At 42.0% G+C, this 72089-nt stretch overlaps 1 long non-coding RNA gene across 1 annotated transcript; it reads left to right on the top strand.

Annotated features, from left to right (window-relative positions):
* Nucleotides 1–24091: 24091 nt before the first annotated feature.
* Nucleotides 24092–36525, top strand: LOC143940883 (uncharacterized). Its single transcript, XR_013263948.1, has 3 exons — nucleotides 24092–24253; nucleotides 29625–29682; nucleotides 32701–36525. It is a non-coding gene; the product is annotated as an uncharacterized LOC143940883 (long non-coding RNA).
* Nucleotides 36526–72089: the final 35564 nt, after the last annotated feature.

Here is a 72089-nt window from a genome sequence, read left to right as displayed (position 1 = left end):
GGCACTAAGAAACCATAGAGAAACTGGCCTTATATTCCTCAAACATTACTGGCTACTGTGCAACCCAGACTGGATGTTGGCAGCGTTGCAGCCCTCTTCAGATCAGGGAATCTTCACTGTGTAGACAACAAAGGAACAAAGGGCGCAAACGCCTAGTGCATTATCCAAGGCAATTTAATGAATGTGAAAGATAAAAATATACCCACAAACCACATAAAAGGATAGTGTGACACAAGCTCAGACCCTGAACCAGTCCTAGAAGCCCATAAGTCCAGACAGAAGACGTCCACAACTGACGTGTTATGGAGGGCAAGCCACCTTCCTCTGAGCTAGAGCTTGACCTTTGAAACACATAAGCTGCGGACTTCGTCTGTCTGAATCTTTGGGGTTCTAGGGCTGGCTTCTGGGTCTGATATTGTGACACCTATGATTTTATGTGGTTTGTGAGTATGTTTTTATATTTTACCTTTATTAGCCACCTCAGCTCTGGTAGATTTTACCCCCTCAATGACCAGGCCACTTTTTGCTATTCAGCACTGTACTATGTTAACTACCGATTGCACAGTCATGCAATGCTGTGCCTAAGCCAAATCTGTTGAATTTTTTTTTTACAGAAATAGAGCTTTCTTTTGGTGATATTTGATCACCACTGGGCTTTTTTCTGTTTTGCGTTACTAAATTGATGTTCCTACTTCTGATGCTTGGAACACCAATTGAGTTACTTGCCTCGCATGTATGGAAATGGTACAGCATTTAAAAAATAGGCTGGGTTTAGCAGTAAACAGATTTTGTGGCATTGTAGATGTATTAGTGTCTTAATTAATATGTTCAAATACTGTAAATGTTACTCCAAAGGGTGAACAAAGAACAGGGGAACATTTTATTAAGCCTGCATAAACAATGACAGGGGGATAATATTCAGTGGCTTTCAATGACAATCTCCTGAAGTTTTTAAAATTTACAGCAGAAACACAATGAAGTCCTAGGAGCCATGGAGGTGAGGTGAGGGATGTCGGGGGAGTTGGCTGTGAGCCCAAAAGTCTGAGATTCTGCCACTTTTTATTATTATTATTATTCACGATTTATATAGCGCCAACAGTTTACGCATCGCTTAACAATGTATAGGGGGGACAACACAATTACAGTACAATACAAAAGGTACAGGAGAGCCCTGCTCATAGAGCTTACATTCTAAAGGGAGGGGGTGGTGGTACAAAAGGTAATAGCTGCAGAGAATGATTTGATGGGGGTGATGCCACTTAACGAGAAGTGTTGATTTCAAAACATGGGCACATATATTTCTGGTCAGGCAGCTCAAATTGCTGCAGCAGAAAGTTCTACATCTATTACAAATTGCCCACCTATGTTTAGTCAACAGGGCAGGTGGTGACTCTTATTTTTATTATGGTCTATATCTCCACTAGGGGGATTCATCTTCTCAAACTGTCCCGTGGCCATTCTCACCAACACAAAAAGTAAAGAGAAATCTCAAATTTACAAGTTGCCACCAGAACAGGGGATGATGGCATATCTACCAAATGGGACACCTGTTCCAGTGACAACTGTCTAATGGTGCATCTCCCCGTACTTTGTAGAGATCTCCTAGTGCATCTCTGGGACAGGAAAATGTAAAATCCTAAATGGGTCATCAACAGCAAAAAATAAACCTAAAAAGGTTACAGTGTCCATTTATGAAGCAGTGAAATCTATTCACTGGTTCATTTTCCAGCATTCTCAGAGATCTTTCTCCTCTGTTTGCCAGTTTATGAAGCGGAGTAGATCTCTTCACTCTTGGAGGAGTGAAATGATTTACAAACTCTTCGAACAGTGGAGAACGGCCCCTAATACTGGAATCCTTTGAGACTTTACGAGATTACAGTACCAGAAATTCACCATAAATTCACAGAAACACGAGATGTTAGTTTATTAAGCAGTGATAAATTATCACTGCTCAATACATGGACAGACGATGTGGTTACATGGTTACATGTTGGGGGGTCTGAACGAGGCAGAAGGAAGTTAAAAATCTTCCTCCTTCCTTCCTCAGATCCCCCAAGATTCTCGCTTCACTACCCCATTCTCCACCTCTGAGCTGGGGAATTCTGACACAGATCACCAGTGAAGTGCTGAGATCGCAGCTTCATAAACTGTCCGTTACTGTGTCAGTCAATGCCAGTTTTCTGTGTGCGGAGATAATCAGCAGGAGAACATGTTCAAACACTTCTCCGATTATCTCTGGTTCATAAACTGTTTATGGGCTGTTACCAGTGGCGATCCTCTGGATCACTGCTTCATAAACGGTTACCTTAATCTCTTACTCTACTCTATCGAGAAGTAAAAAGAAGTTTAGGCTATACATATACTTTATCTATGTATAGAAGAAATTCATACATAACTAGAAATGTAGCATCACTGCCTGTACAACTACAGGGTACCTAAACTTTTATTTTTCGCATTTATAAAAAAAAAAAAAGTTTTATTTTTCATTAAATGCTTTTCTCTGATTTTGTTTTTTTCTGATTAAAGTTACGTTCTAAAAATAATTGTGTCTAAAGCAATTAATTTCATTTTCAGCTTGAGAACTCATGGATCTAACATAGTGACTCATGTTATTAATTCTTTCATCATAATTATGATAATACATTCCTAAAAATATGTAATGCAAACTTATGTAAACTTATGTAATGTAAACATATTATGCATGTAGAGAATGTTGCTGTCTCCAAGAAGAGTAGGAGTCATTGGGTTGATTTAATATAGACAAATATGTTGTGCACTTTGCAAGGGAATTATCCCTTAGCTTAGTGAATGAGGTAAAGCTTTGCTGACTTCCTTCATCTAATCATATCCAGGCATGAATGCTGTTTTTTTCCTTGCATGTACATTTTACTTGCATGTGATTGGGTATTCTTTGCAAGGTGAATTTTCCCCATGTTCACTAAGCTAAGGCATATACAAGCTACGATCCTGAAGAAAATGGCATCCTACGACATTGTGTTTAGTGCTGAGCCTTATACACTATGCTTATGGAAATAACAATACCGCCATGAAATGCAGTGTTGGTGTTCACTCAGTCGTTTTGAAAATTGAAGGTTCTTGGTGAATTGGAAACCTTTGGTTGTATTATACTGAATTGGAACTATTGGCAAAATAAAAGATCATATATAATATACAGTCAAGATCAATAACGCTAATGCTAGTATGCTAGTAAAAAAGATGATCATGTGTTCACTTGGAATAACCAATGTATGTGAGGAAAGAACAAAAAAGAAAAATGAACAAAAAAGATTCTTGTTAGCACATGATTAGTTGAAGTGAACACAGCCTCACCTAACTTACTAAGCCCATTGAAACACTGACTTTGCGACTGTTTCCTTTTTATTTTTTTATTTTTTTAGGGCTACTATTTTTCTTTGTTTTAGTAATCTGGGTCCAAATGTTAATGTTTGACAAATTTTCAATAAGGCAACTGTAGGCACAAATGACTAAAATTAAAACAATTTAGGATGTTTGCTTATGCATGCTATTATTTTAGTTTACAAAAAGGAAAAAAAAAATATATATACATACATTTACACATATATATATATATATATATATATATATATATATATATATATATATATATATATATATATATGTATGTATGTATGTATGTATGTGTATATACATATATATATATATATATATATATATATATATATATATAAATATAAGTGTGTGGATTAGAAAGGTTAACAACCCTTTAATGCTATACAGGCATACCCCACTTTTAAGTACACAATGGGATTTATTTACTAAAGATGGAAATTGCAAAATCAGGCTTACATCTGCATAGAAACCAATGAGCTCCCAGGTTTTATTACCATATATTGAACTTGCTGAGGTTAGAAGCTCATTGTTTTCTATGCAGAAGTGGGGTATGCCTGTACCAACCTAAATCATGACAAGTCAATTATCCACAACAAGGGAATGGAACCAATATATAGAAATGAACAGGGCTTCTAAGGAATTTTTTTTTTTAATATATTTAAAGTATTCATTATTATCGCTATATAATACTGTTGGGTTATCCTTACAGTGATTGTAAAGTCTGTTTTTTTTTCTATTAAAATAACAAGCATGATATACTTACCTGCAGTGGTTTTGCACAGAACAGCCCAAATCCTCTCCTTCTGGGGTCCCTCTTCAGCGCTCCTGGCCCCTCTCTCCTATTGAGTGCCCCCACAGCAAGCAGCCTGCTATGAGGACACCTGAGCCAAGCCACAGCTCTGTGTGTCCATTCAGACATGAAGCTGCTGTTCGACCCTGACCTCTCTCTCTCCTCACTGGCTAACTGACTTTGATTGATAGCAGAGGGACCCGTATCTCAGCCAATTAGGAGGGAGAGTCCCGGACGGCCGAGGCACTCATTGACATCACTGGAACGAGAGGGAGCTCAGGTAGGTATAAGGCTGGATTCACACCTATGCATTTTTATTGCTTTTTGCATTTTGCAGATTTGCACTACAGAACACGTTCCATAGGAAACCATTTTAAATGGACTGTAGTGCAAATCTGCAAAATGTAAAAAGCACCAAAAATGCATAGGTGTGAATCCAGCCTTAGAGGGGGGCTGCTGCATACAAAAGTCTATTTATCTTAATGCATAGAATGCCTTTACAACCAATTTAAACACCCTGTTCCTTTCTATATATTGATGGTATTATTTTACTATTTATATTGATCTCTTATGCAGAAACCTTCATATGAAGGAGGTCACAATGAAGAATTGCCACCACACACATTCACTCTGGACAGAAATTGGAAAACCCGCAGGAAAACCAGACAAACAAGGTGACGATATATAAATGCCAATGTGACAAGTCCACAGTCCCCCCAGGGAAAAAGTGAAAATATGTTATTTTTCTCTGGGTGCAATGCAAGCATCACAAACCTGTACAAACCTAGAAGGTGAGCCCGTCCAAAACCAATATTTAAGTTATCAAGGGAAAATGAAGAGCTTAATCATCCTGGAATTTCTGTTTATTGCTTGAGGATTTCAGTGTTCAAATATCAGTCTTGAACTCCCAGGTGTATTATACAAGGCAGTCTCAAACCTCATATTACAGCTTGATAGAAGCTTCCAAAAGAAGAGATATATTTAGGTGAAGACATCCTTCCAGGGTACCATATGGTTCACATATACTGTTTAGAAAGTCGTTTTAGCTGGTACATTTCAAATGAATGAAATTGTATATAGGTGGCGTTTAGCTTTAAAGTGATTGTAAGGGCCGGTTCACACAGCGAGGCGATGCGAGGCGACACGGCTCGCCTCGCCTCGCTCCCGCAAGTCGCCCCCGTTCTGTACAATGGAACCGTTCTGAGAGGAGCGACTCGAGTCGCTCCGACTCAGAAAAAAGGTTCCTGTACTACTTCTGGGCGACTTCGGGGGCGACTTGCATTGACTTCTATACAGAAGTCCTCTGCAAGTCGCCGCTGAGGTCCCCGCAGGTCGCGGCGAGGCAAGTCGGAGACGCCTCGCCGTGCCTCGCTGTGTGAACCGGCCCTAAATGATCACCTTGTAAAACAACCCATTCAGTATAAAATAGAAATAAAAGGCAAAACATTTTTGTATAGATATAAAAAAAAAAAAATTTCCTCTGTTCTCAGCTACATATGAGCTGGGGGGAGGAGAAGCAGCAGCTGCACACTGATCTTCCCAGAGAATGACTGTGCAGGGGGGCATGTCAGGACAAGTATGATCATCGAAGGAGAGTACACTGAATTCCCAGCATACCTAGAGACATGCACATGCTGTTCTCTTATGCTTAGTGTGGTCAGTTTTTAAATAGGAAAGCAAGGGGACTAGCAGGAACACCAGGGATTTCACACAAAGGAAGCAGGATACTTTCTCATACAAGTACAGTACAGCAGGCACCACATATCAGGAATATGAAGTGTAGGGGTAACAAACGCTTTCAGGCTATACATCATCTAACAATTCCATTGAATACACTTGTGTATTCTTAAAAATAAGTGTAAAAGAAACCTACAACTAGAATAATTGTCCAAATCTCTCTCTTGATATGTTCTGCAGCATACACAAGTGCTGATATGGGACATGCAGATGGCGTAAGAGAACAGAGGTGACGACATATAAAGGCAGTGTTGCTGCTCCTTACAAAAAGTGGTTGTAAACCCTCACATATACCCAGTGAAGTGAATAGTCTCATATGCTACACAGAGAGGAAACAAATCCTCCTACATAAGTTGTATATTTCCTGTCTTCCCCTTTCTACACCCTTTGAAAAGTGCAGAGCGTGTTAAAAATCTTTCTTCATCTTTCAGCATTACATAGCGAAGGGTGGGGAGACTGAACTTACACTGTGTGAAAGCTGATTGGAGGAAAGGGACACACCCGCCTCCACATAGGCGGAGGAACGAAGGAACATGCAAAGCTGTATTCTGAATAGACAACCTCCTTGCTTATCTCCCTCCCCGGCACAAATTTTCAGCTCATGTTATCTCATGTGTCTGGAAAATGTCTCAGAAGTGACTCACGCTGATAAAAGAGGAACGAAGCACCAGAGAGGAACCACACTTGGAGCTTTGGAGAGAGATGAGTAAGCACTACAGACATATGTGCTTTGCTCAAATTAAATGACTGCGGTTTACAACCACTTTAATTATCCAATCAGAACTTGACATTCATTCAATCCTTATATTTAGCAGTAATAAAGTGGTGTCGCTCTTCTGGCTGCACTGTCTAAAGGAAGTACATGAATCACGAAAGTGGCAGCACAGAATTACAAACCATAAGGCAGTTTATATGTGTTTATTTCAGCTCTGTATTTAGCTGTGTGCCTGGAGTTTAGATTTAAATAGAGTCTGAATAATGTAATTGTATTGCTTTATGATTTTTTATTTATTTTTCCAGAACAGGTACAAATACAGACACATATAAGTGTATAGGGTATTTAATACCATGAGTGCAATACTCACAAAAGCACAAATAAAATATCAATAAAAAAAAGGTAAAAATGATGAAATAAACGCCTAATAGATATCTGAAAATCCTAATGTTAGAATACTTCAATGCAAGGGCTTATATTGCCATAAAGCATCATGTTTGGTCAGCATCCCCACCAGAATCCTTCTTTTCAACTTGCAGATTCATAATAGCACTGACGCCCCTATCTGTCCACAATGCACTGCCCAGGCAGGCTTTATCTGTATGTTGCATCACTACTGTCAATTAAAGCTAAAAATAGAAAGCGCGTCCATTAGAACAACGGATTCTCCTATCTGTAGAGTGACAGAAACAAGGAATCCTTTATTTTTTCCTGTGCCAAGAGGCATGCTCCATTCATGATAAATGAAAGTCACAATGCCCAGATAGAATCTTGGATCATTGCCGTGAAAAGATCTTGACAAATTAAGCGTATTGCCCAAATCGTACGCTTCCTGAAAGCATTCTGTCACACAGACTGAGTGCATACGCACACAATTCTACTCTCAAAATATATCCTGCAGTAAATGACAATTAAATATGAATGCAGATCAAAGAAATAGCAAAGATGTGCCCTTGGGAGACTAAAATTAAATTTGCTATATATATATATATATATATATATATATATATATATATATATATATACATCTATATCTATCTATCTATCTATCTATCTATCTATATATATATATCTATATATATATATATATATATATATAGATAGATAGATAGATAGATAGATAGAAAGAAACATATAGATATCTTTTTATATATATATAGATATCTATATATCTACCTAAATATATATATATATATATATATATATATATATATATATATATATATATATATATATATATATATATATATATAATATATATATATATATATAATATATATATATATATATATATATATATTTATTTACTTATAGTAAAAGCTTGTTGTCCAATTCAGAATATTTTGGCAAGGCATGGCACTAGATATTACATCTGTGGCTAGCTGGCTACTCTTAGGCTGGTCATAGATGGTTCATTTTAATCAGCGCACTAATAAAAATAAAACAAAACAAAAAAAATGGATTCCTCCAGGCAGACAGTGACATGGCTGGGATTCGAATCGACACTGCGGCCATGATGCTTTGATACGCGGCTGTGACAAAAATGATACCTTGTTGCATTCGGTGGGAACTACTGCCCACTGAACGCGAATGATTCAAGTGAATGGGGATTCGCTAACACAAACAAAAGAGACAATTTTCCCAAGGGACTTTGAAGAGTTGTAAAATAGTACAGCAAATGTATAGAAATACAACATTTATTTCAATTTACATAAAATACATATACATGTTCACAGTAAAAGTAAGGTCACTGTTACACAAATATACGTTAAAGATGGCAACATAATTGATGAATCATTGTTGATTTGCAGAGATTGCAATCTCTATGCATTATGCGGTACAACGCCCACTTCATCAGGAGACAGCCACAATTGGTTTGTATGTGCATGTGGAAATAAATAGAGTACAATTAACTCAGGACCGCATGGAAAAGTTAAAATATGACATCAAAATATCTAATGCTGAGATAAAACCACAGCAAAGGTTCCACCAAGAGCTGAGGGTAGATGGGTAACCAGGAGGAGGGGGGGGGGCGAGACCCCCCTGGAGAAAAGAGGACAAATGAAAAAGCCCAAAAAGCACAGCAGCATGGAGGGCTGCTGTGTAGGTGATCAGATGATTTATGCAGTAGTGCAATTTGCGTGCAGTAGTGTTGCATTTAAGGGGTTAAAATAGGTAGTGAGGAGGCGGCACATTGCCTGTTTAATGACTGTAAACACATTTGAAAAGCGTTCTGAGCATGGGCCACTTTTCAGAGGAGTGGCTGTCCTTGCTACATGTGTGACCAAGCTGTAAATTGCATTTCACTTAGGGTTTTAGCAGGAATGCCCTTGTATATTTACATCTTTTTAAATCACAAAGAAGATATGCTACTCAGACTGACCCAACTGTCTACCCATTATCTTATATCAATACCAAGCTAATCTAATGTACCTATAAAATAATTTGACATATCTGCGGTAAGAAGCAAACTGATTTCATATTTACTAGTTTAAAAACTCTAAAGGATTGACATTTACTTTGTTAAAGTTGTGTGCTTCATAAATGATTGGCATTTTCTTTTTAAAGCAGAAGTTTAGCTATGGCTTTTTTTGCATGGTTACATACTGTACATTGGTTCATACCTGGCTGATCAATATGAAAGCAGGAAATCACAGTAGTAGGCACCGCTATTACACTAATTGCCACCAGCTACCAGGTTCCGTGCCAAGCGGCTGCCCTGCTGCACACAGCTGGTTGCTTTGTTCAGCACAGGCGCCATTCACAGAACACCTTTCATTTGTTTTCTCTGACTGGATGAGGTGGAGAATGTGATATCACTGCCCCAACTATCCACCTCGTCCAATCAAAAAAGGGCATTTGTTGGGAAAATGCAAAGTGTTCTGTTCTTTGAATGGCAACCGTACCAAGCGAGGGATTTCCTTTAGAGCAGTTGCTTGGCATGAGACTTAGAAGCTTGAGGGGATCACTGTGCCAGCAGTGCTCACTACACTGAATTCCAGCGGAAATTCCATGGTGATCCCGAAGGTATGGTATATACATGCTTACATTGGTCCAAGCCGGGCCACTATGCAAAAAAATATCTAAACTTCAGCGTTAAATAAAATATTGTTTTCACCTTTTTTTTCATTGTTTGTTGTATCTTGGTGATGCAGATCTCCAGCAGTCTTGCTGCCACTGTATATCCACATGCAATCGCTCCAGTGATGGCTGCATGGCATTTCCTGGGGAGGGTTTCCTAATAGTCACAAAGGTGGGACATGTCTGTATAATGTGTGTTGAAAAAAGCCCAAGATGACAACACTGGAGCAGACCTGGGAGACATTGAGAGGTGACTGTCACTCTATACCATGAAGTGCCCAAACAAGAATCGTCATAGCAGGATCAAGTTGCAAATTAAAAAAGATTAAGATCCTTTTCACACTCAGACCACCCGAGTGTTAATGGTAAATTGCCGCTAGTTTTAGCGGCGCTTTACTGGCACTGTGAGGGTGGGAGTGATGCATTTTTAACCCCAAAGAAGTGGTTAACAAGGGGGTTAAAAGTGCCCAAAAAAAGCCCCTGCCGAATTGCTTTGCAGGCACTTTGGCAGTGCTGCCCATTGATTTCAATGACAGGGCGGTTTAGGAGCAGTGTATACACCACTCCTGTGCCACCTCAAAGACGATGCTTGCATTGCAGGACTTATTTTTCCATCCTGTAAGCGCACCGCCCCACTGGGGAGGCTTGAGAGGCGCTTTACAGGCGCAATTTTTAGCTCTAAAACGCCTGAAAAGTGCCTTCAGTCTGAAAGGGGTCTAAAAGTGTATTTGAAATGACATTAACATGTCAGTGCTTATGTGAAATTTTGGTAAATCTGACTACATACATACCTTGTGGATGGCCTTCCCAGAAGAGTTGAAGCTGTTATAGCTGCAAAGGGTGGGCCAACTAAATATTGAACCCTGCGGAATAAGACTGGGATGCCATTAAAGTTCATGTGTGTGTAAAGACAGGCGTTTCAATACTTTTGATAATATAGTGTATACTTTATTGGCAGACAAGGATAATACTTCTGAAACCATCACTGATCCTCCACTTGTGTGTTATCTTAAAGAGGAACTGCAGTCTGCTCAGATAATTTGTAATAAAAACATCCATTCTGAAGCGTCCCTCCAACCACTTTGCATATTATTTTATATGTACTGTGATTCTGTACTTGCTAAATATGCTGCAGAAATCTCCCTCCATTGAGTCTGGCTGCATCCATTTTAACTATGGGCAGCTGAAGCTGCTGCCTGTTTACTTCCTGGATTTACACAGACACACCTTCAACTCTGCAGCTTTCATTGGTCCTTTTATGACTCACCCCCCCCCCCCCCCCCCATCCTGGCAAACTCTCACAAGAGTGAGAGAGAAAGCTGTGCATGATGTCATAAGCCTAGGCTTTTTTCCAGACAAGAAACAGGAAGTGGGCTGTATAAGGTATTTACTGGCAGAAAAAAAATGTTTTAATATTCAAAGTTAAAGAGGAAGTAAAGGCAGTTGAAAAAAAAAAAAACAAGCAACCTGCAAGGCAAAGGCATAATGAGCTAGTATGCATAGCATACTAGCTCATTATGAATAACTTACCTGAGAACGAAGCACCCAAAGCAGTCCTCCGTCTTCATGTTGTTCACGCTGCCATGTATCCCGGAGTGACTTCCGGGTCTCGCTGCTCCGGCTGTGATTCGCTGGAGCCGCGATGACGTCACTCCACATGCGCACGGCAGCCGACACGAGTGGCATATCGCCGCGGTCTGCCCAGTGCGCCTGCACGCCGCTGTCTTTTTGTAAATATCTAGTATTTCTTGGACCTACAAGTAAGCCTTAATCTAGGCTTACCTGTTAGGTCAAAGTGGTTTGTAAGGGTTTACAACCACTTTAAAACAACAAGGGCAGAGGATTTAATAGCTAGAAATATGAAAAAATTACTGAAGTTCTGCATTAACTCAAAATTCCCAGAAACGTGAGAAATAAATCGTTTCTACTGAAAACTTGTTCTCAGACACCATTACTCATACACTGTGTGAAATGCAACTACACTACACACATCATACAACTTTCTCCTATGTATACAGTATGGAACTGAAATAAAACCCTTAATTCAAGAAATGCGACGGATGCTATTGTTAATCTCCTACTGAAAATGCTAGGCACCTGGCTTGTTAAGCTGATCCTCTGGTTTCAGCGCATTCTGAGGCATTGAATTGGAAGAAGATCAGGAACTTGGACTTCACATCTCAGCATAGATGTTCTGAATCAGTGTTTATAAAGAAATTAAGATAAGTATAAATAGGCAAGTCACATATTCAGAAGGAGAGTAGTAATCACAGCCCCCGGTATTTCTCTCAGAAGAGATTGGTATTATTAAATTAAGACAGGTAGGATAAGATCAGTGTTGCCTAGTAGTAGACCAAAACAATGATGTAATCACTTCTGCTTTTTAAATCTATTCTACTGTAACCTAATAACCAGCAGTGGAAAATCGGCCAAAGAAGCACTTTCTACCCCAACGCCTTCATAGACATCTGCCTGGAGTCAAGGCATCATGATTCTGTTCTCCACCTGGACATTGGCAGTTAATTACTCAAAACCTCTGCTCCTGGAGTAAATTGTGTGCTACAAGGTAACAATAATCCATACAGTGACGTGGTGAAATCGTGGTTAATTGAAATTCTAAATGTTTAAGAGCTGTGTTGTGGCGACAGATTGATTTTTAGACGAGAGTGGGGTTCTTAAGTGTTTCCTAAGGGGGGATGAAACAATGGCCATACCATTCAAAGACTGACCTGCTTCATAGTGTCTTTTTATCAGAACCACTTCAGTCTACACTACATTTACAGGGCACACTCGATGCAGACAATAAGACAACAGCACAGAACGCAATCTCCTCTAATTGATCAGATCCTCTTCCTGTGCTACAATCCTTTATCTAAAACCCAAATAACCCAGCAGATAAATAGAGAATGATTGCATTATGTACCTAACATCCAGTGTCACCTAAAAATATCAGGCTTTTCCTAATGAAGAGCTTTAGAAACAGACAGCTTGTTTATTTAAAGGAGAAGTCAAAATGAAAGGTCATAAGCAGGCAGGCTTGTGTAATCTGGCAAACCATTGTATTATATCGTGTCCATTCAGGGGCTGTGCACAACACACTTGCACCTGTTTACATTACAATCAATTTATGTTGTTTAATTACAACAGACAGAGTGGGTCACCATTATTAGGTTTACTGAGACAGCAAGACTTCCTACTTATATCTTATTATATCTGGACTTACTATCTTATTACAAATAACAAGCCTTCAAGGCATGATATACTTACTCATCATTACAACAGACTCAACAAGAGCTACAAAAGTAACTCAAGATGCACCCAAGAAACACGTATTATAGCTTAGGAACCAAATAGGTTAAATGATTTCATTGCTGGGGAATATTATAGCAATAGCTGAATTCATTAAGAATGCCTAAACATGAGAAGACTTGGATACATGCAAGTATCACTGTTTACAACCTATCCAATTAAGAGGTATGAAGATGACTGCTCAGAGGTGTGAAAAGGGTTAGCTATGTGTAGTAAAGCCCAGCACTATCAGAATATCTGACTGTTATCCCAGTTCAGATGTCTTCATCAGAAGCTTATAGATTTAATTAATTCTGACCACTGTGAGCAATGATAAATCTCTACAGCAGACTGGCATTGGGATAGTGGCTGGACATGTCAATGGAATATTGCAGTGATTCTGGGGAATGTATTAAAGCCCATCACTAACAGACCTTACACTCTTTGTGCAGTCATGCTGAAAACTTGTTATCACAGTTCAGATGTGTTCATCAGAAGGTGGTAGATTTCATAAATTCTGACCACTGTGCATAGTGATAAATCTCTACAGTGGACTGGCAGGGATATGGTGGCTGGACAGGTCAATGGAATATTGCAGTAATGCTGGGGGATGTAGTAAAGCCCAGAACTATCATACCCTACACTTTTTGTGCAGACATGCTTAAACCTTGTTATTCCAGTTCACATGCATTCATTCTAGGCTGATAGAATTTTTTTTTTACTTCTGACCACTGTGCACAATGATAAATCTATACAGCAAACTGGCATTAAGATAGTGGCTGGACATGTCAATGAAATATTGCAGGAATGCTGGTGAATGTAGTAAAGCCCAGCATCAGACCCTACACTCTTTGTGCAGTCATGCTGAAACATTGTTGTTCCAGCTCAGATTGATTCAGGAGAAAGTGGCAGATTGAATTATTTCTGACCACTGTGCACAATGATAAATCTCTAAGCCCTTGTACACACGGTCGAAGATTCCGACAACCAAATCCGTCGGATTTTGTCCGACGGATTTTGTCTGACGGATTTTGTCCTAAACTGTTGTATACACATGGTCGGACAAAGTTGTTGGAAAATCCGACGTGATGACGTTATTTCGTTACGGCGGGACTATGTTCACACTAGTAGCCAAAAGCTTTGATGTAGGAATTTGATCTGAGCATGTGTGGCACTTTGTCCGATCGGAATTCTCTACACATGATCGGAGTATGTCCGATCGGAGCATTTTGTTGGAAAATATTTATATGCAAGTTGGAAAAGTTGGTCCGACGGAAACAGTCCGATGCAGACCACACACAGTAGGAATATCCGAAAAAACGCTCCGATCGGACACATTCCGACGGAATCTCTGACCGTGTGTACAAGGGCTTAAGCAGACAAGCATGGACACAGTGGCTGGACATGTCAATTGAATATTGTGATAAGGCTGGGGAATGTAGTAAAGCCCGGCACTATCAGACCCTACATTCTTTGTGTAGTCATGCTGAAACCTTGTTCCAGCTCAGATGTATTTATCAGAAGCTGATAGATTAGAATACTTTTGACCACTGTGCACAATGATAAATCTCTAGAGCAGACTAGCATGGAGATAGTGGCTGGGCATGTCAATGGAATATGGCAGTGATGCTGGGAAATGTAGTAAAGCCCAGCACTATCAGACCCTACACTTTTTGTGCAGTCATGCTAAAACCTTGTTGTTCCATCTCAGGTGGATTCAGGAGAAGGTTGCAGATTTCATTATTTCTGACCACTGTGCACAATGATAAATCTGTACAGCGGAAAAGCATGGAGATAGTGACTGGACATGTCAATAGAATATTGAGGTAATACTGGGGAATGTAGTAAAGCCTAGCACTATTAGACCCTACACGCTTTGTGCAGTCATGCTGTAACCTTGTTATCCAAGTTCAGATGTGTTCATCCTAAACTGATCAATTTTTTCTTTACTTCTGACCACTGTGCCTAATGATGCATCTCCACAGCCGGCAAGCATGGAAATAGTGGCTGGACATGTCAATGGTATATTGCAGTGATGCTGGTGGATGTAGTAAAGCCCATCACTATCAGACCCTACACTATTTAAGCAGTCATCCTGAAACCCTGTTGTTACAGCTCAGATGTAATGAGGAAAAGGTGACAGATTTCATTATTTCTGACCATTGTGCACAATTATAAATCTCTACAGCAGACTAGCATGGAGATGGCTGGACATGTCAATGGAATATTGTAGTAATGCTGGGCAATGTAGTAAAGCCCAGCACTTTCCGACCCTACATTCTATGTGCAGCCTTGCTGAAACTCTGTTATTTTAGCTCAGATGTCAGGAGAAGGTGACAGATTTCATTATTTCTGACCACTGTGCACAATTATAAATCTCTACAGCAGCCTAGCATAGAGATGATGGCTGGACAGGACAATGGAATATAGCAGTCATGCTGGGGAATACATCTTTAAGAATGAGAATTGCTTCTAGCTAAGTGATGCTGAGTGAGGTTTTGGTGAGTGCAAAGAGGGAAAAAAAAGAAAACCTACCGTCTGAATCCCTGGAAGGATGATGGCCAGGACATGCGGGATTTCTTGAGTCCAGGTCTGTGGCCAGTATCCACAGCATAGGAAGAGCGGTCCATGGCTTGGCAGTGCAGGTACCTTTCAGTGTCTGAGAAGCCCCGGTGCCTCACCCTGCCGCCGGAGTATCTGTTGCGGGAGGAGACAGGGGGGCAGTGGGGCGCCGGCTGAGTCTGCAGGGAGGGGGGCACAGGCTGGCACAGGAGCTGGGACTGTAGCCCAGCCTGGGACTGGAGTTGGAACTGGAGTAGTGGGTGAGCCTGGGCTTGAGGGGGGATTTGGGGAGGGGATGGGGGTTGGAGTGCTGGGTGAGGTGGGGATTGTGATGGAAGGATGGGGTAGAGCTGCTCTGTGGCCTGCAGGATGGGGTGAGATGTGGTTGGGTGCAGAGGCTGATCCTGATGTTGGAGGAAGCTCTGGTGCTGGAGGAAGCCCTGCTGATGCAGAGTCGGGTACTGGCGATGCTGTTGCTCTGGTCTCCACAGATGTTTTGGTGCCTTCAGGTTCCCTGGGCTATTCCCGTTGCTGCAGCTGCTGCTGTTTACCAGAGCTGACAGTTTGCTGCCCTCTGTATCCATCGCCGGCCAGACAAAGACACCCCGGAGATCTTCTCAGCAGAACTTTACAAAGGGACTGCTGGCCGCTCCGCACATCACCGCTCCTTTCCTCTTACCCACTGAGCCACCATCAGCGGACGGAGCTGCTGAAAAGTTGGACAGCTCCGCGCGAGGCTTCAGCACCAGGAGAACCAGCTGAGCCCATCCACCATCCACGCTGCCTGCCTGCTGCCTGCCTGCCTGCCTCCCAGCGTCTGCTCAGCTACAGTCCTCTAATGCTAGACAGGTGCTCAGGGATCAGGCAGGAGAGCAACAAGGACCTCTCCCAAATGAAAGGCTTTGCTTTTTCCCGTGCCGCCTCTCAGTCACAGCTCAGCCAGATTCCTCTTCTCTGTTGCTTGACAAGTGGCAAGCTTCAGGCAGGAGCCCAAGAACTCCAAAGCCGACTTCTCCTGAATCAAGTCGATGGCTAGATCCCTGCACCAGGCAGGTGACCAGCTTCTCCAATACAACGAGGACCTATCCAACATCAAGTCAAAGGTTAGATCTCTGCACAAGGCTAAGTATTGCTTTTCTCCCAGTTACAGCGAAGCCAGATGCTAGTCTTCTGATGCTTGACAGGTGCTTTGGAACAGGCAGTAGAGCAATGACTCCAATTCGAAGAGGACCTCTCCCAAATCAAGTGACAGGCTAGATCCCCGCACAAGATTAACTATTGCTTGTCCTTGTGCTGCCTGCCTGCCTTCCAGTTACAGCTGCGCCAAATCCTCCTCTGCTGCTTGACGGGATCCAAGAACTTCAAAGAACTTCGGACTTCTCCTGAATTAAGTGACAGTAGGCTAGATCCCTGCACCAGACAGGAGACCAACTCCAATCCCAAGAGGTCTTCTCTTAAATAGAGTCACAGGCTAGATCTCTGATAAGTATTGCTTTTTGTGTGCTGTCTCCCTGTTACACAGCTCAGCCGATTTCCTCTTCTGCGTTGTTTGACAGTTATGCTCAGGATCAGGACTGAGACCAAGAACTCCAAAGCGGACCTCTCCCCAGTTAAATGACAGGTTAGATCCCCGTACAAGATCAAGTATTGCTTTACCCACTGCTGCGCTAGTTACAGACGAGCAACATCCCAGTCCTCTGATGCTAGAAAGGTGCTTATGATCAGGATGATCAGGATGGAAACCAAGAACTCCAAAGCAGACCTCCCCCCAATTAGGTTATAGGTTTGATCCCTGTACAAGATCACGTCGTGCTTTTCCCACTGCTGCGCTAAAGTTACAGATGAGCAAGATCCCAGTCCTCTGATGCTTGAAAAATGCTCAGGCAGGAGAAGAAGAACTTTGAAGTGGACCTCTTTCAAATCACGTGGCTAGATCCCTGCACCAGGCAGGAGACCAAAAACTCCCATCCAAAGTGGACCTGTCCCAAATCAAGTGACAGGCTAGATTCCTACACAAGATCGAGTATTGCTTTTTCCCAGATAGAGCTAAGCCAGATCCCTGTCGTCTGATGTTTGACAGGTGCTTTCCATCAGGCAGGAGAGACTGAATCAAGGATCAAGTGTTAATTTTCCCTTTTTTTGCCTTCCAGTTACAGCAGACACAAATGTATCTTCTCTGCTTGACAGGTAGGTGTTCAGGATCAGGCAGGAGACTAATCACTCCAAAGAGATCCTCTCTTGACTCGAGTGGCAGGCTAGATTCCTGCAATAGATCAAGTATTGCTTTCCCCTGTTTTACAGGTGAGCCAGATCCTAGTCCCCTGAAGCTTGACAGGTGCAAAGGATCAGGCAGGGGACCGATAACTCCAATCCAAAGAGGAAGTCTTCCAGATCAAGTGGATGGATCCATGCAGCAGACTCCAGATCAAGTATTGCTTTCTCCAGTACTGCCTGCCTGCTTGCAGCTGCATGCTATCCTCTGAGCTTCCCTAAGACAGCAGATGATGGAAGCCCCCACAGCTCATGTAGGATCAGCACAGCTCTATAGGTTAGGCATGGCTTTCACCCTGTCCTCACCCCAAGCTTCATAATGCCCCCCCCCCCCCTCCTGACTCCTTCTATGCCTTAGCTCTCATCATCAGCTTTACAAAATTTGAAACTTTCCAGAATTGGATGATAGAAGGAAAGGGGAGGATCAGACCCTGCCTCCTTTATGGACAGGAGCTCAGAGAGATTCTTATTGAGCAATGGCACAGCCAACTCATGCTTTACCTCTACCGCCCCTAATGAATACTTAATCTTGTCAGCTAGAAGAGAATTTCATTACTGAAATGCAATTGGAAAAAAAAGTAAATACAATTCTCAGATATGGATCTTTTTTTATCGATGTGATGCTTGCTTTAGACAAGTGTCTGTCACTCCAGATAGAGCACATGGGGATTGCACGTGTTTCTTTGTTCCTCAGCCAATTTAGATTTAAAGAGATTGCTACCTGGATGCTTTGCTGGGCCCTTGCTGAGAAGGGGCACACAGTTTGGGAGATTGGGCATATTCAGCCTCGGGGTAGGTATAAATGAGATCTCCAGGGGATGGTGCAACTATATGATAGATATAAAGCTTTACACTGAAACTGGTGCGAGAGATTTCTCTATTGATGAGTTATCTAAAAAATTAAAACATAAATTTGTCATTCTAAGCAAACATAACTGTGTGAAATCAATCAGCACAACCAAATCCTAAATAATTAATGTGACAGTGAATAAAAAATAGTAGCTGCTATCACTCAAAGTGTTTTCACTCCACCTATTAAACAAATGCATAAATAAACAGTGCTGCACTACTAGAAATAAAAGGTGCATAAACAATACAATGAAGACATGAACTAAATATTCCAGTCCATGAAAAAGGTCAAATAGTGAGGCGACCAGCATAATATCAGGTGGAGGAGAGCATGAGCACCAGTGCCGGGACAAGGTCATCCGGCGCCCAGGGCAAAGATGCAAAAATGCGCCCCCCCTTTCCCTTAGGGTTAGGGTCAGGGTGTCCCCTACCCCAGCAAAAAACCATTGGGCCAGGGGCAGCCGCCCCTCCTGACCACCCCTTGTCCTGGCCCTGATGAGCACAGTTTATTTGGATCATCTTACATGAATGGTGGATTGTTTTCTGTCACCTGTTTTACTCATCCTTTTTCATGGACTGGAATATTTACTTCATTTCTTTATTGTATTGTTTATGTACATTGTATTTTTAGTAGCGCAGCACTGTTTATGCATTCTAAGCAAATGGTTATGGTTTTCAAGAAAAATGGGCTTTGGCAATTGAAGAACGATTTTTTGGCAATGCAGGCAGACTCATCAATCTTAAAGAGTAACTCCACTTTTGTTGAGAAAAAATATTCCCCTCTGGGTGATCTCTGTACATTCCAAGGATTTTAACCAATTTTGTTGCAGATTTCTATAGTAAAATTGTCAGTGTTAAATTTAACTCTGGGATTATATAAGCACTTTCCTGGCATTTATATAATCCACACTGTTCTTGTTGTATTTTCACCAGATAGAGAGGATTGTTTAAACTAAAAGTGTGAATGCCCTGTAATTCAACACCATGATGTTAACACTTTACTCTAAACAATTTAACACCAGGATTTTAACCCTGGATTTTTTTCCTCTGTGCCCATGTGTGAGTGAGTCTAATGGGAGTGGTTTCATAACGATCAATCAGTTCTAATGAAGAAAGTTGCACGGTCTGCATCGCTTTAGACGTGATTTCCTATTGGAAGTATCTTACCAAAAATTTTATTTTTGTTGCAGGGGATGCCAAAAATCTGACTTGTATTTTAGTGTAGTCTTCTGGGGAAATCAGTGGGCCAATCACACAAGTAGGTAATTATGTTCCTGGGGGGGTGTTCTGTACACATTCTTTGTGTACAGAACACCTGCTGGTAGCCATATTGCATTGCATTTTACAGAATGAAAAGATTGAAAAGGAAAGGTAATTTTTAATAATATTTAATTACAATATAACTTGTGTCGCAATCATATATGCTATATATATATATTTTATATATATATATATATATATATATATATATATATATATATATATATATATATATATATATATATATATATATATATATATATATATATATATATATATATATTATTTGCAATTTTTTTCCCAAGAAAGTGGAGTAATTACCTTTTCAGAATTACAAACATAACTCCCCTTTCACACTAGGGCAATGGGTGTGCCAATGGTAAAATGCTGCTATTTTAAAAAAATGTCATGGCACTATTTGGCCGCTAGCAGGGTGCTTTTACTCCCCGCTAGCGGCTGAGAAAGGGTTAAAACCACCACAAAGCACTGCTGCAGCGGCGCTATGCCGGTAGTATAGCCGAGCTGCCCCATTGATTTCAAAGATGCTGCTAACAGGACTTTTTTTTAGCGTCCTGCTAGCGCACTGCTTCAGTGTGAAAGCCCTCGAGGCTTTCACATTGGAGACTCAGCAGAGGCTCATCCAGGGCGCTTTGCAGGCGCTATTTTTAGCGCTCTAGCGCCTGCAAAGCACCCCAATGTGAAAGGGGTCTTAAACAGAACTTTAGGGAACATGAAACTTGTATATATACAGGCGGTCCCCTAGTTACAAACATCTGACTTACAAACAGAAGAAGACAACAGGAAGTGAGAGGAAATCTACCACTAGGAAGGGAAATTCTCTACTGTAAGGGTTATTATGGGAAAAAGGTGTCTTCACTGAAGCTTTATCACCAATCCTTATTTCCACAACAACCCAACATTTTCAAAATCCAATTGTCATTGGGACAGAAAGTGAGGTGAAATCTTCTGAACAGAGGCACAGATAGCAAAGCAAACGTTACAGAGGTGATAACCCTTCCCTATGTTATCCAAAAAGCTTAAAAAACTGTTTTTTTGCTGGAGCTACACTTAAAAAATGTACCTGTTCCAACTTACAAACAGATTCAACTTAAGAACAAACCTACAGACCCTCTCTTGTTTGTATATATATATATATATATATACCGTATTTATCGGTGTATAACATGCGCCGGCGTATAACATGCACCCCAAGTTTAGGAGGGAATTTTAAGGAAAAAAACTTTTAGGAGGGAAATTTAAGGAAAAAAAAACTTACATTTAAATGCCCATCAATGCAGCCTTATCAGTGTCCATCTGAAGCCTTGTCAGTGTTATTTGCAGCCTTGTCATGCAGCCTGTCCATCATTGCAGCCTTGTCATTACAGCCTTGTCATTGCAGCCTTGTCCATCATTGCAGCCTTGTCATTGTAGCCTTGTCATTGCAGCCTGTCCGTCATGCAGCCTGTCTGTCATGCAGCTTGTCCGTCATTGCAGCCTTGTGCATCACTGTCCCCTCAGCTTTTGTTTTTAAAAATTGCGCCGCCGAAATGTCATTCATATCTCGGCAGCGCCTGGAAGTTCCCGGCGGCTTTCGGCTGCCTCGGCCATACTCGGCGACTTTCGGCCGCCTTGGCCATACTCGGAGGCTTTCGGCCGTCTCGGCCGCACTCCGAGGCTTTCGGCTGCCTCGGCCGTACTCGGAGGCTTTCGGCCGCTCTCGCCTCTTCTCAGCGGTTTTCGGCTGCCTCGGCCGTACTCGGAGGCTTTCGGTCGCCTCGGCTGTACTCGGAGGCTTTCGGCCGCTATAGAAAACCGCAGAGAAGGGCCGAAGGCGGCCGAAAGCCGCGAGAAGTGCCAAAGGTGGCTGAAAGCCGCCCAGAGCCCAAAAATCGTGAGGAAATCGCGTGGCGGATCGGCATATAACACGCACCCGCGATTTTCCCCTGATTTTAAATATGGTATATATATATTTAAAAAAAAATACTATCATAGCCAGACTCCTCATGGTCACAAAAACATGAAGCCATGACACCACTAATTCTCCTGTTTTCAACACCTTTCTTCCTAGGAGGAAACCCAATGTTGTTAAACCCCCGGAAGAACCAGTTGTATGTTTCATTACAGGGTTCCACAGGTGGTATAAAAGACTGGAACATGTCCTTGGGAAACATCGGAACATCTTAAAGCAGGAGCCTAATCAGAGTTTCGCTTTGAGCGATAGACCCAAAGTAACTAATAGGAGGGCCCCTACACTCAAGAATAAGCTAACACCTAGTAAGTTAAAATGTAAAAACGATACAAACCCTTTGTGTCTCATTCCACTTATAGGGATGTATAGGTGCAATATACTCCTTTGTAAAACCTGCCATTTTGTTAATCATGGGAAAAAAAAAAAAAAAGGAATAACGTACCAGTTCAATCAATTTCATAATTGCTCCAGCAATTATGTTGTTTATTGCCTGACGTGCCCATGTAAAATGTTAAACGTAGGTCGCACTATCTGTCCACTCAGACAACGGTTTGGCAAGCATCACCGACTTACAGAATTGGGTTGTGACAAACATAGTGAGCCACAACACTTTTTAGAATTCCATGATCAGTCCACGGCGGGCCTCCTAGTGTGGGTTATTGAATCCATACCCGGTGGCATCTTCGCAGCAGAACGTTTCTTGAAACTATGTGAATGTGAAACGTTCTGGATTTTTACCTTGGACAATCTTGAGCCCAATGGCCTCAATGAGGAGATTGAGATACACATCATTCTTTGAGTCTGGGAAATTCTTTGACAGTATAGTTATCTGTTTGCCCAAGTGTGTAATTTAAATGTATTTATACTTAGGTACATGTGTTATTACACATACATATAGTCTCTAATTGGCACTTTATACATTTTTTGCACATTTTTATATTTATATTTTTTATTATTTTTTAGAGGCTCCTCCCGTTGAAGGCTCCCATATATATAGGTTTTCTAATTTTTAATGATTAATTTTTGATAAATGTTTTTTATTTTTTTTTATAATTCGATACAGACCTTCCTATATGACTTTGTATCGTAGTTATAATTTTTGTTATGAAGTCAGAGTTTTTGACCTTCTCAGTGGGTCTGCTTTTGTGTACATGTTTACGAAGAATTCATTTATTATGAATTAATTTATTTAATTTTTCTGTTAATAATTTTTCATAGTTTATATTATTAATTTTTATTTTTATTGCCCTTATTATTTTTATTTTCATATTCACTTTCATTGATTATCATTATTCAATTATTTATTTAAAAAAAAATTCATTAATCCTTTATTGTATTTTTTTAATAATAGCAGCCCCCTATATCTCATTGGTAGATCATTACTGTGTCATTTCTTTCTCTATTGAGGGCACATATGTACATTGATGTGTTTTTGTCTTTTATATTTTATACCATTCACAACATACTTGTTAAGTATAACTTGCAGTTTAATTGTTACTAGTATCTCTTACTATATTTGTCCTGCTTTGTTTACGTTTTCCCATGTGTTTATCAAGCATATAGTTACAATGTCTATTAGGGTCTGGGTATTTATGTGTCGTCCGTCCTTCCTCCATCCTTACACTTGAGAAAGGAGCGCTCATTTGCCCCACGGATGTCGTGCATGCTCTGAAACACGTTGTGTTCCCCTCCATCGCTGACGTCACACGTTTCCATGAGCCGCTCTGCAGTCTTTCATGTGTGAGACCTAGCCGGGTTCCCCCCCAGCATCTTGCGGCTACTACTACAGGGATGTGGCACTCTTCGACACGCTTATGACAGCAGCAGCTTGTTGCTCACGTACAGCTCCTTGCATTTATATATGTAAGTGATACGATTTTGTCTTATTATTAATTAAAGCACTTTTACTTTTTAACTGAGTGGCGCTTTTCTATTTTATTTTTCTTCCTATGACTGAGTTGGCTTCACTCTGAAGAAAAGCAGCCTTCCGTGATAGTGCACATATTCATCATCCATCCATCTAACAAGAAACAGTGATTGGATTATCTCCATATTTCAAGTACTTTTAATAAAATATAATCTTTTGTGTGGACACAGGTCTTACGAAGACTTTTGCGCTACTTATATTTATATTTATTTTATCACTTTTATTTTATTATTATTATTTTATTAATTATTTTAATTTTAATTATGTGATCTACATTGGTTTACTGAGCGCCATTGTCTCTTGTTGTTTTTCTCCTGTTTTCAATGAACAAGCCTTTTTATTGTTATTTATTGCAGGCAATACTGAGAGAAGAGAGAGAGGGGAGATGAGCTTCTGTAGATGGGCACAGCGCTCAACCGAGATAAATCTCAGGTAAGTCATTAGAATGCATTATGGAAAACAGTTTTCAGACTTTATAAATACTTTAACCACTTTCTGCCTGCACTATAGCCATAAGACAGCTACAACGTGGGCTTCCAGTGCCGGGAAGGCATCCTATCAGTGCCCACCAGTGCCATCTATCAGTGCCCACCAGTGCCACATCAGTACCTATCAGTGCCCACCAGTGCTGCTAATCAGTGCCCACCAGTGCCACCTATCAGTACCAAGCAGTGCCTCATCATCGGTGTCACCTATCAGTTCTGCCTATCAATGCCGCCTGCCAGTGCCAAACCGTGCCCATCAGTGCCACCTATCAGTGCCAGTCAGTACTGGCTATCAGTGCCATGTATCAGTGCTGCTTATCAGTGCCCATCACTTTTTTTATTATGTTTGAAAAAATAATCGGTTTTACTCTTATTACCATACTGCCTTCAAAGTCCCATCGGGGTCTATTCATCTGTTACGTATCAGTGACTATCAGTGCCACCTCTCAGTGCCCTTCAGTACCGCCTACCAAAGCCCATCAGTGCTCACCAGTGCCTTCTCATCAGTATCCAACAGTGCAGCTTCATCAGTGCCCATCAGTGCTCATCAGTCCTGCCTCATCAGTGCCACCTATCAGTGCCCATCAGTGAAGCCTATCAGTGCCCATCAGTGCAGCCTCACCAGCGCACATCAGTGAAGGAGAAAAATTACCTGTTTGCAAAGTTTTATAACAAACTATGAATTTATTTTTTTTTCCAAATTTTCACTTTTTTTAGTTTCTTTAGCAAATACCACCAATAGAAAGTCATATTTGTGTGAAAACATGATAACAATTTTGCTTGGGTACAGTGTTGCATGACCACGCAATTGCAAATGAAGCACAAATTCAACAGCACTGAAAGCTGAAAATTGGCCTGGCCAGGAAGGGGGTATAAGTGCCTGATAAGCAAGTGGTAAAGCAGAACTAAAATCTCTCAATCAACTTTAAAATGTTTTAACCCATATGCTGCTAGAATTAGTAAATGGAAGCTATCTGCCCTTAGCTCAGAAATCCCGCTTCGATTCCTGAGCTAAGGGCAGATGGCTTACAGGAAGTAAATTCTACATGAGTTATCTACCCTTACTCAAGATGGCCACAGCTAGGAACGCTGGAGGTGTTTTTTCAAGTGATTTCTTAACAAATTAATTCATAGAGACATGGATAGATGGGTGATTTGAATATTAAAAATGAATTAAATAACAATTTCAGGGATCCTATCTCACATGCATGCATACACATATTACTTAGTGCCAATTTGTACAGGAGCCAATTGAACTACCAGCATGTGGAAGGAAATCAGAGTTCCCAGAGAAAAGCCATGCTTGACTGGGATAGGGAAGGCTTTGAACCTTTGTCAGGTTGTTCCGCTGTCTCTGTTCCCACTGGGATTCACCCTTTCTATTTGTGCTGTGACCATACCTAAATAAAAATGTAGGGAAATCTAAAACTTTGAACAGCCATCGGAACAGGAACAGAAAGATCTTCCGAATGGTCGCATGACAACTGTCTAAGCCAGGCTTTCTCAACCTTTTCAACACAGAGTAGCCCTTGAAATAGTTCTATGGTCTCGGGGAACCCCTGCTAAAAATTAGAAATCTACAACTCATGATACATTAGTGTGATGGTCGTGAAAAGAATGGTCCTTACACTTGTAGTCATTGGGAAAAATTACCTCCTTACAGATAGCTAAAAAGATCAATGGTGTTAGTGGGAACTTATCTGAGAGGCAGAAATTGCCCAATGCCGAAGGAACCCCTAGCAACCTCTGAAGGAACCCTAGGGTTCCACGGAACCCTGGTTGAGGAATAGATTCACTCTAAGACTTGGTTCACACCTACAGCTGTGACCAAACACAGGCACCTTCCCGCGTGTCATGTGTAGGCAGCCCATTCATTTCAGTAGACTGCCCTACATGCGTGAAACACTGAAAGGAAATCCCTGACTTTTTTCCAAAAAACGTGCCCCACTAAGAATGGTGGTTTTGCTTGTGCGAAAATCTATGCATCTGCAAATGCATAGAGGTGTCTTTTACAATTAATGGCACTTCTGCGGATATGCTAAAAGGCAGCACAATTCTGTGCATATCAGGAAAGCACATGATTTTGTTTGTGTTCTGGATAAGCATAGATGTAAATAACACAGGAGTGATTGGTGGAGTATTCAGCAGGAGAGCTCTCCTTTAAACATATATGTCGCAGAGGCAACATCTTTGAATTTTTTATTTTAGCGACAGAGTTACCCATTTCACTGCCAGGTCAGTACATCAAACAGACCTGACAGCAAGGGGTTTTGCACACACTCCCAGAGGCTGCAGTCTTTGGGATTGTGTGTAAATCTGACAAGCAGACTTCTGGCTGTCAGATGAAAGCAGTGTGGTGCATTGTTTTCATACCCTATGATAACAGGCATCCCCTACACACGTGCCCCCTCATGTATCCCAGGCTCTGCTTGCCCATCTGCAGGCTCAGGATGGCATAGCGGGTGCCGCCAGGTAGAGGGGATCTGAACTGCAAAGCTCAGGCTCTTTAGTTAGGATGAACTGTGCTTTGCTAGTATTTTCTTACTTTGCACCATTGCTTTTGGTAGCTTGCTTATGGCCATGGCGTGTATTAAATAGTTCACATATGCGGACAAATAACAAGCCCTAGAATAAATAGGCAATACATTCATCTGTGTATCATATATCACTCTTTATATTAATATGCAACATTTATGGCTATGATTTTAGAATATATCTGAAATGATATGAATTTACCATAATTGGAACTTCAATTATTATGCATAAAACATATTTTCTGACAAGTAGCAGCTGTATATGAATTTATGAAACACTCAATCTGCATTCTGCATTCATGAATTATTGTTTAACAGCAATGCACATGCTTGACCAGGAATAATTTTAGTCTATATGCAAACCTATAACAATCTTAAGTTAAAGTTATAGTGTGTGTTATTGATTAAATGTGTGCAGTCAGTTTAAATACACAATTCATGGTCTTATTAGGTCAGATACAATTCTATTTTTCAAATGCTGGGACCTTCAAGCTTCACTTCAGGGGACATAGCTTACTTGCTGTGTGGTTCTCAATTTCATGCCAACCTTAAACTGGTGAAACGGATTGCACACTCGCTGAATCCCTGTGGATGCCTATGTTATTTATCAGAATAATTCATCGGGTCAAAGCAGACCTCATGACACAGAATCGATTTAAAAAGAGGTATTAGTCTCTACACATAAGCTCTGCTTGAACTTGCCTACAATTGATTTTTTCAATATTTTAATAAATATTTTTTTTGGGATGAAGTACAGAATGACCATGAATCTCTTCCAATTTTGTTTGTCACTGAAACAAAAACAAACACAAAAAAATCACAACTGGTTTCTATATTGGAAGATGTAAAGTTCCCTGCTCCAGTGATAATTGTAAATTTATGGAGTCCTCCTTTATTTTCTTTCACTATGTCGGTGGTCAGAAGGACACATAAAGGGGGTGAATCTCCCCAGCAGAGATAGTGAGAACATTAAAAAGCTTGACAAAACTGCCATATTGGAGCTGGAATTTGTGGTTACACAAGCCTGTCCACAATTGTTTTATTCATCAACGTCAGCCTAGATTCTGACCAGGCCTTGCATCCAACGTGTTTCACTCTGCCCCCCGGAGCTTAGTCATGGGGACTCCCCCATGACTAAGCTTTGGAGGGCAGAGAAAAATATGTTAGGAGTGTGTTCTGGTCGGAGTCCAGGCTGAGGTTGCCACTCACATATTGATGCTAGGGACCAAGCAGATGTGCGGCTATAGGGATCCTTTTATTTCATACTAGCCATAGCAGGTACTGGGACAAGCTCCATCCCAGTAGTGGATGCTTCAGAATTTACACATACCCTGCTTCAACAGAGCCTCAACAGAACACAAACTGCATCGGGTCAGTCACTATTAGGGAATTATTGTTAGCCAGCTGGCAGGGGCATCTGCATGTGTACGCATCCTTGCTTGCAGCTTTGCACACAGGGTCCTGGCTAGACGTGTTTATGTGTGTGCTACGCAGTGTGTGCAAAGATGTGTACACACCCAGGGTTTGCATTGGCGCCACGTGGCCTGTTAAAGGGATTGCCTGACTCCTACTTACTTATTGCTGACTGCTCTTCAGCTTGTTACTTGTGTCCTGACCTAAGCTTTGCATATGCTTCTTGTTAATGACTTTTCTCTTTTCCTGAAAGCTTACGCTGTACTGCTTAACCAATTTATTACCTTGGCTTCATCAATGACCTTGATCCAGCTTATGATTTGGGACTATGCTGCCTGCCTCTGGCTGACCTTGGCCTTCGCTTGTGACACTTCTATTGTTTCTGAGTCTGATTCATGCTATCTACTAGTGCCTACTTTGGACTACCTTAAGAATCAGCTGCAGACATCTATGTATACTACTGTTGCCTGTCTGCTGGTGTCACTGGCAGTCTAAAACCACAGTCTAGCCAGAATTCCTCTTTATCTTCTACCAGTTCTTCTTGTGGTTCAGCTGACTACTCGGCTGACACTCCTGCCTGCACATTCTTCTGGAACTTCCTGCTCCATCTTGGTCCTGTAAGCAACATCTCTGTACACTAATTTTCCTCCTGTCCCTTATATGGTACGATTTCCTTTCATACAACCACAGTCAGTGTTGATGGGGGAATCCCTCCTGAGTAGCTATTGTGTTCTTTCAGTGTGGGGAACCGTCTCTGCCGGGAGAACAAGCAGTGATTATTGCCAGCAGCTATAGCCGATGACAATAATCGCATGATAAGTCCAACAGGACGGTTGTACCCAAGATGATCAATCGAACAACTTGGGTACAATGGGCCTGCCCATACATGGTTAGAACCTCAACTGGTCCCAGCTGACTTGCCCATGATTCAAACCATCTATGTCCGGCTTTAGCACCATTCTAGAAGTTCTGCGGGTCGGGACCCACCATCTGATGGGAAAAACATCTACAGGCTCTCTAATGCTGGCTGACGCCGCTGAGGACTTTTGTGCTGGAAATTCTCAAAACTATATGTAAGTGGATGTATGCACCTGTGTGTTTCAAACAAATACAACTGTTTTTAATCTGGTGGCGCCTTTCCTCTCTCTCTCTTTTTGCATGCAACTTGGAGTCTGCTTCCAACTCCCCTCTGAAGGCTTTCCCTGGAATATGGACTTGTTAAGAAAACACAAAAATGTTTTTCTCCTACTTGGTTTTTAATCATTATTATTTCATCTCCAAATTAGAACTGCATTTCTCCGAATGGACAGTAAGATCTTAACACTGTTAATCGAGTAACAGCGCCACTTTCCCATTTGTTTTCACTTTCAGGGACACCTGGGCTGGGGATACAAGAAATGCTGTGCTCATCATTTTGGTCTCCTATCAAGTACGTGACATTGAGATTAACATACTGCCTACAATTCTCCATAAACCATTTGTTACAAATCACAACACATCCAACAGTTTAGCGCTCCCCATCCTTATCTAGAAATAAAACCTGACAGAGGAGCTAACCCTTCCGTACTCTATCCAAAACTAAAAATAGAAGATTGCCTTTAAAAAAAACACTTAAAAGATAAATCAAATGGATTTCTGGTTTGAGCAAAGTTTTAAAGCTCTTAGATACCATCTGCAGTTCAGTAATTGATTTTACTTGTTGTTTTGAGTCTCTCTTAAGAACTAAGAAACAAAATTGCCTTTATGTAATATTATGTTATCTTCCTGCTGCTTTTTGTCCTGACTTTTATTTTAAAGTGAAAGTGCACTGATCACTGGTTGAGATATCGGTTCACCGTTTTTTTCATCTGCAGAGAAGTGACATGGGAACAGCAGTACAAATGTGTACAGAACTTGATTATATATATATATATAAGGGCTGTTACTGATTACAATTTTCGTGTTCCATTAATCCAATTTTTTTTTTAATCGATTAATCGACTAATTTTGATTAATTATAACATACATAAAGATCCAACTACTTTTAGCTGACCTCCTTGCATTGCAACTCTGCATTAGTCAGTGGTAAATACTATATACAATCACCCGATACTAGTTAGTTTCCACATGACTTAACTTCACAGTTCATGCAAATACGTTTTAAATTCAAACTGTAGCACTGACATAAGTAATTTTTTTTCCCACAGTAGCGTGAAAATCCCTCCACCTCCAGACTAACTAATCACTCTCACCTTATGGCATGGATCCCTGTGCAAACAGGTGGTCATGCAAGTGGGTATCAAAAGGGTTAACACGGACCATAAACTTCTCTCACATCTCCTTAGATCTCAGCAAGGACGCCAGGTCATGGGTAGAAAGAAGATATCTAAGTGCTAACCGCTTAAGTATAAGATTTAATTTTTATGTTCAAACACAAACTACTCACATAAAGATGATAAAAACACAGCATGTAAAGCCGACAATCGTGTTAGTTCCGTAGGGCAGCAGCGGGTGACGTCATGCGTAGCTCCTCCCCTGTACGTTCAATCAGAACTTCAATGTCACCAGACTCCTCCCCCTTCTCTTCGTTAGCAGACGGAGGCACTTGGGGAAGGGGGGAGGAGTCCAGTGATGTCGATGTCCATGACATCACTGGATCTCCAACGGAACTCCCAGAAGACCCGGAAGCTGGCGGAGAGGTGAGTACCGATCAAAAGGATTAATCGATTAATTGAAGAATTAATCTTTAATTTCCACAGCCCTAATATATATATGTATATATATATATATATATATATATATATATATATATATATATATATATATATGTGTGTATGTGTGTGTGTGTGTGTGTGTGTGTGTGTGTGTGTGTGTACATATGGCAATGATAATGCCTTATGGTGTATATGATCTTCCTCAGTTAAGTCAATGCCAACTCTAAACTGTAAACAACTAAAATTAGAGCACTTACACTAATTTGTAATTTAAATACAAAATTATTTTACATCACAAATGATGTGTGCCAAACCCGATTATGCCATTATATAACAACGGAAATTACTTTGAAGCTCTGAACTTTTATGCCAAATAATACATACCACTATGCTTTGTTCTGGCAAAAGGATCCTTCAGTGGATATATCATTAGGTCACACTCTTATGTAGCATTGTATGTGAATATTTAGTAATTGCCTTTTAATTGCATCTGTGTGTTATTCCATGTTCCTTCCTGGATGTTAGGTAGCTGTTATATTTCCAGGGGACAACAGTTACCTTTTTTCACCTAATATAGTTATCTAAGATTTATTTAGCCTAAAGTGAATCTTTAGTATGCTTGAGCCATAAAAACAGGGTCCCAATAAACAAAACACCCACAAGATGGTCTGCTTATACTTTCATGTGTGCCAAGACAACCCCAGAGATCCTAGTGAAATGTGGAAGTCTCTCTATTGACTGATGTGGCTCCTGCATTGATTTAAGGGTTGCCGGGAAAAGTGCAGAGCTCCACATTGGACCAAAGCCAAGGATTCCAGGATTTTGAACGGGATAAATTGTGGGATGGTTAGCAGCTCTGTTAAGTTTTAATGTGTATATAAGGCCTGAACTTTTTTTTTTACATTTTGAATGTGGAATGTGCTGTCTGTGTCCCTGTTTGGGTGATTCACCTCACTATGGGCCAGATAATCATTGTCTTTGGTACAAGTGATATGAAATCCCAAATTTTTAAGATATTGCAGAAACGGGAATTGAGGGGAAATATTCCAATGGGTACAATGTACTAATCCCAATGCACACATTCCTGTACAAATGGCTGTGCATATAAACGGGTGCTGTAGTGACCAACGTCTGGAACCATGTCAAATCAGGCCTAATGAAGGAGCCCTGCGTGGCTCCGAAATGTTGCAATCTGCTGAAACGATGTGATCACTGATTAAAGCTCTGGACCTTTCCTGGAGATCCTTGGTGTGCTGGTGACATCTATCTTCCAATGGGGACATCTGTTCTGGTACCAGCTCTCTAAAAGGGGATATTTTCTCACTTTGCGGAAATCTCCTTTTACTTCCTGCTATGTCTCTAGGACAAGAAGTGAAGCAAAATCTTCCCAACGTGGCACAGACTGCAAACATAACTAATAGGGGTTATAACCATTGTCTTTTCCATCTAAATTGAAAAAAGGTTTTTACTTTACATGCATGCTACTTTGTTGTCTGTGCCATCGTAGATTTACCTTTACTTTTGTGCTGGTCACAGGCACAGGAAGTGGGGACAATCAATCAAATGGTTACTCGGACAGCATCACGTTTATTTGTATTGTGGGAAAGGGATACATTGATTGCTGTTCTATGTGCCTGTGTATGGGAAATCTTATATTGTGCTGTGCCACCAAAACAGTGAGTGATGGGTGGTCTTCTTTGGGAGACTGAGATGGCAAATGATTTATTTCAATTTTACTTTTAATTTTTTTTCAGATTTTTGAGAACACCCACTGGAAGCTAAGAACATACTCTGTGTGTTCCAACATCCTTTGTTTAGTTTTGGGCTACTATTTCCCTAGTAAGTTGTGTGATCCCGCTATATGTATTTGAGTGTAGGCATAATATATAGTATAGTCCAAGTTCTAACTAATAAGTACTTTTACTGGACAGAACATATAATATGAACTTCATTAAGTTAAAGCAGAACTTCACCTGAAATGGGAAGTTTCACTTTATCCCCTCCCTCTTACTTTTGGAGGTTTTCGTTTAGGGAGCAGGTACTTAGTATTGGCAGGTACCCGCTCCCATATCTGCTGAGATGGTCTAGTTGGAATGGAAGCTTACCCCATGCCTTCTCTGTCTGCAACCCACTGGGACATGTCACAAGTGCAGTGCAACTTACACATGCACAATGGTAAGCCAGCTGTGAAGCTACAAGGAGTCAGTGCTGGGGACCCGAAGACTGGTGAAGAACTGCAAACAGAAAAATCAGTGCTACTACCTATATAGCATATTAATAATAAAGCTCCCGGGTGCTCGATACACAGTCATTTAGCTGAGTAGATAATGCAGAGAGATGATCCGAACACCAGTTGTTGTTCTTAAGAATCTTAATTTTTATTCAAAAACCACAGTGTACAGACTCAGATAACATCAGTTTATGCGTTTCAGCCTATAAGGGCTTAGTCCTAACCGCAACTGGTGAACTGAAGGACTGGCCTGGACAAGAACAGCACTGGATCCTTGGACAGGTAAGTATCCTTTTATTAAAAGTCACCAGCTACAGTAATTGTAGCTGCTGACTTTTATTATACTTTTATTAATTTTTTTTGAGACTGACAAACCTCTTTAAATATCAGATTATTGACTACTTTATTGAGATCAAAGTACCAGAGTACAAACAGAAATTTTCCAGTCTACTCTTTTGAGATTATTCTTATAGTAAGAAACAAATTGCTTTTGTTTTTCCCATATACATTAAATTGCTGCACAACTGTACCTAGATTGTATTTACTTTGAACCAATATAATAAAAATGATTGAACTCCATAAATTAGATATTAGCCTTGCCTCAAATACTGCTGACTATCCCCTAATAAATACAGCTTCCCAAGATTGTTGACAGGGATAATAATTGAATACACTTTTTTTTACAACCTATGATCATCTCCTAAACATATTTGGAGTCTGTCCTTCCTTCACTTATGATACAGCTAAAATGCTTGGGTCTGCTTTCATCCGATTCCAGGTTGAAATATATTAACAATTTGCTCTGTTATCTACCAAACATGCCACCCTGGTCCATTATTAGGTTTGCTGCTTGACTCACTACTCTTCTCACTTATTTAAATCTGCTCTCTGTCATTCTCTCTACTGGTTGCAGTTACTTAAAGCGGGATTCCACCCTAAAGTGGAACCTCCGCTGATCGGATCCCTCCCCCCCTCCGGTGTCACAATTGACACCTTTCAGGGGGGAGGGGGATGGAGATACCTGTCAAAGACAGGTATTTTCACCCACTTCCGGGCATAGACTCCCGTGGGAGTCTACGCTATTTCTTGCCCTGCCGGGCTGTCTGCTGGGACACACGGGTCCCAGTGACAGCGCTGAGATTTCCTATTGCGCGGCGCGGCTCGCGCATGCGCAGTAGGGAACCGGGAAGTGAAGCCGATTCGCTTCACTTTCTGATTCCCTCACCTAGAATGGTGACTGCAGCAGCCGAGAGCCGAGCGATCGATCGGCCTCGGCTGCCGGCATCGCTGGAACCCGAGACAGGTGAGTGTCCATTTATTAAAAGTCAGCAGCTGTAGTATTTATAGCTGTTGGCTTTTAATATTTTTTTTGGTGGAATCCCTCTTTAAATAATTCAATTAAAACTCAAACTCTGGACTCTAACCTGTAAAACCCTCTACAGGTATGCCCTATTATACATTTCCTCACTAATTTCCAGATATCCTAAATTAAAGCTTCTCAACTGCAACATCCATAACTTCTAGCCAACGTCTTGCTTTCTCAATAATTTCTTCTTAATTGGTATTCTGTACCCTCCTGAAAGTTTAAAGTGTAAGTATATTAAAATGTTTTCCTTTTTGTTTTCTAATTTTGGATAGAGTCAGGGAGGGTTAGAACCCTTGTCAGTTTTTTTTGCCATTGGGGAGATTTCCTTTCACTTCCTGTCCCATAGCCAAAGCAGCAAATGAGAGACAATCCCAACAAAGAAAGGGAATCTCAGGGTGTCACCAGGATCACTACAATGAACGTCTGCATTGGAAGATCTCCCCTCTATTGTTAAATACTTTAGTTTTCAATAATAATGGTAAACAGGACAAATAGAGAGGATGCATTTCCATAATGGAGGCACAAACAGCAAAAAAAAAAAAAAAAAAATGGACAGGTGTTCTAAGTCCTCTCCACTCTACCCAAAACTGATTTGTCTTTGGTTACACTTTAAAGTACAATTTCAAAACCCACCTCTATTATTTGTGCTAAATTCTTCTTCTCAAAAACTGACCCATCTTTGTTTATATGTTTGCAAACCATACACTGTTACCTCATATACAGCTTACATCCCCAATTATCTCTCTAAAATGTAATCCCATAAGGGCAGTCCCCCCTCCTATTTTTTCTTTAGATTGTTAAGCTTAGATGCCCTCAAAAATTAGAACAGATGCACAATATTAGTGTGGTATTGGAAAAATGTAAAATTCACTCAAGTGGCTTTAAAGATATTGCATTGTGTTTTTGTACAGATTTTCTTTCATTTTTTATATGGCCAGCAATGAAAAAATATTTAACATCTTTATGTATTTTAGGTATGGAAATATGAAGTATTGCATAATATTATGTAGTCTTCTACTGACTCTTTTATGAGAAAATAAGCAGAAGCTCTGACAGATATGTGCATATATATTTAGTATAACTGGACTTTGCTAAACCATTTGACATGGTTTCTCTGAGCTAATGCAAAATGCAAGGCTATTGTTTAAGAAAACTGGTCACATTCATAGTGTCATGATTAATAGTGGATCCCACCATTAGCAGTGGGAAGCAGTGGGGTCGATTTACTAAAACTGGTACAGCTCTGCTTAGAAACCAATCAACTTCCAGGTTTTTTGATTGAACAAGCTGGAAGCTGACTCGTTACCATGCACAGCTGCACCAGATTTTGCATTCTCCAGTTTTAGTAAATCAGCCCCTGTGTATCCCATGGATTTAGTGCTAGGACTCTTAACTATTTTAGATGTGTATAAAGAAGAGAGTTTTGGATTAAAAGTAATGTTTCTACATTTAAATACAACACAACCCTATGCATTGGAATCCAATCCTTCAAGATGTCTCCAATTTACAAGATGACCTACACTAATTAGTTGACTGAGCAGTTACATATAGATACATTATATCATTGTGGACCTGAGGGCTAAAAGCATGCATGCAATGTACAATCTGTGGGAGATGGACAATGACAGAACGTGATCTATATATCTTTGTAGATGATACACCAACCACACAATGTCAGTATGAAGCATCTCAAGCTAGCATATCTTTTTAAAAGAAGCACTGAATCAAGATAGACTCATGAGAGATATATTCTTCCTATAATATATTGGAATGTTGTCCAGGGAGTTATCTAACTGCCTTTAAAAATGTGAAAGCAATTTTTCTGCTTAATGCCAATTGTTCCATGCTTTATAAAAGATATTTTTACCTTTGTCTTTATTGGGGTTTTAAATAGTCAATATGAATAGTCAATTTAGCAATTATTAAAAATCATAACTATATTAAAAAATAGACAAAAAAAAAATGTGAGTAGAAAAAATATTAAATCAGTACATTGTATGTGTTATCATTAGATATGGGATTGAAAATAAATCTTTTGAAATAGAATTTTACAAATCAGCATTTTTTTTTTACTTGCTCAGATCTGAATTTACCGAAGGTCTCCAGGCCAGCAATATGTGTTATTTAAAATCAATATAAGCAAAGCCATTAAGCTTGGTATTACAGAAGGTTGAACTTTATTTGCTACCAGGTGACAAACACTGTTTATACAGTTTCATGCTTTGTTTGGATATAGGTTTTTTATTGAATTTTCTGCTATGAGGTGTATAGCTAAGGATTTATTTCAAAGTAATCAAAGTTCTTCATATAGAGATACACATTTTGAAAATGTATCAAAGTTTTCAGTAATCTGTTTTTGTTTACTCATATTAAAATGAAAAATGTACAATCCTCAACACATTTTAATAAATAAACATTGCTCCTGAGACTTAAAGTGGAAGTTTAAAATGGTAGGTACGTTTCATAGAGGTAATAGCATCTTAGGGTGTCTGAACAGACCTCACTTTTTAAAAGTGTAAAATGGAATGCAGAGCAATCCTCTTCTGTTCAGGTCCAAACTAGTTGGACCACTTTAACAGTCTTGAGACTTTTTTGTCTATGTAAAGTAGAACTAATTGATAAACAAGCTCATAAAGATATTTTAAAACTGTAAATTTTTATTTAGCAAAAACCACAGGTAAAATAATTCACAAAACATTGGTGATAAGTCTAGATTTGGTTTGAAAATAGAAAATCCCTTCCCTGTTGGATTGAATTTTAGGACCCTGATCCACAGTTGATATATTTGGAAATGATTTGCACCCTTTGCGTCGTGGAAGTAGCACCCTCAAGATGACATCCTATATGTACCAAATTACCTGCTCTCCATAAAGCAGATCTTCACCCTCTTTGTGAATATCCTTCCTTTCGACCCCTCCTCCCCTCTTCTACATGAATAGGGCAGTTTTTTTTATTTTATTTACCATTTTCATTTTTTTTTTTTTTTACAAGAGCGTGGCCTCACAGCTCCATGTGCATCATTTGCCTAGGAGAATGACATGTACAGAGCTTGCTGGGCCTGTTTTTAGTCTTTCATTCAGCAAGTAGGAGGAGAGCAGGCTTAGCCAGATGTCACAAATAAGGCGGCACAGGACCGAGCAGTACCTGTTGACAAAAGGATGCCAGCGGGACAATGCTGGATCTGGTGGTTGGGCAAGTACTGTGCCTACAATACCACCAGGCAAAAAAAAAGAAAGGGGGGTAGGCTGAATGTCCTCTTTAAGGGAGTACATTTCTTCACCCATTATAATCATGCATATCCAATCAAATGGGACAGCAGCAAATACTATAGTGCACAAAAATGTCCATAATATTATTACTCCATTTTATATTTTATTAAATCTACTAGAGGTCTTTCATGAAACTAGAATAATGTACATTTATGATAAAAAAATAAATGATAAATACATTTTTTTAATTTTCAATGTTTTTAATTTTTCGAGGTTTTAGAAAATACAGTTTTAAAAAGGATAAAGTCATACAAGTTGTGTTAGCATAGATATTATTTGTAGTACCATAAAAGCAACTTATAATAAACATGTTGCATCAAAGGTAGTAGGCTTAAAGTGTTACTAAACCCACAACAGTAAAATCAGTCTGTATATGCAGTAAACCATGCTTGTTATACTCACTGTGGAACCTAAGGGGTTAATCCTCTGCATTGTGTATAAAGGCTGTTTGATCCTATCTTCTCTGATCCTCCTCTTCTTTCACTGTCTCCAAAAAATAACCTGATATTTACAGAGCCAGGGGATGGGCTGCAAATGCTCAGTTTGGTGTGTATTGCTACAGAGTCTTTTTCTTTTCTTGGGAGAGTGCATGTGATCAGCACAGGCCAATCAGCACTGTCCAGACATGTCCAGACAGGAGATCAGGGCAAAATCAAAACTCCTCCAACAAGCTTTACTAGGAACTGATACAAGTCACAATGCTGCTATATACTGCTGATCAGAAAAGGTATTTATCCATTTATATTTACTAAAATAATTGCATTTACATGTTCTGTGTATTGTGGGAGACCAGATATAGTGAATGCCGATTCTGGGTTTAGTAACTCTTTGTGTTAGTGTTACTGTGTTAGTGTTACTAAACCCAAAACCCTACATTCACTATATCTGGTCTCCCACAATACACAGATGTATGTAAATGCAATTATTTTAGTAAATATAAATGGATAAATACCTTTTCTCATCGGCAGTATATAGCAGTCTTATGACTTCCATCGTTGTCTGGTTAGAGCTTGTAGGAGGAGTTTTCATTCTCCTCTGACAGTCCTATGAGGCTGCAGGACCCCTGCCCCTCTGTCTGGACAGTGTTGATTGGCCCTGTGCAGATCACACGTACCCTCCCAAAAAAAAAAAAAACGCTCTAGCAATACACACCAAACTGAGCATGTACAACTTGCCCCCAAGGCTCTATTCTATCAGGAGATGGATTGGGTACTGTAGTAGAAGGGGAGGATCAGAGAAGACAGGATCTGTGAAGATCAAGGTACACCTTGGTCGGCTGACACTCTTATGGCATTAATACAGAATGCTCCTGATCCCGTAGCAAAACCTGCCGCATTCTGTAGATTCGTGACACAATTACTAGACACACATGAAGCAACTTGGCAAGATGGGGAAGATTTGTGTAGACATAAAATGACACTAACGATGTTTAATCAATTTATGAATGAAATTGCTCCACATAGACCACAAGGGGATCCAGCGGTAGATCCACCAGGAATACACCCCCGTCATATAGACTCTAGACCCCTGTTTATTAATCAGTTACGAGAATTTTGCCAAGGGAAACAGCAGGAAAGGGGTTCGACAGCGCCCATAAAACAGGCCCCAGGTCAGACTGTTACAGAATTTTACCTCAACATGGAAAGCATGATGGCTGACGAAGGTCTAGATTTAGCCTTACCCGTCACCATTAGGGCTTTCAATCGACAGTTTATGGAAGGACTAGTACCCCAAATAGGTGACAAACTGAAGGCATGTACTCCCGAATGGAGAGCCATACGGGACAGAGGAACATTGTTGCAGAAAGCACAAGGCATAGAGGCTGATTTAGCAGAAACTAAACCCAGAAGGACACCGGGAGTTAACACTGTTGCCCGGGTCAATGAAGGAGGGAATTCCTCCCGTAAACCTCTTACCTGTTATTACTGCAACAAGGTGGGACATATAAAAAGAGACTGTAGGAAAAGAATAAAAGACGAACAGGAAGGAAACACGGACAGAGACACGAGGGACTACAGACAGAGGCGTACCAATGATAGGGACGATCCGACCGCATGACTTGCCCCAGTCCTAGCTGAATCAGAGAATAAAATGCTCCACATATTGATGAAGGTGGAAGGTAAACATGTTCCTTGTTTAGTTGACACAGGAGCATCACGCAGCTTATTATCTGATTCAGTAGTCCCTCCACACATGACATCCCGTGACACCATACCCATAAGTGGTTATGACGGTCTTTTGTCCGATGCCCCACTGACTAAACCTTTAAAAGTAAAAATAGGGAATCACATGTTTTTGTCACGCTTTTTGATTTCCAGAGGAGCCCCTACTAATTTATTAGGAGCAGATATTCTTCAGAAAATAGGAGCAAACATTACTTATCATCCAGATGGTATGGTCACCTTAGCAATAGGAGACGACCCAGAGGGTATAGAAATCTGTAATAAAATACAATGTTTGGAAGTAGAACCAGAACTGTCCAATACACCCTCGCCGGAAATAGATCAAATTCTGTCTAGCCTTCCGGAAGGGCTATGGGAAACACATCCAGCAGACGTTGGACTTTTGCCCATACCCCCGGTTACTCTACAGCTGATTCCAGGAGCAGTTCTCCCCCAGCAGAAACAGTACCCACTCAGTGCGCCCCAGGAAGCAGCTATAGAACTACAAGTGGAGGCTCTACTCAAAAGTGGAGCATTAAAAGAAATACAGTCACCAGCCAATACCCCATTGTATCCGGTCAAGAAAAAGACATTGGGGGATGGCCAAGTAAAGTATAGAATGGTACAAGACCTAAGGGCGGTAAACAAAATATTGGTCCCAATAACGCCACTAGTACCAAACCCGCATACTTTACTTTCAGAAGTACCATCAGATAGCTCCTCATTTACTGTTATAGACTTGGCTAATGCTTTCTTTTCTGTACCCCTGGCGGAGGAATGTCAACCGTGGTTTGCGTTCCGTCTCAAAAACCGCCAGTTGACCTGGACACGCCTACCGCAAGGAATGGCGCATTCGCCAACTCTATACTCGCAAGCCCTACAGACAGTGTTGGGGGAATGGCAACCACCTGACACTTGTGTATTGTTGCAATATGTAGATGACCTATTGTTATGTTGTCCGGATAACGATACTTGTTTAAAAGCCACTCTATCATTGTTACAATTCCTGGCTGAAAAAGGGTGCAAAGTGAATAGAACTAAGTTACAGGTATGCCAGAAAAAGGTTGTCTTTTTGGGCCACTGTATATCCCAGGGTACTCGACACCTCACTGAAGAACGAGTCCAGGCCATAAGACAAATGAATGTCCCACGCAACTTTAAGCAACTTCGTATGTTTCTGGGAATGGTATCATATTGTAGACAATGGATACCACATGCCAGTTCTCTGATGCAGCCATTATATGATTGCTTGAAAATAGTACCCTATGTACTCACAGAAGCAGGTCATAAGTCTTTTAGCACCTTAAGAAAGTTACTAATTTTGGCACCTGCGATCGGGATCCCTGACTATACCAAAACATTTCATTTGTACATTGCTGAAATCACGGGACACGCAACAGGGGTGTTGACACAACAACACATCAAACAAAGGCCGGTAGCATATTTCTCAGCGGCTCTCGATCCTGTCTCTAGAGGATCACCGTCCTGTGTACGAGCAGTCGCAGCAGTGTCAATTATCATTGACAAATCCTCAGAAATCGTCTTAGACAATCCTGTAGTGGTACATACCACACATGACATACACGCCATCTTGTCACAAGTTCAGCCAAAGCACATATCAATGGCGAGGCAGCTGCGTCTGCAATGCACCTTGCTCCTACCTCCCAATGTTACCTTCCAGCGATGCACTTCCTTTAACTTAGCACAACTTCTACCCTTACAGACAGATTTGACAGGGGGGAGTAATGGTGAAGGCACAGCACAAGAAACTCAGGATTCTGACACACTTTCATTTCATGACATAACATCTGATGAACACGATTGTTTTCAACTTATGGAACAAGAGATCACGGGGTTCCCACATGTCACAGACACAACCATTGCAAATGCAGAACACACACTGTACATAGATGGTAGTAGATTTGCCGATGACAAAGGTAAATATCACACAGGTTATGCTGTGGTAACGGACACACAGGTAATTGAGGCAAAGTCATTACCAGCACACATGTCGGCACAAGAAGCGGAACTAACGGCCTTAGAAAAAGCCTTAGAACACTTAGAGGGACAAGAAGGGAACATTTACACTGACTCTGCCTATGCTTATGGTGTTGCACATGATTATGGCCACATATGGAAAGCTAGAGGTTACCTTACAGCAGCAGGCACACCTGTTAAACATGGTGAAGGAATCAAAAGAGTCCTGAACAATCTTCAAAAAGTTAGAAGAGTAGCCATTATGAAGATAGCGGCACACACGAGCGCAAAAACAATTGAGGCAAAAGGAAATGCATTTGCAGATTTAACTGCAAAACAAGCAGCTCTAGGGGAAGTAAGCCCTGAGACCTTAGCTACGGTAAAGGTGAGCATCCCAGAACCGACATGGCAGCAGATGAGTAAACTACAGGAGCAAGCAGGAGAGAGCGAGAAAGATAGATGGGTAAAAATGGGAGCAGCACCAGGCCTTGACAATATATGGAGGGAAGGAGGCAGAATATGCCTACCTGCCTCTCTATACCCAGCAATGGCAGCGGCTGTCCACTTGCCCACTCATGTCAGCTCCAATTCTATGTATAGGATTGTAAGCCAAGGATGGCTAGCTCCTGGATTCAGTAGTACTGCAAGGAACTACTGTGCTGCATGCCAAATCTGTCTGTTAAATAACCCAGGACAGAGAGTGAAAACCCCACGTAAACATCAGGTTCGGGCCCAGTATCCCTTTCAGAGACTGCAAATTGACTATATCCAAATGCCTAAGAGCGGCCCATTTGAATTTTGTCTCGTGTGCATCTGCTTATTTTCAGGCTGGCCAGAAAGTTATCCAGTGAAATCAGCTACAGCGAAAGCCACAGCGAAGAAACTGATTACAGAGTTAATACCTAGGTTTGGTCTTCCTGAAACCATAGAATCAGATAGGGGAACACACTTTACAGGAGAAATCATGCAGAATGTAATGGCTATGTTAGGGGTTCAACAAAGTTTCCACACCCCTTACCACCCACAGAGTTCAGGATCAGTAGAAAGAGTAAATGGGACAATAAAGTTAAAAATACAAAAAGCTATGCAAGAGTTAAATAAACCTTGGCCAGAATGTCTGCCTTTAGCTTTGTTCTCCATAAGGTATACTCCAACGGGAAAAACAGGGTTATCCCCATATGAAATACTTTTTGGGAATGCACCCAGACTAGGTTTATACTTTCCACAGAGTATGCAATTGCAATGTGATAGTTTGACTGCATATGTGATACAATTACAACAGCATCTAACTAAGATCCACAAAAGTGTGTATTCTTCTCTTCCAGACCCTAACTCAATAGCAGGTACTCATTCGCTGAGCCCCGGAGATTGGGTCTATGTAAAGAAACATACCAGAAAAGCTTTAGAGCCACGGTTTGAAGGACCATATCAAGTACTGCTGACCACTCCCACATCGGTCAAGTTGGAGGGTAAAGCAGCCTGGATCCACGCTTCACACTGTAAAAAGGAGCCAGTTGGCAAATGACAACATGTATCTTTTTATTCTTTTTGTTTCAGTAATCCTGACCAATAGTTTGGTTACCTCACAGAATGAAATTCACAAGGATGAAGGATTTTCTAAAAAAATGTTATTACTGAAGTTTAAATATGCTTATGCTCGGAAGTCAGGATATGAGAAATGTTGGATTTGCAGTAAATTACACCCCAGTACAGCAAACATACCACTGATGGCAGTTCCTATAAATTATACTGACCTTGCTAACAGTAGCATTAACATAACTGGAACAAATACCAGCAAGACAGTAATGTTTAAATCAAATGGTCTCGCCTTTCCCCCTGCCTGGTGTTTCAACTTAGGGAACACAACGGGAGGAAATAGAGAATGCCAAGACAGCAAGTTTAATTTGTCCATTGTCGTATTAAATGGAAGCTTCTACCCCAGTAATTCCAGCACACACCAGACATTATCTGACTTCCTCACTAACATTGTGGATAATAATGTTAGGTGGTTAGTATCCAACTTATCCCTCTATGGATACACCTCTCGTTATAGAAATGATATCAGTTCAAGTCCAGTAGCTCTAGGAAACAATATATACATCTGTTGTGGGGATAAGTGTTATACCTGGATACCTAGAAGGGCTCAGGGATGGTGCTACCTCGCAAGTTTGGTACCAGTAATGGGAGTAGTGGGTGATGAACGAGGTGATCACCTACTAGAAGCTAGTATGCACCCCAGATATCCCCTCAGATATCGTAGCAAGAGAGAAATATTCTTAGAGCAGGACATGGCATGGGCTTGGTTCCCGTCCTGGACAGGATGGGGTATAGACTTAATGAAGCGACTAAATAACTATACTGGAATAATTAATGATATTTTGGAGAAAAACTCTGATGACATTACTAAGTTAAATCTAGAGACCAGAGCCATCACAAAACAAATAGAATTACATGAGTTAGCGATTGAAAGTATGAGTGCAGCATTAACAGGACTCTGTGAGACCACAGAAGACTATGAATGTTGTACTTGGATACATAACACCAGCATCGAAGTACCCGATTATTATGACATCATTGCACAACACCGCACGGAAGTAAAGGATCTACAGGAGAAGGCCCGTAATATTGGCCGTGACTGGGATCCTTTTGGTGGAACTTTTAGTTTCTCAGGGTTATTTTCTTGGTTCAAGAAGGCAGCAATGATGATTATAGTAGTGCTTATATTCATATTTCTCATTTATTTGTGTTTTAAGTTGTTTATGTGCTTTTGCAAGAAAGCCAAGGTAAATGCTGTAGAAAAGATGGAACTTTTGTAAGTTGATAAGTTGGATAAGATAGGTGGATTTAGTTTCTTGACATCACCCATCTGTCAGAAAAGCCACTCTTCCTGAATTTTAGATGTTGGTACTATCCAGGGGGATGGGTGTATACCCCTCTGACAACTCGCGGTCAGGGAGAGTACTTTGGACATAGGCCGACTAGAACTTGTTCAGGTGGACCCAGGGTAAGAGGGAGGGGTGATGTCAAAGGGGGAAGTTGTGAAGATCAAGGTATAAGAATAAAAAAATGGTTGACAGTATATTTCTTATTAATGCTTATCTCGTCTGTTTTCAGTAGTTTTAAAGACATCATTCTTAAAGGCCGGATGGGTGCAGTCACATCCAGTCACGTACACACAAAGAGGAAGCCAGGTCATAAGGGTCAAACTACTGCGTCAGCTCTAAGAGCAGAAGACATTGCCTTTTATAGAAATTGTTTTGTTTTAACATTTTTAACGTCTGTCTTTCCTTTGTGTATATAAGAGCCGTGTGTGATAATAAAGAAATCTCAGAGTAAGCAAGTGCGACGGTCTGAGCAGATATACTGAGAAGTTTTCCGTGTCTCCTTGCTTAGATAAGACTCTAATAATAATTGGGAAACGGTAACATAACTTATGAATAGGTGACTTGCAGTAGTCACACCTAACAGGATCAAACAGCCTTTTTACACAATGCAGAGAATTAACCCCTTAGGTTCCGCAGTGAGTATAACAAGCATGCTTTACTGCATATACAGAGTGATTTTACTGTTGTGGGTTTAGCAAAACTCTAGATAAACATAGTGCCAACATCATAGGTAAAAAGATAAGTTGACTTCACCATGTGAGGAAGAAAGAGGGGAGGAGGAGGAGACAAAACAATTTTTTTTTTATTGTATTTGTTACATTTTGTTATTGGAAAGCAAATTGTGCATTCACCCGTAAATGGCATTGTCCTGCACTAGTAATGCCCATTGATTCTAACTGGTATTTTGGATTGCCTTCCTATCGCTGCACATAGCAAAATTTTGCATAAAAATGAATATGAATAGTGTGCTCTTAGTCAAATATTGGTAAAAATGTACCAATAGGCTTCAGATAGGAGGCCCTTCATTCCATTGCAAATGTAAACTTGGTAGCTCTGTGGCAAAACAGACAGCCTGTATTTGAGGAACATGAAAAATAAGCTCTGTAGTCTTTTTTCAACCTTTTTACCTTAGATATGTAGCTATGTATACCAAACCGTCAACTCAGCATATACAAAGTACGTGCAGCGTTCTTCTGGGTTATATTATTCAGTTCTCTGCTGACTGATAGATTTTCAGGGAAAACGATGAGCTCTGCCAGACTATTGTTTTACTTATTATACAGAAACACAAGCAGAAAGCCATTTTGCATATGGAGATATATAGCTACATCTATAAAATTATAAAATCAATAACATTTATATTCATTGTTGCAAAAGACTGACAAAGCAGTGAACACACCTACTGTTAATAAGATGAATGAGGATCAGAAGAAAAGCAATTCAGTTACTGTGAATGAAAAATGAGCGCAGTGATATAAATGTCAATTGGAAGCCCTGGAATGAGTTAAATTTCTCCTTGACATTTTAAGGCATGCTCCACAAAGTGTCAACCCTTCCCCCACAGTTGCTTATGCATTCGCCTTGCAGTAACACAGAGGGTTCCCTACCTTTCCTAGTACCCTGTAACCTTAGTGCAATCATTGTTTACAGTGCAACTCCAAGGGGTTGGTTTACTAAAAGTAAATAGTTGTTAACTTTGCAAAGAAAGTTGCACCTTCCAAGGTAATTTTCCCCTGGAGCTTAGTAAATTTGGTGAGATTTTACTTTACAGAGGATGCCCAATCACATGCAAGAAAAAAAAAAGCATTTTTGCTGGCACATGGTTGAATGATGGAAATCAGCAGAGCTTCCCTTCAATCACTACGCTCTGGGGAAAGTTACTTTGCAAAATGCAACTTCCCTTGCCCAGTGAACGGGCTATTTGCCTGTAGTTAATCAACCCCCAAATATATAACATTTTATGCAAGGGTAAATACTCTTTTGGTCCAGGGGAATTGGAATAAAAACACTTACCTTATTCCTTACTGGCGTGGCTAGCTCACTTCTCCACTCTCTGGCACTCTAGGAATTTGGGTTGGTCCTTGGCATCTCTATATACAATGCAGGATTGCTAGCCACAGGGGAATCTTGGAGAGATTTCCCCTTACTTTCTGTTGCGCCTATAGAACAGGAAGTGATGGAAAATCCCCTCATTGGGACACAAGCATCAAAAAAATAAACTGACTGATATATTCACAACACTCCTAAATTGTGCTGCATGAAGACTGCACAGTAAGCCCTGGTTCACATTAGTGTGTTTTTAAAATTGCGTTACTTCAGCATGATTTTAAATCAGCCAATCAGTACAATTTCATTGTGGCTTGTGACTTCATTTTTACATAATCAATGCAAGTTGCAATGAAATCGCAGAAAAGAAGAGTAGAAACCTTTTTCAAAGTCGCGACTTGAGTTACAATGATTTGAATGGTTCCATTGCCGCGAATGGAACCATGTGAACTTGAACCAACTTGAACAATACAGCAATAAACAAAAACAACTCAACAACCCCCATCCCCCCCCTTCCCCATAGTGCAATATTCCATAAGGCGCATATACATAAATAATAAGGATAGATAGCCCTTGTAGCATAAAAAGCATAATACCAGAGCAGCATTGCACAGACAGGCGATCAGTATAACAATCCCTTAGTGGAAGCTAATAACTCCAGTACTGTTTTAGTAGACTAAAATATGACTATAACTAAAACAATTGAAAAACTAACACAAACTAAAACAATTGAGATGACTAAAATACGACTAAAACTAAAATGCCATTTTTGTCAAAAGACTAAAATCAGACTAAAACTAAACTCCCATTTTAGTCAAAAGACTATGACTAAAACTAAATTGCAATTACTGAAATGTACTGGATATTTTAGCCAACTAAAATGTAGGACATTTTAGTTGACTAAAATGTACTGGAGATTTAGTTGACTAAATACGACTAAAACTAAAATAATTGCAGAAGACTAAAATTGGACTAAAACTAAAATGCCATTTTAGTCCTAAGACTAAAATTAACACTGCCTACGTGGTGCCACCTCCTCCACCAATCCCAGTAGAGGAACCAGAATTGACAGAGAGATGGGAAGGGAAAGTAGGTCTTGATGAGTTGCGTAGCCCCATCCAAAACTCCTGTATTGTCCGGCAATGCCAGAATATGTGGTCAAAATCAGCAGGGTTGGTGGTGCAGGGCCAGCATTCTGCTTCTCCCATGCCATAGATGCTGGCTATTCTTGCTGGTGTATAATAAGCCCTATGAAGCAGTTTGAATTTAATATAAGGGTCACAAGCCAAATCCAGAATCCTGAATGGGTGATCCCACATATCGTCCCCCTGAAAATCCTCTATTAATGTTATCCATTTGTCTCTACACTTAGTTAGAGCTTTTGGCCTTTTGACAACATGTTCCTTATAGACTTCCGATAAAGGCTTCCGCATGAGCTCATCGCACATTAACGGCTCCAATGAAGAGGACTTGATCTCCACAGTATCACATGTGAATTGTGCCAAGAATGCATGCCACAGCTGCAAATAACAAAAGAAGTACCAATTCTGAAAATTATGTCTAGTTTTTAATTGGTCAAATATAAGTAATTTTCCCCCCTCCACTATATTCCTCAGTTGTTTTATGCCTACTCGGGCCCACAGTAGGCTGCTCTAGGTCATTGGGGGCATCAGCACCTGTACTTTGTCCCAAGCATGAAGAGTAGCATGCATTGACCTGGTCAAGGGAAGTGACACCTGAGGACCCCTATAAACCAGATAGTAAAGACTCTCGTACGATCCCATAAAAGTGGCCTCTAAAATCAATGCAACATCCCCATCATCTCGTAATAGCCAGCACCTGGCAACAACCATCTGGCGCGCTAGAAAATATTTAAAGAGATCTGGGTAATGCCACACCTCCCCATCCTTAATGTTTTTGCAAAGTACGAAGACCTATTCTAGGATGAGACCATAAAAAGGAACTGAACAGGTCATTTGCACGCTTAAAGTATGAACAGGGGACCCAAATTGGGGAATTACGCAAAAAGTACAAAAAGACCGGTAGGATTTTCATCTTAAAAAGGTTTACCCTACCTATCAAGGATAGGGGCAAATGCCTCCAAGCGCCCAACTGTATCTTAACCTTAGTGAGTAGAGGGAGTAAATTAAGTGCAATATAGTCTCCTACTCTAGGATATATATGAATGCCAAAGTATTTGAATTCAGATACCCCAGGTATTGGGACTAGTTGAGTAGCCTGAGCCTGAGCTCCAACATCGATGGGCATTGCGTTAGATTTCTCCCATTCGACCTTTAAACCTAAAAAATGCTCAAAGTTATGTAAAATTTAAAAAACCACATCTAAAGATGGTCCAGGTTCCTGTAGAAAGAGGAGAAGCTCATCTGCGTAAAGAACAGTGCACTCACGAATACTTCCCACCTCAAGAGCCCTCACCACTGGAGATGTCTGCAGAGCAATAGCTATTGGTTCTATTGTGAGGGCAAATAAGGATGGGGATAGTGGACACCCCTGTTTCATTCCCCTACCCACAGCAAACTGCTGGGATACCATTGTTCCTATCTTGATGGCTGAATTAGGCTTACTATACAGTAAAGAGATCCATTTGAGGAACCGATTGCTAAACCCCATACTACGCAGGACCATGGACATATATTTCCAGTCTATGGAATGAAAGGTCTTTGCCATTTCGAGGGACACTACCAACTTAGCCCATGAATTGGCATGATCAATTTGTAAGTGTGCAAATAGCCTGCGAACATTAGTGTCTGTAAATTTCTAAAGAATGAAACCTGTTTGGTCTATATCCACCAGGGTGGTGATAACCTGTGACAATCTAGTAGCTAGTATTTTTGTTAAAATCTTAAGATCCTGATTTAAAAGGTCAATAGGACTGTAAGAGGAACAGTCCAGAGTATCCTTTCCCGGCTTAGGTAATAAAATCACCTGGGCATCAATGAGGGAGTCAGGAAGAACCTTGTTCTCCATGAAAAAGTGAAACAAGGATTTAATTCTTGGAACAAGAGCCTCTATATGTAACCTATACCACTCTACACAGAAGCCGTCCAGGCCAGGAGATTTATGGGGAGGAAAGGCCTTAATGGCTGACTCAATCTCCTTCTCAGTAAAATCTGCCTCAAGGCTATTTCTATCCAGTTCAGACAGAACAGGAATGGTAAGGGAACAAAGTAATGTTTCCAAAACCTGTTCATCATAAGTTGGAATAGGTGCATTAAGTGCTTTATAGTATTCTACAAAGGTATCTAAAATGGCAGTTGGATCTGTGAGCAAATCTCCCCGTGCATTTTTGATGCAAGGGATATTGGTCTGAACTCTATTCGGCCACTAACATAGCTAGCAACTTGCCGTTTTTGTCTCTTTGCTTAGCTCAGTAAAATGCGGTGAGTAGGCGGCAAGCTTCTAACAAATTGACATTGGTGACATCTGATCGGTAAGTGGCATCAGCTAGCACACAAGCACGTTCATTATCCTGACGTTCCTGTAATGGGGGATTAAACCCATTGGGGGCCTGTTTAATAGTAAAGACATACTGCCCCCTCATAAATCCCTTAAAGGCATGCCAAATAATAGGAAGTGTGGCTGGTGAGAATTTTTCCTCCCAGTAGCTAGAAAAAAAAGGCGCCACCTAGGAAGACACTGACTCTACCTCCAACCAACCAGATTAAACCTCCATGCCCCCCCTCCCCACAATCTGTACAGGCAGACCAATCAGGACAGATACAAATGTGTGATCCAACAGTCCCCCTGCAAGATAATTGGCTCCCCTTACCAACTGTAGCATTGGGGCATTAGCAAAAGTTAGATCAATCCCAGACGAAGATTTAGGTGTTTTAGATTTACTTGTTAGATCATGGTGGAGAAACATAGAGGTTAACCAGAACCATATCAGGTAAGTTCAGCTGCTGCATTAACAAGGATTCTGCAAATACAGCAGGGTGAGAGCCATCCACTTCTTCAGGCAAGCCCACCACTGGCATGTTATTGCGTCTCTGCCTATTCTCTGCATCATCATTCATGTGTCCTCAGCCTCTGTATGCCTCCCGCTGATCTTGTCTAAGTCATGGCGTATTAAAGTGCATTCAGACATCAGATGATTTATGCAGACTTTGAAGCCCTCCTCCAGGAAAGGCTTTGTTATGGAGTCCAGCACTGGCTCTGAGAGCGGAGAAGAGCTAGGGGTCTCCAGAGCTGGTGGTTGATGCCATTGCAGAGGAGTTCACTGGGCTCTGCTCTATCCTCTGCCAACTTTGTGCTCCAGAGACTGAATCTAAGATGGCGGTGGGAGAGCACGTGACCCGTCCCTTCTAGGAGTGTTGGAATTTTGGGTCTCAGAACTGCTTACCCCGGCCTTTAGCTGACATTTTCGCTGACACAGGGGGATCCCTGAGGTGAAGAGAAGCAGATGGCTACCTTAGCTGCATGAAATGGGTCAGTACTCAGGGATATTTAGATGGATCTGCACAGAGCTCTGGATCCACATGTCCTTCTGGGCTCACATCCCAGCCACGCCCCCTTCTCTGCCTCATTTGGGGGGGATCGGTATCTGGTTTTGACAGGTACCCGCTCCCACTTCTGGGTCAGATCACCACAGCGATCTACGAGGATGTTCAGCACCTCCTCCTCCCCCCCCCCCCCGCAGTCTTCTGGGAAACACAGAGATCTCAAAAGACTGTGGGACCACTCACAAAGCCCAGGGCAGATCGCACATGCACAGTAGGAAACTGACTGTGAAGTCGGGAGGCTTCACTGACTGTTTCCTTTACCTAAGATGCTAGTGCCTGCACCCAAAGCTGATTTAAGAATCGGCTTGAGTGCGGACATCACTTGATTCCTGGACAGGAAAGTGTCCTTATATTAAAAGTCAGCTGCTAAGTATTTGTAGCTGCTGACTTTTAATGTTTCTGGGGAAGCCTAGAGCTCATATTTAAAGTGGACCTTCAGTAATTTTTTCAACTTTCCATCTATTAAATCTTCTGCCCTTGTTGTTTTAACTTTTTTCTGCCAGTAAATACCTTATACAGCCCACTTCCCGTTTCTTGTCTGGTCATTAGCCTAGGCTTATGACATCATGCACAGCTCTCTCTCTCTCTCTCTCTCTCTCTCTCTCACTCTCCTGAGAGTTTTCCAGTAAGGGAGGGGATGAATCATAAAAGGGCCAATGAAAGCTGCAGGACTGCAGAGTTAGATGCGTGCTTCTGTGTGTCTGTGTAAATCCAGGAAGGGAACAGGCAGCAGCTTCAGCTGCCCACAGTGAAAATGGCTACAACCAGACTTAGTGGAGGGAGATTTCTGCAGCACATTTGGCAAGTACAGAATCACAGTATATATAAAATAATATGCAGTGGTAATACGTGGTTAGAGGGAAGCTTCAGAATGGCAAAGATGTTTGTGTTACAAATTATGTAAGCAGACTGCAGTTCCTCTTTAAGTATTTACATATACTTTAAAAGCAGTAAGTTAACTTTCATGCAAACCCTCAATGACCTCTCTAGTTGCAGACATTGTGGAGTAATTCATCCACAGAATTCACATCAGATTATTGGTCTCTTGGTCTCATTGACAGATTAAAGTGGAAGTTCACCCTAATACTAAAATCTCTAGATCTACTTGCATCCACAATCTAATGCCCTGTACACACGATTGAAAATTCAGCCAGCAAAAGACAGATGAGAGCTTTTGGTCGGAAAATGTGACTGTGTGTATGCTCCATCAGACTTTTGCTGGCCGAACTCCTGCCAGCAAAAGATTGAGAGCAGGTTCTCAACTTTTCAGTTGGAAAAAGTTCCGATCAGAAATTCTGATCGTCTGTACAAATTCTGAAGTGCAAAATTCCTACACATGCTTGGAAACAATTTGACGCATGCTCGGAAGCATTCAACTTAATTTTCTTGGCTCGTCGTAGTGTTGTAAGTAGTAGTCTTGACGGTCGAAGGTTCAGCAAACTTTTGTGTGACTGTGTTTATGCAAGCCCTAAGACTAACCTATCTAGCTCTGTAAAGAAAAAGTAGCTATACATACCTTTTCTGAAGCCGATCTGTTCTCCAGCAGCAGAAGACAGTGCAGGAGACAGCTGACAATGGCTGGAAAATGCCTGGGAAGTGACGTCACCCATAGACTTACTATGGGACTTCCATTGTCGGCTGCCTCCTCTGCACCCGCCTACACAGAGAAGCCGCCGCTCACAGCGCAGTGTAAGACCAAAGCAGACTGGCTTCAGAAAAGGTATGTATAGCGAAGCGATTTCTTCATTACAGGGCTAGATAGGTTAGTCTTAGATTGTGGATGCAAGTAAATTTAGATTTTATATTCAAGGTGACCTACTTTAAAGCAGTTGTAAACCACTGCAGAATACAAAAAACAACAACCTGTAAGACAATGACATTGCATACTAGTGCATTATAAAATACTTACCTTACAGCGAAGCCCTTCCAGCGGCGCCTGTTCACCGCTGAGAGGGCTTCACATCTTCCCCTGGCGTTTCTTCCAAGTTCGCAAGCTCCAGTGCTGTGAGTGGCTGGAGAGGCGATGAGGTCACTCCCACGCATCTGCACAGGAACCCTTGGTTCCTGCAAGAAGCTCTGAAGGTCTGGCACAGTATACCGGACCCTCAGAGCGCATGCACCGGTGATGTCAGCGGCTGCATGCAGGTTAATTATCTCCTAAATGGTGTTTGTTTAGAATATATATATTTTACTTATAGGTAAGTCTTATCATAATCTAACCTGTAGATAAAAATAAAGTGGGCTTTACTACCGCTTTAATGCATTTATGTATGGACACTATGTGTGTGAACATACTATTCACAATGTTCTTCATTGGGAACATTCCTTCAGAAAATTATGAAGTTGGTCTTGGCTGACTTAATTCTATAAAATGCTAGTTAACTGACTGCTTTAATATTTTCTGATTCACTGACAGCATGTTTACAGATAGGTAAAGTTGGAGAACCATCAGAACCCTTATCTGTATGTTTGCCTTGGGTCAGTGATTTAAAAGGTTTAAGCAAGGAAGTCAGCATGACTTTAATGCAACCTATTATTTTTTTTAGTTTCTACTGAGGATCCTATACATCCTGCATTACTGCTCTTGATAATGGTCTGTGTATAAGAACAAAAGTCTCTGATACTTATTACAGATTCCTGTAATCTATCATTAAACACATTTTGCGTAGAACAAAGAGCACTGTGGATCCATAACAATCCTCACATCTACTTAATATTCTTTAAACATTCATTTTTCCACTTCTGCTTTATGCAAAACACAGTCTAATTTAAGTGGCTCTGCAGATTTTATTACACATTAAAAATGACATGTGCCATTTGGCTTCTTCTATTATATGATGCATAATTTTCTGTCCTTTTATTAATAGGAGATGTGATAATGTTCAAGTTTCATCAGGCGGATAACAGGCTGCAAACATGTCCTTTTATAAGGAAATGCTCAAAATGCGGTCTGTACATTCTGTTCAGAAATACAAATGAATATACTCTAGCTATTAAAAAGTTGTATCAACAGCAGGAGAGTGAACATTTACATAGACTATACCATGGGAAGAGTGCATTTTCAAATGAAGAATAACACACAATAGAGAAAATCCTTAAAGCCTAACTAAATTTTCAGTTTAAATTAGTTGAATACATAACAGGAGCATCATACAAAAAGCTTACAATGTTTTACAGTTTATCTTCTTTATTAAGCAGACACAGCCTGAGTAAAAAATCCCATACTCCTCCTGTTTTCATTGGATTAAATGCAGGCGGGTGTAAATGGACACATGCCCATACAGAATAATAGGTGGTCCAATCACACGTGTAAAAGGGCCCTTACAGTTCAATTGGAAATTCTGCAGACTCTGTCTGATGTGAAGTGGGGGCTCCAGTTATCAGGGACCCCCTTATATCAGAGTCTGCAGTGTTCCCCCCTACAATGTAAGTGAACTCTACAAGATTCAGAAGTAAAAGGGAAACTCTGCGTATTCAGATGTAAAGCAGAACTATGTGGACTCTGATGTGAGGGGGGACTCTTGTGATTAAATATATACAATTATGCCTTGTACACTCAATCAGGCTTTCTGACAACAAAACCATGGATTTTTGTTCGAAGGGTGTTGGCTCCAACTTGTCCTGCATACTCATGATCATACAAATGTTGGCCAACAATTATGAACGTAGTGACGTACAAGACGTACATGATATCTGCATTATGAAAGTTTTACAAGACCGGGCGCTTCCAGCTCGTCCTTGATTCCGAGCATGTGTGGACTTTTGTGCGACGGACTTGTGTACACACCATCGGAAAGTCTGACAACAAACATTTGTTGGCAGAAAATTTGAGAACCTGCTAGCCAAAATTTGTTTGTGGAAAGTCCGACAACAAATGTTTGATGGAGCACACACACAGTCGGACTTACCGCCAACAAGCTCACATCCAACGTTTCCCATCGGAAAATCCGATCTTGTGTATGCGGCATTAGAGTTGTTATTTAATCACAAAATATATGTATAGTATAAACTAAAAAAAATTATTTGCTGTGTGCTGCTAAAGTCTTGGGTTTGGCTTGAAAAAAGGGTAGCAACCCTACCCAAGATGCCAGGAAGGGGTCCTGCTGCAGGGCCATAATCAAGGGCCCCCATAATGGGAAAAAGGGACCCTAGGATCATTGTTCAGTTTCCCTATTGATGAATTTGTGTCTTGCCATGCGTCAGCCCAATATATTGCAAGCTGTACATCACTATTTGAGACCAGACTTATATATATATATATATATATATATATATATATATATATATATATATATATTTAAAAAAAAGATTATTATTAATAATAATAATAATAATAATAATAATAATAATAATTATATATTTGTTAGGGTGGCTATACACAGCAGTTGAGACAGAGGGCTGTGAGACATCAGCTTCTTCTGACATGTTTAGTAACATTAATGCTGCATACACACGATCGGACATTCCGGCAACGAAATCCTGGGATTTTTTTCCGACAGATGTTGGGTCAAGCTTGTCTTGCATACACGCAGTTGCACAAATGTTGTTGGAAATTCTGATCGTCAAGAACGCGCTGACATATAACACGTATGAAAGGACTAGAAAAAGGAAGTTCAATAGCTAGTGCGGCTCTTCTGCTTGATACCTTGATATGCTTTGAATTTTGTGCGTTGGAATTGTGTACACACATTCGGAATTTCCGACAACGGATTTTGTTGTTGGAAAATTTGAGATCCAGCTCTCTCAAATTTTTGTTGTCAGAAATTCCGACAAAAAATGTCCGATGGAGCCTACACACGGTCAGAATTTCTGACAACAAGCTCCCATCGAACATTTGTTGTCGGAAAATCCGATCATGTGTACGCAGCATAAGGATTTCTTCCCTTTTCTCCATTAAAAGATAAATATTCCAACACATTCTCACAATCAGAATGAAATGTACTTATATCTACGTATTAGAGTTGCCTTGAGGGATGTATACATTTATGAGAGCAGCCCAGATATTGACCTTTACTTAATCGCTCTTGCCCTCAGGCCATAACCTAATGAACATCAATAGAGGCAGACATAGGTGTTGACACACGCTCTGAAGACTGGTATTTAATTATTATACTATTGCCTGCACTTTGCATGTAGATATATAAATCATATTAAATGCTGAGCCTGGACAGCTTTCAATGCAGTATGCTTCCCAAGAGCTGAATCAACGGATACACAATTCAATTCTAACTGGAGAGCACAAAGCCGGCAGCTGAAAGGAACTCTTGTAAGCCAGCTTGCAGAGTGTCTATTCAATGTTTCCATATATATCTGTATAATTGCTAAATAAAGGACAGTAGAATTTATGTTGGCCATACACTCTGATTTTTGCTAGTAATTTAAACATTTCTAATGATAATCAGCATTACAAGGATTAAAATTTTAAGACAAAGTCTGTTTTCTCATCAAGTTCTACTGTGTCCTGATTGTGTCACCCTACTGTCACCCTACCTTAAAGAACATTGACCCCATGACAAATTTCTTGAGCCCAGGGGGAAAAACCTGTTAAGCGGCCATCAATAACAAGCCTAATCATGCTCCATTAAAAGTGGTTGCTGCCAATTTAAACTGAAGAAGAAGGCTCTTAGGCCGCGTACACACGGGCGGACTGTCTGACGGACTTGGTCCGCTGAAACGTGTTTCAGCGGACAATCCGCTCGTGTGTGGGCTTCAGCTGACTTTTTCAGCGGACAGTCTGGCGGACTAAGTCTTTCGGAATTTCCGTAATATTGTCCGTCCAAACTTGGTTTCAGCGGACAGTCCGCTCGTGAGTAGGCAAGTTGGACGGACTAAGTATGGCGCATGCTCAGAAAGGATTTACACAGCCGAAGGTTGCATTGCAGTGTATTGGACATCGTATTTCTAGTTCCGTCGTACGTGCTGTACACGTCATCGCGCAAGCTTTCAGCGGACTGTCTGTTCGTCGTGTGTGGTCAAGTCCGTTCATTCAAAAGTAGGACGGACTGTCTGTCGGATTGTCTGACGGACTTAGTTGGCCAGACAGCCCGCCCGTGTGTACGCAGCCTAAGTCCTCTTCCCATACATAGGTTTTGAGAGACCTCCCTAACCACAGAATACTAGAACATCAAAAGCATTTCAATTTATTGTTATTGAACGGATATACAATATATAACATCAGTGTCATCTTTACATTGGATGGCCAAGTGAAATGGGGGATATAATCCCTGCCAGTAAATTTTTTTGATGTTTATATGCCATTTGGAACATTTCCCTCCACTTTCTGTCCCAGAGGCTCAACAGGAAGTTACAAGAAACTTTCCAAAGTGAAGGGAATACCTTTCTTATGCCCTGTACACACGGTTGGACTTTCCGACGACAAAATCCATTGGATCTTTTCCATCAGATTTTGGCCCAAACTTGTCTTGCATACACATGGTCGCAAGAAGTTGTCAGAAAATCTGATCGTTCTGAACGCGGTGACATGCACAATGGGACTATAAACAGGCCAGTAACCAATAGCTTTCGTCTCGTAATTTATTCTGAGCATGCGTGGCATTTTGTCCATCAGAATTGTCTACACACGATTGGAATTTAAATGATCGGATTTTGTTGTCGGAAAATTTTAGATCCTGCTCTCAAACTTTGTGTGTCGAAAATTCCGACGGAAAAAGTCAGATGGAGCCCACACACGATCAGATTTTCCAACAACACGATCCGATCGTACATTTTCCATCGGAAAGTCCGACCGTGTGTACAGTGCATTAGACAGCTGTGCCCGGGGCAGTTGCACCCATTCGAGGATTTACCGATAACCTTTTATTCTCAAAATTAGCTCAAAATTATCTCCAAATGCTGGGTGACAGAATAAGGGTTAAAAAATGTGGTATCATTCTAATTCACCAGGGACCCAGTTCTGCCCTCTTCCCTGAATAGTTTTGTGTGACACATTTTTTCAGGAGGGGGGTTTGTCTGCCCTTTAACCAGTTCCCGCCCAGACCCAGAGGTAGTGATCTTGTCTTAACAGGTACCATGGGCATGGGAACCCCAGAGGAACTATCCTTCTGTCCCTTGCATGTGTAAACAGCTGTGGGGTGAAGGGTCCTGGTTTAACTGGTACTTGTTGACAGTCTTCTGAACAGCCCTCTGCACACCTGCTTCAGGCTTCACATTAAAGCGGAGGTCCACCCTAAAGTGGACTTTCCGCTCATCGGAACCCTCCCCCCCTCCGGTGCCACAATCGGCACCTTTCAGGGGGAAGGTGGGTGCAGTTACCTGGATAATCCAGGTAACTGCACCCACTTCCGGGATAGCTCTCTGCGGAAAGGGGCGTAACTTACGCCCCTTTCCGCAAGTGCCCGCCTCTTCCCGCAAGTACCCCGCTGCCTGCTGGGAAACACACAGATCCCAGAGGCAGCGGGGAGCGTCCTTATTGCGCAGCGCGATTCGCGCATGCGCAGTAGGGAACCGGGAAATGAAGCCGAAAGGCTCCATTTCCTGATTCCCATACCCAAGATGGCGGCGGCAGGACCCGACAGACGACCTAGAGATCGGCTTCGGGTGCCGACATCGCGGGCGTGCTGGACAGGTAAGTGTCACTATTGTAAAAGTCAGCAGCTGCAGTATTTGTAGCTGCTGGCTTTAAAAAACAAAAACAAAACGCGGAGTCCCGGTGGACTCCCGCTTTAACAGACCCTACTTGGCAGACCTCCCCATACAGAGGTATGCCTTTTAACAGTTTATGGAATGCACAGAAGCAGAGATATTTATGTACTTCAGCCATCCCTTGATGTAAAAACACTTAACGTAGTTCCAAACAGTCTGGTTCCGAGAGATGTGGCATGAGAGGAGAGAAGAGCAACCCGTTAATCACAGAAAGGATGTTCTAGAGTCCAGAATCCCAAGCCAATTGGATATAAGTAGTCTGAGTAGATGCAATGTCCTTGAAGAGATTGTAAAGTCAGAAAAGTTTTTATTATCTTCATGCATTATATGCATGAGGATAAAAAACCTTCTGTGTGCAGCAGCCCCTAAAAGCCCCTTTAAAGTGACTTTAAAATCACTTTAAATCAACAGAGAAAACCAGTAATCAGCCTCAAAGTGGCAACTACCTTAGAGTCCATTCACACAGGGGCAACTCCTGATCCGACTTCAGGTCGCCCCTAGTCGCCTCAGGTCGCCTCAGGTCGGACAACATTTAAAAAGCAATGTAAGTGAATGAGAGCCATCTTAATGCACACTACTAAAGTCGCTCCGACTTCAGAAAAGGTTCCTGTACTACTTCTATCTGACTTGTAGGCGACCGGTACCCATTGATTTCAATGGAGATCGCCTCCAAGTCGGATCTCCGTCTATACGGAGGCGACTCTGACAGAATTATCAGAATTATCAGCTCTCAAGCGGGAACTCCACGCCAAATTTCTGAAAAAAATTTGGCGTGGGTTCCCCCTCCGAGAGCATACCAGGCCCTTAGGTCTGGTATGGATTCCAAGGGGAACCCCCTACGCCGAAAAAACGGCGTGGGGGTCCCCCCCAGATCCACACCAGACCCTTATCCGAGCACGCTACCCGGCCGGCCAGGAAAGGGGGTGGGGACGAGCGGGCAGCCCCCCCGCCGTACCAGGCCGCGTGCCCTCAACATGGGGGGGTGCCTTGGGGGAGGGGGGGCGTGCGCCCCCCCACCCCAAAGCACCTTGTCCCCATGTTGATGAGGACAAGGGCCTCTTCCCGACAACCCTGGCCGTTGGTTGTCGGGGTCTGCGGGCGGGGGGCTTATCGGAATCCGCGAGCCCCCTTGAATAAGGGGGCCCCCCGATACCGGCCCCCCACCCTATGTGAATGAGTATGGGGTACAATGTACCCCTACCCATTCACCTGTGAAATAAAGTACAAAAAAAACACAACACAGGGTTAAAATATTTTATTGCACAGCTCCGGGGGTCTTCCGTCTTCGGGGGTCTTCTCGCCGGACTCCTCCGCTATCTTCTTGTAGCTCTTTTGCTAGCGGAGGAGTCCGGCTTTCTTCCTCGCCGCCGGCCTCTTCTTCCAACTTCGGGGGTCTTGTCCCCCTCTTCGGTTCTTCTGCCGGGCCACCGCGCCTTCTTATAGCTCTTTTACAGGCGGTGGCCCGGTCTTCCTCCCCCCTCCCCCAAGGCACCCCCCCATGTTGAGGGCACGCGGCCTGGTACGGCTCAGGAGGGGGGGGCCGCCCACTCGTCCCCACCCCCTTTCCTGGCCGGCCGGGTAGCGTGCTCGGATAAGGGTCTGGTGTGGATCTGGGGGGGACCCCCACGCCGTTTTTTCGGCGTAGGGGGTTCCCCTTGGAATCCATACCAGACCTAAGGGCCTGGTATGCTCTCGGAGGGGGAACCCACGCCAAATTTTTTTCAGAAATTTGGCGTGGAGTTCCCCCTTGAGCTCATTCTCTGCTTGGCCACGGCAAAAGTCGCCTGGCCTGGGGCGACTTGTAAGTAGTCCCAAGTCAGGTTGAAGTCATCACAAGTCGTGTTGAAGTCCTCCCAAGTCGCGCTGTGATCTTAACTCAAGTCGTGTACAAGTTGCCTCACTCAAGTCGCCTACAAGTCGTGTTGCCCCTGTGTGAATGGACTCTTAGGTACCTCTCTCCAAGCAGGGGCAGGGCTGGCACTTAAAGTGGTTGTAAACCCTTTACAACCACTTTTTGCTACAGGTAAGCCTATAATTAGTTTTAACACGGTTTAGGAGATATCCCCTGTATTTGTATCTGACGTCATCAGCACATGAGCACTGAAGCAATGACAGTACGTGCTGTTTCTTCAGTTAGACTGTGCCGTTACTGGCGGCTCCAGCATGCATGCGAGGCAGTGACGTCATTGTGGCTCTGGCCAATCACAGCATGATACCCGGAAGTAACTCCGGGAGCGATGTCGGCCGCCAGAGCCGGGTATGAGGATGGCTGAAGGGGCTCCGATCGCAGGGAAGTAATTCATAATGAGCTAGTATGCTATGCATACTAGCTCATTATGCCTTTGTCTTGCAGGTTTTTTTTTGTTTTGTTTTTTCTAGGGTTTACAACCACTTTAAAGAGGAAGTAAACCCTGATGAGTTTACTTCCTCTTTCATTCCCTGCAAAGGTAAAGCATAATGGACTACTATGCATCGTAAGTGTCACTTACCTCACACAAGAGCCAGCGCTGTCCCCTGTAGTCCGGCGCATCCATCTTGTCGTGGGTCTCGCTGCTCTGCACGGGAGCCGCCTTGGTGCAGCATTTTCGCCATTGACGGTGCCGCGCTCACTGCGCCTGCGCTCCGCTGTCTACGGCGCATGCGCTGTGGACAGCGGTGCCTGTCTTTCAGCAAATATCTCCTAAACCGTGTAGGTTTAGGAGATATTTCTTGGACCTACAGGTAAGCCTTAATCTAGGCTTACTTGTAGGTAAAAGTGTGTTGTAAGGGTTTACAACCACTTTAATGCTACTAAATCTTGTGTCTCCCCTGACTCCTGGCTATTAGGCAGATTTAGTGCCCAAAAAGGGAATTACAACCAGCCATTTCTGTGCCCTACCCCAAATTATTACGTGTGCATGGACACAGAGTAGTTCCACCTAACTTGTATCCTTGAACTGATTTTCGGCCTGTGTTCTCATTTACTAGGTGCACCGCAAAACTTCCTATGTCTGTTTAATTTATATTTTACCATGTGCATTTGCAAGTTATCCTTGGTGCATATTAACCACTTAGGCCCCGGACCATTTTGCTGGCCAAAGACGAGAGCACTTTTTGGGATTCGGCACTGCATCGCTTTAACTGACAATTGCGCGGTTGTGCGACGTGGCTCCAAAACATAATTGACGTCTTTTTTTCCCACAAATAGAGCTTTCTTTTTGTGGTATTTTATCGCCTCTGCAGTTTTTATTTTTTGCACTATAAACAAAAAATAATATAGCGACAATTTTGAAAAAAACGCATTATTTTTTGCCTTTTGCTATAATAAATTTCCCCCAAAAATATATAAAACATTTTTTTTCCCTCAGTTTAGGCCGATACGTATTCTTCTACATATTTTTGGTAAAAAAAAAAAAAATTGCAATAAACCTTTATTGATTGGTTTGCGCAAAAGTTATAGCGTCTAAAAAATAGGGGATAGTTTAACCACTTGCCGACCGCCGCACGCCGATGTACGTCGGCAGAATGGCACGGGCAGGCATAAGGGCTTACATGTACGTCCTTGCCTGCCCGCCGGTCGGGGGCCCGATCGGGCCCCCGCCCGGTGCCTGCGGCGGTCGGTATTCGTTCGGGAGCGATCCCGGACGAGGGGACGGCCATTCATTCATGGCCACCCCCTCTCGATCGCTCCCGGCGAATGAAAATGTCCGGTGACATCACTTCCTCTCCTGTAATGTAAACACAGGAGAGGAAGTGATGTATTCTCTCCTCCGTGTCGGTAGTTTTCGTTCCGGCACCGAGGAGAGAGGTTCGGTGAGTTGCACCAACACACCCCACATGCAGTAGAACATGCCAGGCACACTCACACCCCCCCTTTACCCCCGATCACCCCCCAATTACCCCTGCCCCCCCAGTCACAGTGACACCAATTGCTTTTTTTTTTTTGCATTGGTGTCATTTGTGACTGTAGTAACTGTTAGGGTTAGCCCCCTTTAGTTCTAATGTGCCCCCCTAACCCCCCCAATAAAGGTTTAACCCCGTGATCACCCCCCGTCGCCAGTGTCACTAAGGCTGGGTTCACATTGCAGCGGTTTATGAGAACGAATGTGATTCGCACTGCAGTGCAAATCACATCCGATCTCTGTGCGATTCGAGTTCAGCCATACAGATAGTATGGCTGAATTCGTGTCGCACCCACCGCACCCGCCGCAAATTCGCACGGGACCCTTTTTTTGGCCCGCAGCAGAATCGGATCGCATGGGTGTTCACACCATGCGATCCGAGTTTGCAGATCGCACTGCGATATGCGAACTGATCTGGGGGTGTCATTAACATTTCACTGACACTCCCAGCAGTTCGCATAGAGCAGTGTGAACTGCCGCCGGGAGGCATGCGATGCGGGAACCTGCCGCGGATTCATGGCGTTCCCGCATCGCTCCAGTGTGAACCCAGCCTAATAAGCGATAGTTTTTCTGATCGCTGTATTAGTGTCACAGGTGACGCTTGTTAGGCAGGTAGGTATTTAGGTTCGCCGCAGCTTTTTATAGCGCCAGGGACCCCCATATACTACCGCATAAAGCCCCCTGATTGCCCCCTAGTTAACCCTTTCACCAGTGATCACCATATAACTGTTACAGGTGACGCTGGTTGGTTAGTTATTTTTTTATAGTTTCAGGGCACCCGCCATTTATTACCTAATAAAGGTTTAACCCCCTGATCACCCGGCGGGTGTCATTTGTGACTGTAATAACTGTTAGGGCAGTTAGGGTTAGCCCCCTTTAGTTCTAAGGTACCCCCCTAACCCCCCCAATAAAGGTTTAACCCCGTGATCACCCCCCGTCGCCAGTGTCACTAAGGCTGGGTTCACATTGCAGCGGTTTATGAGAACGGATGTGATTCGCACCGCACTGCAGTGCAAATCACATCCGATCTCTGTGCGATTCGAGTTCAGCCATACAGATAGTATGGCTGAATTCGTGTTGCACCCGCCGCACCCGCCGCAAACTCGCACGGGACCCTTTTTTTGGTCCGCAGCAGAATCGGATCGCATGGGTGTTCACACCATGCGATCCGAGTTTGCAGATCGCACTGCGATATGCGAACTGATCTGGGGGTGTCATTAACATTTCACTGACACCCCCAGCAGTTCGCATAGGGCAGTGTGAACTGCCGCCGGGAGGCATGTGATGCGGGAACCCGCCGCGGATTCGTGGCGTTCCCGCATCGCTCCAGTGTGAACCCAGCCTAATAAGCGATCGTTTTTCTGATCACTGTATTAGTGTCACAGGTGACGCTTGTTAGGCAGGTAGGTATTTAGGTTCGCCGCAGCTTTTTATAGCGCCAGGGACCCCCATATACTACCGCATAAAGCCCCCTGATTGCCCCCTAGTTAACCCTTTCACCAGTGATCACCATATAACTGTTACAGGTGACGCTGGTTGGTTAGTTATTTTTTTTATAGTTTTAGGGCACCCGCCATTTATTACCTAGTCTCACTAGTGTACCCCTAAATTTAGGGGTGTCTACTTTCCAAAATGGAGTCATTTGGGGGGGGGTTGTGCCATCTTGGCATTTTATGGCCTTCAAAACTGTAACGCCCTTAGAAAGCCTGAAGGCGGTGCTTGGTTTTCGGGGCCCCGTACGCGGCTAGGCTCCCAAAAAGTCCCACATATGTGGTATCCCCGTACTCAGGAGAAGCAGCAGAATTTATTTTGGGGTGTCATTTCACATATGCCCATGGCATGCGTGAGCAATATATCATTTAGTGACAACTTTGTGAAAAAAAAAAAAAAAAAAATTGTAATTTTCCCGCAACTTGTGGCAAAATATAAAATACTCATGGACTCAACATGCCTCTCAGCAAATAGCTTGGGGTGTCTACTTTCTAAAATGGGGTCATTTGTGGGGGTTTTGTGCCATCTTGGCATTTTATGGCCTTCAAAACTGTAATAGGTAGTGAGGAGTGAAGTCAAATATTTACGCCCTTAGAAAACCTGAAGGCGGTTCTTGGCTTTCGGGGCCCCGTACGCGGCTAGGCTCCCAAAAAGTCCCACATATGTGGTATCCCCGTACTCAGGAGAAGCAGCAGAATTTATTTTGGGGTGTCATTTCACATATGCCCATAGCATGTGTGAGCAATATATCATTTAGTGACAACTTTGTGAAAAAAAAATAAAAAAAAATTAAAGTTTGTAATTTTCCCGCAACTTGTGGCAAAATATAAAATATTCCATGGACTCAAAATGCCTCTCAGCAAATAGCTTGGGGTGTCTACTTTCTAAAATGGGGTCATTTGTGGGGGTTTTGTGCCATCTTGGCATTTTATGGCCTTCAAAACTTTAATAGGTAGTGAGAAGTGAAATCAAAAATTTACGCCCTTAGAAAGCCTGAAGGCGGTGCTTGGTTTTCGGGGCCCCGTACGCGGCTAGGCTCCCAAAAAGTCCCACATATGTGGTATCCCCGTACTCAGGAGAAGCAGCAGAATTTATTTTGGGGTGTCATTTCACATATGCCCATAGCATGTGTGAGCAATATATCATTTAGTGACAACTTTGTGTAAAAAAAAAAAAAATTTTTTTTTTTGTCATTATTCAATCGCTTGAGGCAAAAAAATAAAATATTCAATGGGCTCAACATGCCACTTATCAATTTCCTTAGGGTGTCTACTTTCCAAAATGGGGTCATTTGGGGGGGTTTTGTACTGCCCTGCCATTTTAGCACCTCAAGAAATGAGATAGGCAGTCGTAAACTAAAAGCTGCGTAAATTCCAGAAAACGTACCTTAGTTTGTAGATGTGACAACTTTTGCGCAAACCAATAAATATACAATTATTGACTTTTTTTTACCAAAGACATGTGGCTGAAATTGAGTTTATTGGATTTTTCTAATAACAAAAAGTAGAAAATATCATTTTTTTTCAAAATTTGCGGTCTTTTTACGTTTATATCGCAAAAAATAAAAATCGCAGAGGCAATCAAATACCATCAAAAGAAAGCTCTATTTGTGGGAAGAAAAGGACGCAAATTTTGTTTGGGTACAACATTGCATGACCGCGCAATTACCAGTTAAAGCAGCGCAGTGCCAAATTGTAAAAAGACCTCTGGTCATTTACCAGCAAAATGGTCCGGTCTGAAGGTGGTTAATGGCATTTTTATTAATATTTTTTTTTACTAGTAATGTCGGCGATCAGCGATTTTTATCGTGACTTCAACATTATGGCGGACATATTAGACAATTTTGGGGCGATTTTGGGACCATTCACATTTATACAGCAGTCAGTGCGATAGAAATTGCATTGATTACTGTGTAAATGTGACTGCCAGTGAAGGGGTTAACACTAGGTGGTGCTGTAGGGGTTAAGTGTGTCCTAGGGATGTGTTCTAACTGTAAGGGGAATGGGCTAGCTAAGACACATCACTGATCATAGCTCCCGATCACAGGGAGCTATGATCAATGACACTGTCACTAGGCAGAACGGGGAGGTGCTTGTTTAAATTAGCATCTTCCCGTTCGTCCTCTCAATGAGACAATTGAGTTCACGGGACCCGCGACTCAACTCATGGATCTCCCGGCTGGCATGCGCGCGATGGCATGGCAGCAAATTTAAAGGGACGTACAGGTACAGCCATTTGCCCAGGCACGCCATTCTGCCAACGTACATCGGCGTAACCGGGAACTGACACCGGGAACCGGTTAAGTCACGTCTCCTAATTTAGCCACAACCAGCTTTTGCTGCAGCATGTGCCACTTCATTTTCACCCTTTAAACAGTTCTTTTAAGTTGACATCTCTGCTATTCTGCTCATCATTGCTCTATTTGTTGGAAGCTCTGACATGAGAAACCAAAATCCCTGCTTCTACCAAGATGGCCACCTTTATAGAGGGACACAGTGAAGCATAAAGCATGTGGTAAATCAGTAAAGGATGAAAGATCAGCCAAAGAAAGGCCACAGGACAATATTAGTGACTAGTCATGTGCCCTCTTGCTGCCTTTTATTGGGCACAGCATCCATAGTTCAGTTCCCCATTATGGAATAGTTAAAACCCCTGTCAGATGTTTTTGTACTGTCTGTGTCCCACATACAACAGGATGTTGGAGGAAATATCTCAACAGTGAAGGGAAATTCCATCTTTGACAGCTGTTTCCATGTGTTCTTTTGGAAAATGTACTGGTGAAAACTGTAAAGTTTTGGTACAATGGTTTTAAATAGAGAGGATGAATCTTGAAACTGGGAACACAGACAACATTGAGGCTCGGTTATACTAGTATTGGCAGCGATCAGCAACTTATAGCGGGACTGCGATATTGCGGCAGACAAATGGGACTGTACTAATGACACTGGCTGAAAAGGGGTTAACATCAGGGACAATCAAAGGGTTAACTGTGTGCCTAGGTTGTGCTTACTCACTGTGTGGGAGAGGTGCTTTGACTAGGGGAAGGCAAAGATCCATGTTCCTGCTTTGCAGAAACACAGGATCAGTGCCTTCCCTTCTGACAAAACGAGAATCTGCCTTGTTTATATAGGCAGATTGTCATTCTGCCTGTGTCCTGTGTAATTGGCGGGTGCCGGCGGACATCGTTTCTGAGGTACTCGCAGCTGGGCTCCCGTATGCCCCCCCTAGACCCCGGAAGTGTCAGATCACATACTAGGTACATGATCTGGCACAAAGTGGCCACCCTGCCTCAGTTTATCTAAGGTGGGCGGTTGTCCGGTGGTTAATATATAGGAAGAACACCTGTCTGTATACTGCAATCAAGTTTACAATACAAATGACTCAAGTCGGTTTTCATTGTAAAGTGAAAAGCAGATCTTTTAAATCTTATCTTGTTTTTGGGTAGCCTATATTTCTTTTTCAAGCCTGTCTATTAAAACGTGGACAATGTTTTCCTGCTTATTTCATTTTATTTAGAGCTCAGCATTTTCCATTTTACGCCATTAACTGGTGTGAGCATTCTATACGCTTTAGCATTGCCTTTAAGGCTTATTTTTTTGTGTAGTTCACTGAACAGCTGGGTCAGAGCACATCAATTTGGAGAAAATACCTGCTCCATTGCTTACTCTTCCAGGTTGAATCGAGGAGGAAAAAAACATGGTTGCGTTCCAACATAATGCACTGATTTTGCATATTAAGCAGACGATTGGTAATGTCATTATGTATTTCTGTATGTTTGTAGTATAAAACTGGTTATACCAGTGATATACATATAAACTGGATGCCCTGTCATGCATGAATACAAAGTAAGTACCAATATAGTCTGCATTAAGATTTACAGCCTTATTAATATGCAGTAATACCCATCCTTATTTCACTGAACCTTGACACTTCCCTCCCACAGGACCCCTAGATCAAGCAAACAATACAAAGCACATAGGACAAAAATAGTGGAGCACAAATCAATTTGCAAAGAACTGCAGATACCTTTATATTATAAGCCCACAGCTTTCTCTACTAAGCAGAACAGCAATATGGCATAAATTTCCCGAGGAGCAGAAGCTGCCTGTGAAAGCCGGACTCCAGGATTTAAAAGCAAGGATATTGCTTGAGAGGAAGGAGATGCAATCAAAGAAGCCATTTCTACAGTAGTGCCATAAATTACTGAACCCACATCTCAAAGTCTGCCGTTCCTAATAGACTTCTAGGACAAACAAGTGGAAAATGTCTCCTAAAAATGAAACACGGTGAACATTTTAAATGTAGAATTCCTTCCTTGACTTTACAAAAGACAAAAACCAATGTTAAGCAAATAATTACAAATACAGTTCAGATATGCTGATTTAACCACTTCAGCCCCGGACCATTTTGCTGGTCAAAGACCAGACCACTTTTTGCGATTCGGCACTGTGTCGCTTTAACTGACAATTGCACGGTCGTGCGACATGGCTCCCAAACAGAATTTACGTCCTTTTTTTCCCCACAAATAGAGCTTTCTTTTGGTGGTATTTGATCACCTCTGCGTTTTTTATTTGTTGCGCTATAAACAAAAATATAGCGACAATTTTGAAAAAAACACATTATTTTTTACTTTTTGTTATAATAAATATCCCCCAAAAATATATAAAAAAACATTTTTTTCCCTCAGTTTAGGCCTATAAGTATTCGTCTACATATTTTTGGTAAAAAAAAATCACAATAAGCGATTATTGATTGGTTTGCGCAAAAGTTATAGCGTTTACAAAATAGGGGGTAGTTTTATGGCATTTTTATTAATATTTTTTTTTTTTACTAGTAATGGCGGTGAGCAGAGATTTTTATTGTGACTGTGACATTATGGCGGACACATCGGACATTTTTGACACATTTTTGGGACCATATAAAAATATATAAATGCAGTGATTCCTGTGTAAATGACACTGGCAGTGAAGGGGTTAACCAGTGGGTGGCAGTGTAGGGGTTAAGTGTTCCTAGAGGTGTGTTACTAACTGCTGGGGGCTGGGCTTTTATTTAGTGAACACTGATCTCTGCTCCAATCACATGGAGCAGAGATCAGCGTCACTAGTTGCTAGGCAGAACGGGAAAATGCTGTTTACAACGGCATTTCCTCGTTCAGCCACCCCATGAGACGATCACGGGTATGCTCGCGGCGATCGAGTCCACGGGACCCGCGACCGGACTCACGGGGGTCTCAACCAGCACGCGAGCGCACCAACGGCGACGCGCTCGCGATGGCAGGGCAGCATTAAAGATTGGACGTACTTGTACACCAATATGCCTGCCCGTGCCATTCTGCCGACGTACATCGGCGTGCGCTGGTCGGGAACCGGTTAATTTATGTTTGTTTTTTTATAGTTAAATAAAGGTATACCCTCCAGCAGAAAAGAGTCCAGTCCAGTACACAAGGCATATGTAAAGGATTGCCAATATCAGCCCTTTTGTTCATTGAGCTCCTCCACAGCCAAAAAAAAAGTCTCTCTCAAAATACCATGGGAACCCTTTATTAATTTACCGGGACAGGGAACAAGAAGTTGCCAGATAAGTTGTACATAAACCCTTTCAATATGATCCAAGTAAAAAGTTAATATGCAGACTGACTGGTATTTTTGAAAAAGATATACAAAATAATACATCTCACTCAATCTCCATGAATGCTACATTAACGTGAGCGGGCAGGGGCACAGAGTCTGCTGCGTTCAGAGTTGGCTAAACAATGTCCCTGGACACAGCGACAATCTGTGCTATAGCCACATACAAACTGCCCACTTAGTCAGTCTCTGTGTGCAGGGCCGTTTATAAGGCAGGGCAAAAGGGGCAGCTGCCCTGGGCCCTGTCATTGTTGTGGGGCCCAAAGCAGCTGCCTCATACTTGCCAACTATCCAGGTTTAAATTCCCTTGAGGTTTTAGTCCTGTGCTGTGTCCTGCTATCTCAGTGTGAAGTGCTGCTACTAATGCTGCTCAGCTCTGCCCTATTGTTGTGTACAGATGACTCACCTGCAGACCCTGTGTTTACATGTAAATTAACGGCATTCATATGTAAATAGTAGCGGCCGGCGACATTGATATGTATATCATGCCCGCATGAGGTCATATCCACAGTAATCTCTAGCAAACAATCAAAAAGCAGAAATCATGTGCTGTAACCTCTAACTAATTAGTGAGCCGTAATGTGTGCTGTAACCTCTAACAACTAATCAGTGAGCGGTAATGATACACTAACCTCTGGCAACCAATCACAATAGTTGCCTGATCTGATTCAGTAAACTGATTTTGAGTCTAACTGCTAATTATTGTATGTCTCAGAGCAGGTGGAGAGCTAAACTGCATGGGGGGGGCCCCCCAAGAAAAGTTTTTCCTGGGGTCCAATCAATATTAAAGACGGCCCTGTCTGTGTGTGGTCAAAACTCCACAGAAGCACTGAGCCTGGATGCACACTGGCTGTGTTCCGGGTTGGTTTGAGGCTTTATTTGCCTGTAAATGCTCAGATGAGTGGTTCCATGTGATTAGTGGCGGTGTTGGCCCCAGATGCGTACAGAGTACAGCTCTGACAACCACAGCCAATGCTGTTCACATAGTGAATGCAGGCAGCATTTAGATCTGCTGGTGAGAATCTAGTGATTCTCTCATTTAGCCATCTCTTTCTGCCCATTTAAATGTGATGTAGCAACCTGGTGTTTACGTAAGGTTGCTAGTAAATTTAGTTTGCCAAGCGGAAGTTGCCCTGTTTAATTGCTAGTAGATCCACTGATTCCTCTCTAGTTCTGGACTTGCTGCACCTTCTCTCTTCTGTTGCTATGTGGCATTACGCTGGTGACATTAGATAGACAAGGGCTTAGCAAGGTCAGGTTACAATTGGATGGGGTGTCTCAGCCAATGGGCAGGGGTTTCTTTAAGCCCCTTGGTCTGCTGGGACAGCCTATTTATTTGGGTGGAGTCAGGTGATCGGGGTTCTGTGCCACCTGGACAGCTGTCTGGGTGGATGTGTGTTATGCTGCCCTGGGCTGCTAGGCTGGAATCCTGAGGCCTATCCCAGGGACATCTGGCTGCTAGGCTGTCTGAGGGCCTATCCAGAAGCAGGAGAAGCAGTGCAGGGTTGGGACAGCAGGATTGGAGTGCAGCCGAGAGTAAAGGTTCAGCCAGACAGGGAGCCAATAGTGGCCGGAGGTAGAGGGGAAGCTGTCGCCACTAAGGGACCATCCACCTTGTTACCGGAGACCACTGTAAGTAAGCTGGAGCCAGTACCAGAGCAGTCTTCTCACCATCCGGGGATGATGAAGTGGGAAAACTTCAGCAAGTGCCAAGCCAGGGACACAGCGGGACAGCAAAGGTGAGGCTTGAGGAGCATGAGTGAGTTCCAAGCCAGGGACCTAGCGAGTCAGCAGGGGTGAAGCTTGAAGCGTATCGGTGAGTGCCAAGTTAGGGACACAGCAGGGAAGCGGGGTGACGCTTAAGGAAGATACCAAGCTATGGAAGTGGAAGCGCTCAGGGGATCCAGTGACGATTGGGTCCGATAGTCTAGTGAGAGACTGGGAGCTCAATGAGTAAAAGTCTACAGTGAGAGACTGAAGAGTGTGAGGAGAACTATTCTGTTTTACCAATAGTTAGGTACAAT

This window comes from Lithobates pipiens, unplaced genomic scaffold (assembly GCF_037356315.1).
Source record: "Lithobates pipiens isolate NorthernLeopardFrog02 unplaced genomic scaffold, aLitPip1_a1.2 Scaffold_3, whole genome shotgun sequence".
Lineage (NCBI taxonomy): Eukaryota > Metazoa > Chordata > Amphibia > Anura > Ranidae > Lithobates > Lithobates pipiens.
This window is presented reverse-complemented; position numbering and strand designations above follow the sequence as displayed.